Source organism: Balearica regulorum, chromosome 2 (genome assembly GCF_011004875.1).
Source record: "Balearica regulorum gibbericeps isolate bBalReg1 chromosome 2, bBalReg1.pri, whole genome shotgun sequence".
Lineage (NCBI taxonomy): Eukaryota > Metazoa > Chordata > Aves > Gruiformes > Gruidae > Balearica > Balearica regulorum.
Genome location: NC_046185.1, coordinates 155,356,172 through 155,428,260, shown reverse-complemented (window position 1 = coordinate 155,428,260; position 72,089 = coordinate 155,356,172).

Here is a 72,089-nt window from a genome sequence, read left to right as displayed (position 1 = left end):
ATTAATCTCCATCCCCTTGATCGCTGTTGGGAAAACAGTGACTGAATTATCTCCTAAATAGACTCCTCAGGCCCCAAATTTCTTTCCTGTAGTCATATTTCTAGCTGTCTCTTCCCAGATTGAGATTGAGACTTTCCAAACTAATTTTAATATTGTCTGCTGTTAAAATATGGGATTGCCTGAATTTGGTCATCCTCTTAACCTTTCATTTTATCTTTTTTCAAACTCCTGTTTCATTTTTTGAGATGTGAGAACCACAGGTTTTCCTGACATGTGGGATCACCACAGTATTACACATTCTCTTTAAAATAGCAGCAAACTTCTACTAGGAAACTCCTCTGTGCCACTGTAGAAAAGCTGTGCAGGAACACATTAGTAGCTCTTGCCATGCAGTGACTGCTAAGTCAAAGAATAAACCAAAACTTAAAGTACTTAGACCTGTAGTATCTTGTTGCCCATCCATATGCACAGAAGCTGTCAGAATGCAAAAACTGACTGCATTTTATGAGGTAACTATACTTCCTAATTCAAATCACACAGAAAAATATTACAAATAATTGATTTTCTCTCCTACTACTCCCCATTATGTTACCATTCTTCCAGAAATAGCGAGCATCTGCTTCCAGCTATTATCTATATACTACTGTAAATACCAATGGATCCTTTTTGCCTTCTTCCTCAGGGCTGATTGCAGCAAACCTGCTTTGGGAATGAAATATTATTAAACACAAGCAAGGCTATGTATGTCTGGGGAAAAAGGAGTAAAGAGAGGAAAAACAAAAAACAAAACAAAAAACCTTCTCTTCTTCTCTTTTTTAACTCTTTGGAAAAAGTTTGTTTGATTTTTAGCTGAAAGTATCTCTTAGTTATCAGTTTGTCCAGAGTCATTTCCCAAACTGCAATTTCAGTTTCTGGTTTTCTTTGTATTAAATTGCACCAACTTTTTTGCTTAGAAGACTGTCCCTCTTCTCCTGCGTTTGCATGTCTGCTTCTCTTCTGGTAAAAGATCCTGTAGGAAAAGCACTATTTATCTGAAATAGCTCTGTATATACTATATTTCTTTTGCCAATTTTGTAAGTTCATTTTTCTCTTAATGTTTTGTTCTTTGCTTCTGCTAATCTCCACTCTTCATAATTTTAGAAACTTCAGCTATGTCACTGTGAAGTTGCCTTTTCTTAAATGACAGAAAAAAGCTGAATTTCTTTAATCTTACTTCATAACTAGTATTAATTTAGCTTCTTTCACTTGCACCCCTCTAAAGCAATTATGTTCACTCTTTTTCTTCTTAAGTGCAGATGCAAATTAGGATAAAGGCAATGGAGATTCCCCCCCCCCCCCCCCCCCCCCCCCAATTTTTATTCCTAGCAATTTGCATTAACTAGATATCCCTACTTTTCTCCCTCCATGACTCAGAATGAAACATACACTGTATCTTAAATTAGAAAAATGTAATCTCTAACAACCTAAGTACAGTACTTAAATGACCTTAATCCTTCCTTTTGCATTTCATATAGCAGTTGGTTTTCCCTTAACAGTTTCATCCAACAACTTGAATAACATCTGGCTGTTAGATATCCTTTTCAAAAGCACTCACGCTTTTATAGCTAAACTTTTACAGCCAAACTTTCCAGTGATAACCTGCACAGCTCTCAGATTTTTTTAGATTACAGTCATCTCTTTCCTGCTTTCTTACTTCTTTGCTATAGTTTTTTACTCATACCCAAACTAACAGGTCTCCTATAACCTTATTCACCACTAGCACTGTATCAAACATGCATGCAGAATAAATGTGTAGTAAAAAACTGTTTGAGACCACTTCATGTTTCAACAGGAAAAATTTAATTTATAACTTCAAAATGCTTCACTGCTATAGTCTATTTCTGTGACACTCTTGTTTCTAAAACACCTAGAAAAAATTACTAACAATCTTTCGAATGCTTAGAAATAATTAAAATTGCTCAGATTTGAAGCATGACAGAATCACATCTAGTATTTGAAATTTCATCAAAAGGAAATTCAAGCCTTTTACTTGTTCACATATGTATACAGCTTTGAAAATTATCTGTAGAATATATTTTTTTTTCCAAAATATATATCTGCTTACACTATTTTGTTAAATGAAAGGCTTCCAATTAACATATTTTTCACCAAAAAAAAAAAAAAAAAAAAAGCTGGGGAAAATCTTAAACTACTTTTCCAGCAGATTTAAATAATTTCTTTGATTAGACAGTTTGGATATCCTTTTTTAAATCTTTGATTTTATTGCGGTACTAGCTTAACATTTACTAATTGGCATCTCTCTCAATCATAAATTTAAAAATTATGAATCCCTGAAAAAAAAAAAGTCAAAAACCATCCTGACATTTTTTTCATCAGAAAATAGTTATAAAACTAAATGAAAACTGCTTGTCTCAGAGAAGTAATTTTGCTTTTTTTTCCCTCATTTTTAATATATTTAGGAATTCAGCTTCAAAGTTCTCAATAACACTTTTTTCCTGTGAAGACAGTTTGAAAAAGTTTCTTTATAAACTGAAAGTAAGAAGTTAAATATCAAAGGGTAAAAGAGAAAAGTCACAATTAAAACCCACTTTAAACTGTATGACCAAGGCAGTTTGATCTGCATTAAATATTATTAGTTCACAGAAAATTCTAAGAGTTCTACTAGTTCCCTGGTTTGGAAAGAATATAATTTTGAGTACCTCTCCCCCCCAGAAATCAGTAGCTTAGGGTGTAAAAACCTAGGGTGTTTTAGCTACCTATATTAAGGAAAAGATTTGCCTAATTTTGAAGTTAGGCTTCCTAATTAAAGCTGAGTCAGGGAGGAACAGCCCCACGAGTCTCATGCTATTCTTAAACTATTGAATATCAGCAGTATGTCTCTCGCAGACATCGTAGCACAGGTGGCTACAGCTGGGCCATGGGTGGAAAATGGACATCGCTGCAGGGATGTAGTCAGCCCTGTCATGCTTGGCCTGTGGCATTCGGGATATGTGTATGACAACCCCCTTGGCCTTTTCCTTGCCCTCGTACTGTCTGCTCACCCTTCTCCCTTGAATGAATCTTCATGTTTCTCGTGTTCATCCTATTATGATCTAGGTCTGTTCAGTTGCTATTTGTAGAGCTAGGTGCGTAATATGTACACAGCAACTACTTCATTAACACATACACATTACTCTTACTATTACTATCATACTTTGATTTTGTTGAAAAATAACTATGACAGGAACAGCCAGCTGATACTATAAAGTAACTCCCATCTCTCTCCTTGCTTTCAAACACACATACTTTTTTTTGAATGTTTTAATCTTCTCATGGTAATTGCTAGAAAAGATTTTTTTAAATTTGCAATAAGTAGGTAAGCCTCCATGTCCATTTCCCTTTTCAAATGTTTCTTTTGTTTAATTATGACTTTTTGAAGAGGACAAAGTAAAAAAAAAAAAAAAAAGGTGAAATTTTACTCTGAAACGTGCTGCCCATAGGGAGGACTCTTTCAGGAAAGTTCCTTTATAGGCAGATATATCAGAATCTCGTGCACAAAGATCTAGACAAACTGAATAAAGATACAACTTCATCCACAGCAGCTGACAACAGCAGAAAGTGGTAGGGAGTGCTTTTGTATGTAGACATGAACTTGAACTCACATTTGCCTCACACCACGGCTTTGTCAACGTTAAACATATCACGTGGGGATTAGGCATTGTAGCTATTTTTAAGTCAGTGCACACCTGCCATGCTCGCAGAAATTCCCATTCTGACTAGATCACCTACACTAAACTAACAAAACCAGAAATCCAGCTCAAACTTGCCGGAGTTTATCACTGCAGTCTTGCTGGTAAGTCAGCAAAAAGGCTGTCAGCTTTTCTAGCAGAAAATATTCATTTACGTTAGGAAGACTGCCAAACAATAATAGCAATCGTAATAGCAATAGCAATGATAATTATGGATAATGTTATTCAAATTGCCATAAAACTAGTGTTACAAAAGGCTGACTTCATCACAATGAAAAAAGAATCTTAGAATTTCCACAGAGAAACCCAGCCCAATTAAGGCAGTCTTTAGGCGATACGAAGCTCCCGCTTGTGCATGATCCCTCCATCAAAGTCCAAGTCCACTATCAGTAGCAGGACAGTGTTGTTTTAAGCTGTTGTACTGGAAGAGAGAAAGAAGTCTTTGCTGCAGTCCTCACTGAGTTGCCATTAGTAATATCATGCCCAGAATACCTGATATGCTCTCCTTGGATGAGTATTTTGTTCTGTTTGCTCTTAGCAAGATACTATTAGATGTTGTGCATTTGATAGTGAGCCTTTTAACGTCAACAGCCAAAGTCTGTTGGCTCTGACTGCACCGAGTCAAAGCCAGTGCTAACGTGCTTGGGTTTGGGATGCTTGCTTTGTGACGAATTTCTGGTAATTTATAAAGCTAGTAAGTGCAGTGCTCAACAAATATACCTATGCCAAGTACCCAATTACTTTCCAGCCTGAAAAGTATCACAGATCACCTTATGTCCATTTGCCTTCCAGCTCTGTTACTCCTCTCTTAAGCGTGACTGATGTTTTTGCGTAGCCCTGTTATTCCACATGGCTAAAGAGCATCTCAACCTGCAGCGTGCGCATAAGACAAAAGCACACTCCACCTTGGGCCAAATTCTCCATGGGAATTATATTCCAAAAGAGACAGTTTCTGAAATGTAGGAAAATATTTTTCATGTTCACTGATCAGAAGTGTACGGTACTTCACATCATAATCCTGTCATCCAATACACAGTTTAGCAGTAAATTCAAATAATATTGTGATAAGGATAATTTCAGTGGCCCTAGTTCTATTGCTGGTGTCTAATTGTAGTATATTTTTAACTTTCAATTTAACTTAATAGGAACTAATTAGTAAAATCTAATTAGAAGCCTACTAACAATACTTGAGTAGCTGGTTGTTCCTGAAGTCTTATTTTGTGTCAGTAGCATCTTAGTATGAAAGCTAGTATCCCTGCAATAGATGGGACTGTTTAAGTATCCAGGTGCTACTCTATATCAGTAAAGGCCTTAAATATCAATGATGTGATCACAGGCACATAACAACCAGAATAAAGATTCTGGCTTAGAAAAAAAAAGTGTTTTAAAAAATATGGCTGCTAATATTTTGTTCTATTTCACTATGGTTCTGACCAAAAGTGTCCATATTGTTTGAGTTCACTCTCTCTCTTTTTTCATAAAACTCTGTCTCTAAGTTACTGCTGCAGAAAAGGCCACTTTCTCCTGCTTTATTACCTGTAACATGTCCTGAAGATGGTATAATTTTAAAAGGCTTCAGACAGTAAATAAATTCCCCATATAGCTTGTTGGGTTTTTTTTACAAAGACTATTTGGGGCGGGGGGGGAAGTTAGATCTAGGTGAGAAAAGAAAACAAACTTCTGACCCTCTTTCATATATGCAAAGCCTTCCATTATTGCCACCTATATAACAATTTTTCATTTAATGTTTTGTGTTCATTTTGAATTTGGTTTGGTTTGTTGTTTTTTTCCTCATGATACAGTGTCTTTCTTTTCTTCTAGTTTCTGTATATGAATACAGCAAATATGGAGCTATGTTTCACCAGCTTCTGCTTGTTCCTCTTGAGATGTTCAGATGACACTGGAGCTCATGGCTGCTTCATGGCTAATGGGCACCTGATAGTGGTGGGGTGTCTGTTGCTGTGTGTGCTGTACAGCAGCGTGCTGGGTGCACGGTGCTTAGGTGTGCTCCACTGGGAGCTGATGATCACTCTAAGTAAATGTCAGTGATGGTGAAACAAGCAAACAAAAATTTAGGAAAACCATACATTAGAGGCCTTTTTTGTGTGTTTCACATTGCTTCCTCAACAGCACAATACCCACAATTTACCGAATTTTTATTTTCTTAAGTTTGTAGTTACTAAAAATTTGACTTATTTTGTGGATACCTCTAAAGACAGTAAAACGATTAAATAATATCATATTCTGTATGTGATGTTAAAAAAAAAAAAAAAAAGAGGGGGCAAGTACAACCGAAAGTGCTTTATTTGTTCAGTTTTTCTCATTTGCTATTCCCAAGTTCTTCCACTGAGCATATTTTCAGTAGCCCTTCTGCTCTGGAGGATAAATTTACTTCAAGATTATCCGATGTATTCTAAAAAAAAAAAAAAAACCGCACAAACATTAATTCCGGTATCCAAATTTCCAGGAACACTGCTGCATTTCTAGGTACACGTCTAGACTTGCAATCCCAGCTGTCAGCATCTGTTGTAACTGAATTTCCCTTTGTAAGTGATTCAGTCCAACTCAGAGTGGTGTCCAGCAGTTTGGAAAGGCTGTTAACATGATGTGACAATCTTGACGTTAGCTGCCTCGTCTGAGACCAAGAAACGAATCATGCAGAGCTTAACAGATCAGAGGCAACACCTTGAGTTTTACATAGAATCAAACTGAAAAAAGTGGAGACGCTGGCTAAATGAAACTCATGCCTCCTAGATGGGCAAATGTATCAAGAAGAGTTTTGTTGTTCCTACAGTGTGGGCAGTAAATTGAGCACCGTGCAGTTGTGCAGTACAGCACTCTTAATGGCTTGGAGACATGCTTTGAAGGCTACATTTGGCAGAAAAGATGGTAAGTGCCAGGACAAATGGAGGTTTAATGAAGCCTTTAGGCACTAATGCCAATGGATTTCTGGGAGAGGTTTAATTCCATGGATGTGTCCAAATTTACTCCTACTTTTTGCTGTGTGTAAACTTATATTAAGATAGTCCCAGTCAACCCCGAGATTTTAAGCCCCATCACTCCTTGGTAGGTGACTGACAGGCACACAGCTCAGATACAGGAGAGATGTAGACACCAGCATTTCTCATAATCCAATTCAGCAGCCTGCCTTCCACTGTCAATCAACAGACACTGAATAAAAAGGTGAAGGGAAAACATGTTCTGATGAATAAAATGTGAGAGATTGCAGATCACAGGCTGTGAATTGTCCAGGACACCCACCTTGAGATCTTTCCAAGAAGGAGAAGAGAGAACGATCTCACCAGGTTTCAAACATCTCTGCCTGTCCCCTGCCATGTAGTAACTGTAGTTCAGCGCTCTCAGCCTTAGACTCAGGGCACGCACTGTTTGCTCCAGCCCCAAATGTTGAATGCAAAAATAAAGCTAAATTAAATAATTTTTTTCTTTTTTTTTTTTTTTTTTTTTAATAAATGCGACCAGAGGAAGAATATTTAGATGATCAGAAATTTAAAGTCTTTACACTTTAGCCTGCCATGTTGCATTGTAGGGATGCACTCAGGCCATAAAGCCTCTGACAGCTAGAACTAATGGATCTAGGTGGTAAACTAGAAATCTAGAAAATGTACTGATGTCTCTAACCATTCCTTATTCTTACTCTGGGAGATAATGACTAGCCACGGGAGGCCTCAACCTACTGACTTCATTCATCATGTATGCCACTATTCTAACAGAGGTAAAATAGACTGGACAGTTGTACCTTGGCTTGTCTCTACTTGTTCAATTTTTGGATGCCCAAATAAGCATAGATGATTATCTCAGAAGAGATGTAAGTGCTAGAAGAGCTGTAAAGAGGTATATTTTACAACTAAAATTTCATTTTCTGCAGTTTTCTTTATCTCATGGAATTCTAAATATTTTCTGCTTCTATTTCTGGAGGCTGGCATCTTTGGCAACAGTAAGATGAAAGCATGTGAAACTGGAGGCCTAGAGACTTACAGTTTGGGGGAAGCGGGGAGGCAACCATGTAGGTGTCCATAAAGCATCATGTAACCTGTGGGGGGTTACTGATGCTGGTTGAAAATGAGCAAGTCCAAAGCAGTTGAGTGGCTTTGGACAGATGTCCAGCTGCGAGTCTCTTCTGCTGTGATGCTGATTCAAAGAGAACAGAGATGCAACTGCTGCTGTGGTCTGAACGTGCACAGACGAGTTGTCACATAGACGCTTGCCAAATGCCTGGGGTTCTTCACAAATCTCAGGGATTTGTGAAGGGTAAATGAGAACACTTCTGGAAGCCAAATCAAACATACTGAGAGCATGATTCCTCATGAAGCATTTAACTGTGGCCACAAACTCTCTTTGTACAGTTATGACTTCATTTATTCGTGAACAACCATGGTCTAATTGTCTTGTCATATGAAAAGGTAAAAAGTGCAGCTTTGCTGACTTCACTGTTACCAGCAGAAGTGACAGAAGGGTTGGATCTCTCCCTTTCACTGTCTGAACAGCTACATGCCTTTATAGCAGTAGTATCCTTCAAAACTAGTAAAACCATGTTTTGGCAAAAGCAATTAGAAATTTTATAAGCTATCACTCAAGAATTTAGTGTTCACCTCTAGGTCCCACCATCTCAAGACTGGAATATTGGAAACAACAGTGAACACGACAGCATGGCTTTTCCTTGGCATAAGAAATAGCACTGCTGTATCACATGCAGATGTTGAGATTGTTCTTTCATTTATAATTTAAAATAATCTAGATCCTGTATTTTAGGATACTTCCTTCACGCTAAAAAAAGTGATCATTCTTTATAATGATCTTTATACAATATGAGGCTTAGCTATTCTATGTATGTGAAACATATTTATTCAAGAAAATAATATAGGACAACTGGAGCAATAGATTCATTTATCTGTGCCCAGGTCAAGGTGTGAATAGGGAAGGACAAATAGATTTTGTTTTGTTTTGTTTTCAAATTTAGCAGAATATGTGATTAAAGTATTCACATTATAAACATTATTAACAATATTCACATATTTTTATAATAATGAAATATTAAGTATATATGCAATATACTGAGTTTAATTCTTGTGCTGGTTACAGCTGGGACAGAGTTAATTTTCTTCGTAGGAGCTAGTATGGGGCTGTGGTTTGGATTTGTGCTGCAAACAGTGTTGATGACACAGGGATGTTTTCGTTCCTGCTGAGCAGTGCTTACACAGAGCCAAGGCCTTTTCTGCTTCTCACCCCACCCCCCCAGTGAGTAGCTGGGGGTGCACAAGGAGTTGGGAGAGGACACAGCTGGGACAGCTGACCCCAACTGACCACAGGGATATCCCATACCATATGACGTCATGCTCAGCATATAAAGCTGGGGAAGAGGAAGGAAGGGGGGCAGCGGCATTTGGAGTGATGGTGTTTGTCTTCCCAAGTCACTGTTACGCGTGATGGAACCCTGCTGTCCTGGAGATGGCTGAACACCTGCCTGCCATGGGAAGTGGGGAATGAATTCCTTGGTTTGCTTTGGTTGTATGTACGGCTTTTGCTTTACCTATTAAACGGTCTTTATCTCAGCCCACGAGTTTTCTCACTTTCACTCTTCCGATTCTCTCTTCCACCCCACTGTGGGGGGGACTGAGCGAGTGGTTGTGTGAGGCAAAACCACAACAATTCCTAATTGAGAAAAACATTACCCTGGAAGGTTCTTTCATTAAAAAGGAGAATAGCAGGGAGAGAAAAGAGGATTTTTTTTTTAATTTTTTTTTTTAGAAAAAATGGATAAAAATCATTCTTTCCAAAGAATAAATAAAGCCGATAATCTATGACTCACTTATTATACCAATAGGAAAGGAAGCGCTTTAAAGAATATAATCAGTACTGATGTATCCCACAAGATTTTTGATGGAAAATAATTATGACAGTATGGATCATGTTTTTAAAAATAGAATAAAATCCTAACAGTGAACTGATCCAGGGGAAAAATCTATGGAATTTTGACAAATCTCAATTTTTGCAACTTGTTTGCTGTCCTGTATGCAGAACTAAAAGACTGTTGAAAATCTCCAAATTAGTTTACTTCCAACTGCACTTTATTATAAATAATTTAAAGCACTTCACAAGAAATGTTTTGATAGGTTATGGGGGCTTCTTGGTAAAAAATATGAATTGTCAAAGGGAATAAAAAAAGAATTACACTAAATTTTACTCCACGTACCTGCTAATAAAGACTCCCAATGTTACCATTAAATTTTGTCAAAAATTCATAAATGGAAAGATTTAATTCAATGTTAATTTTGAAGTATAGCTCCAGAAAATGTTTTTACTGGTCTTATATTGTTATTTACAATGATAAGGTATTTATTTCACAAAAACTACATAGCAGCGACTTTTAGAAAATGTTATATGTATAAGAACTGCAAGACAATTTCAAGGATTTGGAAATACTCATTTCCAGCACAAGTAAATATTATTTACTGTAAATGTACCATATACTGTATGTTGAAACCAGTGGTAAGAAAACTAATAAGGAAATGGGTCACTTCTTCCATCAGATTAAGTTAGAAAGACATCAAAGTGCTGTTGCAACCCAGCAGCCTGAGTTGCTTTCAGCTCGTGTTTCAGAAATGATTGAAAGAAATATGAAAAAGCCTATAAGTAGGTGTTTGGGGTGTGGGTGGGGGGTGTGGGTGGGTGTTGTTTGGTTGTTTTGGGGTTTTTCCCTAGCTAGTGAGTCTGCATGAATTCATTTAAACAGTCCACAAGATCCTGGCTACTCTTTAAATAGCAAGTCCATATTCCCTTCACATACAAATTACACTCTTCTACATGTACATATTTAGCCTGATGTGCCTCTCACTGAGTCACTCTGCACTGGTTATTGGCACCCTCTTTCAAACTGTGGAACCAGGCCACACCTGGGATGATGGCATCAAGTCTCTACATTTGCATTAGCTCTCACTGAAGTGAGCAAAGAACTCCAGATCATGTAGGATATTTTATGTAGTTTCCACTTTCTGGAAGAGTCATAGGCCAGCACCGAGCCAGTGAGTGCTAACAGGTATGCAGATTTTGGTGCTAGTGTTTAAGTCTATGAGCATTCAAATCTTCTATCCTAAAATAGTCTTTTAAAACAAATACATTAATTAAGGCTCCACAAAGGAAGACTGAAAATTCTATTTATTTTCTTCTTCCCATGAACACAGTGGAAGTTAGCACAGACTATGATGATTGTTTTGCAAGACATATGAGATACAACACTGTGCATGCAGTTCTCTAGCATTTCACTTTTTTTCGAGTGAAAGTGAGGGGATTCTCATTCTCTATAGACTTTGTTTCCAGAGATTACAGCCAAGTCTTTAAAATTTCCTGTGACTACTCCCCTGGACTTGACCCAGAGTGTATCCTTCAGACAAGTACAGTGATCTTGCAGTTCCTGGTCCACTTTTGCACTGATGTGAAAACTGTTAGCCATGGCTTGGTACATCACACTTTGTTCAATAAGGGACATCAGGAAGCCTTGCTGACAGCCTTAGGGTAAATTCCTTGCCAGTTTACAGAGCTACATAACAGTGTCATTTTGCTGCTCTCGCACTGCTCTATTTTATTTTTCAAATACCCACCTGGGGTGCCTTGCTAACATGTGTTAGACAGACTGTTTTTCTTTTTTTATAAAAGACTGCATTTGGCAAGATGTCCAGTGGTTTTTGCAAACATCCTTGAATGAAAGCTGTACTTTTCCATTGTACATGACATATGCAAAGGAGACAACTCCTCTTCTTGTTGCTTCTCTTTCCTTCTGTGGTGTCTTCAGTTAGATAATCACAGAATAAAAAGGAACAGTGCTGCATTGCTTTAGAAGGCTGGTCATGAAAGTTGATGTTTTGCATATTCTCAGTGCAGATAAAAATTATTTTCTGAGTTCTCTACATATATCTATTATGTATATATATGATATACTATATGAGACTGATACTGCTACAAAAATGGGAGGAGACACCCTGAGGAAAAAAAAAAGAGATCTGAAAGCATTTCATTTTCAAGTTTTATATAACTGCTTTAACACTTTTTCCTTTCCTTCTTCCCTGTTTGAAATTTTCCCTGTTGTCTCCAGAATATATGTGATGGAAATAAGCACGGGGGAGAATTATTGAGCAAGCTTGAATTTTTTATGACTATTTTTAGGACAAATCTTCCTTACAAAATCCACGTAGTTAAAAGAAAGTAACTCAATATTTTCAGAAAATAGCAGTACTAAGAATAAACCATAGAAACAAATTTTATTTTCCATGGAGTCTTCCATATTTCACTTCTCATGTTTATTCATATACATGGGTACAATATAGGTATATTATCAAATAAGTGTATAATATATATACTCTATAGAGTGTATCTCTGTGGATCTTCAGATTGCTGAAAGATCACATCTATGACCTTTTTGTAGGGTTTTAAATGGTTTTGCCACAAAATCCATCCATCGGATTTCAAACACAGAGAAGCTAAAGAATTTTAGACAACATAAATAACTTTGACAGAGAAGCGACTGAGTCACAGCATCTGGTCGCACATGGAGAACAACATGTTCTCAGACTTTGGCCTCTTCAAAGGTCTACCTGGAAAAGGAAAGAGAGGCCCAAGAAAGCTGGTTAATATTCACCTCCTCCAAGATTAAGGGTAGTCCGTACCAAAGAATATGAAGTCAGGCAAAAATGCCAGAAGGCCTATGCAGATAAACAAAGAGCTCCTAGCCAAACTCAGATACAAAAGGGAAGCATATAGAGTGTAGAAAAGTGTAGATGGGTAACCTGGGAGAAATACAGAAACATTGTCTGGTGATGGGATGCACCCACACGTGCTGATGGAGCTGGCAGATGTTATTGCAAGTCCACTATTGTTGATCTTTCACTGATCATGGTGACTGGAAGAAGTGCCTGAAGACTGGAGGAAAACAAATGTCACTCCTATCTTCAAAAAGGACAAGGAGGACCCAGGGAACTGCTGACTGGTCAGCCTCACCTTGATGCCTGGGAATCATCATTTTGTGAAGATGAAAAGAATGGGATAGATAATGTTGGTTTGCATTCATCCCTGGCTCCAAGGACTCATGATATTTGGTAGCACTAGAAAAGAAGAATTGATTTGGAATACGATAATCAGTAATAGCCTTGGCTGTACTGACTTTGAAATAGTGGAGTTCAAGGTCCTGAGGGTGGTGAGGATGGAGCATGATGCAGTACAAATCCTGGACTTCAGGTGAGCAACCCTGAACTTATTCAGAAACTTGTCAGTGGGATTCTGTGAGAGGCAGCTCAGGAAAATAGTTCAGAAAAGCTGACAAGTCTTTGAGGAGAGCATCTTCCAAGCACTCTATCCCAATACTCAGGAAAACAGGACCTATCAAGAAACCAGCTTGACTAAGCAGGAAATTCATGCCGGAGCCCCAATGCAGAGTCAACACACAGGAGGAGAAAGCAGGGAGAGGTTGTAAAGGGGAAATAAAGATATATTTCCTGGGCACGTAGGGATGGTGTTATGAAGACCAAAGCTGAAATGCAGTTAAAATTTGGAAGAACATCACAGACAACAAGAAGAATCTCTACTACTATGCTGGCAGTAAAAATTGCTGGGACAGGGAGTCCAGTGGCAGCAGATACAGCTAAGGCTAAGGTATTCAGTGTCTTTTTTGTCTTAGCCTTTACCAATGAGGTCTCCCAGGCCTCTGTGTTTAGAGGACCAATGGATGAGGATAAAGTCTACCAGCAATGGATGAGAATGGAGTCAGAGATTGCTTGCACAACTTGACCCACACAAGCACACAGGACCCAACAGGCTGCATCTGAGGATGTGAGTAAACTCACGCATGTCTGTGCTTTTGAAAGGGCTTGGAGATTGATGAAGACAAATGTTGCATCTGTCTTCAAAAAAGTCCAAAAGGGCAATCCAGGGAACTACAGGCTGGTCAGCCTCCCTTTGGTCCCTGGGAAAATCACGGAGCACAGCCTCCAGATTCTCCACTCTTCCATCCTTTCAGCCTTTGGCTTCCACCTCTGGCTATTATTTGATTTGAAAATTTTCCTGATTTTGTTTAGTCACATTTATTCTTAAAAAAAAAGATTTCTCACCTGATTGAAAATTGACGTCTTTAAAAGGGAGTCCATTAATTTCTACATATTAGGCATCTGCTTGGGGTGCTAGCCATCCAGGATCAAACTGCTGACCTTTATTCTCTGCTCAGAGTAACAATAGCTACAGATCAAAAGACAGGGAAAAAAAGATGCTAATCCAATGCCAGCTCTCATGGTAAGATTCTTCAGTGCCAGCAGGGACGAAGTATTCCCAGATGGAGAGAGGGATGGACAGATTACCATCTCTCCTGGTGCCTCTCAAGAGGGACACACTTTCTTGGTGGCTCTCTTCAATTTGAAAAATACTCTTAACAAACATTTAATCACTTATTCAACATGCAGTATGAAACTAGGGTGAAAACCAGGATGGTGGCACACAGGCAAGTATAGTGCACACTGCAGGCGAGCCTCCAGCTAGGTCTGCACAGAGGATGCAGGCTGACTGCCCTCACGCTGAATGAAATCCTCTATTCAAAAGTGTGCATGGGCTGAGCTGCTTGTGACAGGTTTTCATAGCCATGTGGTAGTGCTCACTGCAGCTCACTCCCTAACGGGAATCACATACAGCCTTTGATGCATTGCAGGTTTAAATGCATTTTTTTTTTTTTTTTGTCCCATGTTTCTTTCACTCTTTTTAAATCAGGAAAGTGGACTGTAAATTCAGTGTGCTACCTTAAAGTGAGCAAAACTAAAGAAACCATAAAAAGGCTTCAAAAACAAAAGGGATTATTTTTAGAAGATTGCAGAATGGTTTATAAAAACTGCATAGAGCTCGTCTTAGTAAATGTCGTAATAAAGGTTCATTGATTAAAAGAAATTGGCTCTATTGCTCATAATAGCATCTCATTGATTGAAAAGCATTGCTTGTAATGGTTTCCTCCAAAGCAGCATCTGTTATGTATTAACCTTTCAGCCTTCAGAGTCATGGGATATGAATTTCTTGCTCAAACTACTGGTCAGATGACCCATCCATGACATTTAATAAATTGCAGCTCTGCACATAGCTTCAGGATTTCATAAAAACTAGGAGAAACACATTATAAAAAAGGCACATTTTTCATGATGCATGGTACAACCAAGTTCTTTATGTTAAAACAACAAAATCAACTCAACGCAGAGTGTAAATTCTGTTTTATTAAAGCTACCAAACAATTTTTAAAGTAATCATCCAGGCTTTAATGGTAAACAGCAATGTAATGATTGAACTTTGAATGAAAGAAAATCTGGCATGTCTAGTTTGTCAGGAAAAATCATACAAAAACAAGACAGCTTTGATTTTCATCTTTGTACTGGTTAAAATGATGTAATTACCTAGCAAACTTACATTAGCCATAGTTGTGTACATGTCTATATGAATACATTCATATATGATCTTCCCTACTGTAGCTTTAATTTCTTAATATTTCAAAGAAAATTTTAAAATTGCTACAGTTTATTATTATTATTATCAGACTTTATGAGAGAAAATTTCTCACATAAAAACATAATAAGGATAGTGTTACTATAGAGATTTGATTGTTTTCAGTCAATCTCTAAAATATATTTTATATGTTTATTTTTCATTACTTGCACATCTTAGATTGGGATCTAAACTGTCTTTACTATAAATGAAAAACTGTGTGAAAAAGAATTTTTTATTATTAAAAGTCAATCTATTTTCTTATCTAATGAGACATGGTTCAAGATGATTCACTGTCTATCCTGCTGAATAGCTGTGGTATAAACAATAATTTAAACATTAAAGATACTTGTATTTGTGACTATACAGTACAATAACTGATACAAACCTATGTGTAGCAAACTAATTATTAAAATACTTTATTAAAAATGAAATCTTAAGAGGTTTGCCGGGGGTTCCAGTTCAGGTGTTAAGTGGAGTCTAAGTTTAATAAAGGCAAACAGTATACAAATACCTAGGTTTTAAGTAGTTCACAGATCAGTAGTGTCTGAGTCACATAACGGGCATGTAAGTGGTTCAAGAATAAGAGGGAAAACCAACATTGTACTGTTAATATGCTTCAGTGCCAGTATAACTGCTAATACTCTTCAGAGTGCTGAGATGTTCTAATGTATAAAATGTGTATATGTGCCAGAAGATGGAATCTAGAACTGCATTTCTGATATGTCTAGTGACATAACCACTAATCCAGAACCAAAGCTTTTGCATGTTCCATTATATATAAATATATATATTTATGGAGAGTAAGCTATAATCATAGTCCTGCCTGTCCAGTTACTCTCTTTCAAGACAAGGGATGATAAACACATTCATCATGTTCTAGTGGTGAGGTTTTTTCATGTACAAGAGAGTTCAATTTCTTTCAGAAGGAAGAGAGTTCCCACTTCTTGAGTGAATACTATAAAGCCATACTATAAGGCAAAAGTTCAGTACTGTCTTTGATGAAGATGAAGATTCCTCACTGTCATCCAGATTGACTTCACATTATAAAACTAGGAAAGTGAAACACTTGTTTAAATATTGAAACCACTTTGTACTTTTAAGACAAATCTGTAACAAATCTTAAGAAATCTTGGGGAATCAGTTAGTACTAAATTGGCTACAAACCAAATCTCCAAGTCTGGGATAATCAGGTCAATGATGGTTCTAGAGAAGACGCCTACAGTTTCTGAATGGCCAGCACAGAAAAGTGAAGGAGAGAAATAACCATATCACAGGGTACAGTTAAGCAGAAAGCAAGTCCATGACTTGGTGCATTTGCATCATGTGGTTAAGGGTGTTCAGGAGATTAATGAAGTGAATAGACCCCCTTGGAGATGTACATGGTATTCTGCCAAATTTGCGGGTTGCTTTGGGAAGAAACTTCTGTGCGTTGAGTTTGTTTCCAGAATGGAGTCCCTAGGCTTCAAGTTAGGAAAGAACTTTACAGACAAGTATTTACACAGCATAATTTTCTTGATTAGGGTAAGCCCCAAATTTTGAATAACGAGATAAGTATTTTATTGTGAGCTGTTAGAACTATGTGAACAAATCAGGTTGTGCACATTTACTACATGAACTTCAGGGGGAAAAATGGAAACTTTGAAAATGTATTTCTTTCCTGTAAGTGAAAAAAAACCAAGCACTTGCTGAATATAAAATTTGAACATTGCAAGGAAATGTCACAGTTGGGAATTCACAAGATGGGTGACACTGTGTGAGATACTGATGAGTAGCTGAGTCAGTTAGCAAAGAACTTTCTTGAGGTCCAAGCAACACCACAAGCCTTAATTTCTTCCATTCTTTCTTCCATTGCTACCATTATGTACATTCCATCTTTCAGTGCTCTTGCTACGTATACTCCTTTGCTGTGGTTAGTGCTAACGAAAATGCATGGCACAGAACAGGTCAGTACAACCTATCAAAAATTGCTTTAAAAAAAAATCCACTCCTCAGAAGAGGAAGAGAAAGGACAGAATACCTTTCCCACATGGGAAATAATACTCATAAATTTTGAAAGTGGAACGACAATGAAGATCATCTTGTGACCTCCATCATAATGTGGCACGTGGAACCACAAGCAGTACGTTCTGCACTGATCCCATCACTTCTGCTTTAACTGCAGGTCATCTTTAAAAAGAAAAGTAGTAAAAAATGAAAACTTCAACTGATGGATTATATACAACATCCCAAGGTAAGTTGTTCACATGGTTAAATTATTTCTTTGTTATATATTTTCACCTCATTTCTAGGATGAATGTGACATATATCAGCTTTCAACTTCTAGATCCTTTCATGGTTTTTTTCTGCTAGATTAAAAATTAATCTACTATCTAAAATACCTTCCCTGTGTAAAATAGGATCAAGACAACTCTTAATCTCTTAGATAAATTTAACAGATGTAGAGTTTCTTTATTTTATGGCTGGCTTTCCAGACCTTGAACATTCTTGTAGGTCATTTCCTGAATGCATTCTAATATGTCAACATCATTTTTGAAGTGTGGATCCCAGAACAGAGTATTGTACTACACTGACAGCTTCCTGACTGCACCATAATGGGCTATCGGGAGGCATTCAGACACTATGGCTGTGGATGAGCTGTACACATTTTTTAAAAAAAGTAAAAGAATGGTGAAATTCATGCTGAGAATGACATCAAACATTAAGTTGTGTCTAGGTTGCAATAGTTGAGGGGTTTAAAAAAGAATTAGGTTTGATGCTGTTGCTTTACAATGTGGAATATATAATAACATCTGAAAAAAAATCCCTTAGAATCATTAGCAATTGCCAGATTTTAGTGCCTTTTAATGTTTTCCTGACAGACCTTACCAAAGAAAGAAGACTGGACAGAAGAGAAGTAAATAATCTGGCCCTTGTTTCTCAGTATGGGGTGGAACCAATAAATGATATAAACAGACTTTCTGGATAAATTAATATCTGGAAGGAAAATGCAACCAGAAATATTTTTGTTTATGTGCATATGTATATGTCAAAGATAAAAAGGGTCAGATACTAAACATATATTTGTTTACCAAGAGGAAACTTTATTTTTCTATTTTTTTCTTCCCCTTTTAATAAAAGCTTACAGACTTTTTTATCTCATGTGCTGTAATAAATCCTCTAAATAGCCCGAATGCCCCTAAATCTTTCCTTGCCTTGACTTGCTTTGCCTCGCTTTGCCTCACTTCGCCTTTTTTTTCTTTTCTTTCCAACTGCATGTAGTTTCTTTAATATCCATAGATCTTCTTGAATTAAGAACTCCATTCAGACTACCTGCAATTTACATCTGTGGATCTAGGGAACTAATCTTTTGCTCATTTTCCATGATACTTACTTAAACTTTTTATTCACTCTTTGGAGTTTATATAAAATAGAGAATGAGACACAGTGGGAATAATTTCATTCATCTCCGACAATGCCTAGAACATAGCTGTTGTAGATAATTCTGCATGCATTTTCATATTAGCTAACACTGGCTAAACAAACTGTAAACTTGGAAAGTTTCTTCTGCACTTTTTTGAGTCCTAAAACTAATAATGTTCTACAATGTTATTAGATCATAGGGGGCTTTGCTATTCTCTTTCATAACTATTACCATTACATTTAACCACCAATGCAGAAAGCAGGCTTCAGAAATGTCAAGAAAATAAAATCTTTGATTTTCATGCTAAAATCATCTGGTTGCATTTAACTCAGTGTGTCCTCTCCTCTTTAAATGTGTGTGTGGGGAGGGGGAGGTGGCCAGTGGGCACAAGTGGCACATTTTGTCTCTCTTCTTGGCTGGCAGTGACACAGTTCTTTTCTCTGGCTGCTTTAAGCTTATCAGAAAGAAAATATTTAACATTGTTTGGAATCACAACTTTATTTTTCTTCTCTGTAAGCAATCCCCTCTAGCATTCAGAACATGAGCAGAAGCAGCTTTCCTGGTGGTCTTACTTCGAAGATAACAACAAATATCAAGACATATCGGTGTCAAATCAGACATCAATTTAACAAAACAGTAATACATGGTGCAGAGAATGTCATACTGAAGTTATGTTACATGTTCCTCCATCCTTATTATAGTTCTTTATAGCATGCACTGCTGTTTTCAAGGAAGTCAGTAAGAATACTCTCAATGAATGAATGAATGTATGAGTGAATTCCAGCTGTAGAACATAAAATTCAGGTCTTGTTTCTCCTGTTGTTAATTGTAAAACTTTCATTAAGTTCAAAGCTTTTCTCACCTTGCTCTGCAAAAGTATCTTGAGCTGGTCTCAGATTTTATAGTGTGCATATAAAACAAAAATACAATAAAAACATATTAGAAATGACACTATCAATTATTTAACTTTGGTGCATATTTCTCTGTATTCTGACACCATATATTACTTTAAACAGGCTGAAATCAGGTGAATTAAGGTGACAAGCAGAAGAGGACTTTGCGACCTCCAGAACTGTCAAATAGGAAAAAATTGCTTTATTCTGATTTCATTTTAAGAAAATAACATTATTATTTGGCCCTGAAGTATTGCAGCCATAAACTGATAAAATTATACAGAAAGGCCTTAGAGACATCTGAATATTCCCAGTCTGAAGAGCAATATGTTGAGAAATAAATTTACATTTTTAGTAGCTTAGTTCCACTTTATATAACCCCTAAAGGGCAATGTTGTTCAATATACTTTGTTGAAACAAAATACGGCTGTTTAGTGTGTTTATTTAACTAGCTGATGCTCATTTGCTTATCTGCCACTTGAAGACACTAATGCTGCATTGAGCTTCATGTCATTTGTTTACTACTATCTACAAGGAAAGGAAAGAAATTCTACAGCTTGTGTGAAACCCTTTGCTAGAATGGTAAAGTACCTGATGTTGTGCTGAGACTGGGGCCTTGCCATGTCTATACTGCAGCAAATGCTTTCACGTGCCATCAAAGCCTCCTTCACGATCAGTGGCATAGCAGGTGCCTTTCACAGTCTTCACAGGGTGATCACAAAGGCTATTCATGGAGTCATCATCTGAAGCATGCATCATAAATCCTGATTTACTGCACGTGGACATGCATCTTGGGGCCTCCACAGTGTACACACCTTCCAAAACAAGCAGAGTGAGCCAGCACAGTAAGCCTGGCCTATCCCTGTAGAATGGCACTGGGTATGTTCATATTAATTCCCAGGTCCTCTTCCATCTGCAAATGAGAAGCAGCCAAAATGGATGGAAAAGACAAACTTTTATAGGAATCTAATGTTATTATTTATATGTAGTGCCTAGAGGATTCAAGGAAGACTGAGATAGGCTCACGCTTTAAAAAGCAAGCAAGCAGAGATAGTCCCTGTCCAGAAGGGTGCCTAATCACATTATAGCAACACGTAGCACACAAGCAAACAGACAGCCGTTAGCTCTGGAGCAATGCCATCAATGACTATCTTAGTAAAATGAGAATATTTTTGTGGTAGAAAAGCATGACTTCTGGATGCAATTTACCTTTGTTAATGCATATCCTACAGAAATCTCTGTACGCACAGGAAAGAATAATTTCCTGAAGTTTATAAAATCTTTATAATCTCATAATATAATATTTTTGTTCCTAGAGTTTTGTAGAGACGTACTCATGGTTATCAGGAGAATGAATACACATGAGAATGCATCTACAGAAATCTTTAAGTTAGAGTAAAAGCATGTAATTTGCTTTAATATGCTTTGTGCTATATGCAGCATGCTTTTAAATGTATATACTTAGTGTCTTCCACCACAGTGAAAACTCTTAGCTGAAACAACGAGTACTATCATAAGTTTACAGCATTTCTCACTTACTATAGACAAATATGCTGAAATCCTACAAAATACTGGGAATGGCAATTATGAGTCAAATCAGGTCTGAAATATTCCCAAAATATTTGATTCCACAGAAGGGAAGCACATTTCTCATAGGCATCTGAGAACAGCTATCCCAACACAGTCACCCTACTCCCAAGTTTGATCTTTTCTATTTTTTTTTTGTGGAGAAATAATGTTTCTCATAATTTGTATTCCCTCAGTATATTCATTTTGGCATGAAGAAAGACAAATCATGGAGTGCTGTTGTCATGAAGTACCTGCTCCCCTCACTTAACACGTTCTTGGTTGCAACCTATTAGCTACCCACACCCTCTAACTTCCAGAGAAACACAATGCACTTCACTGCAATGATCATGCAGGACATTTTGCAGTGTATCCTTCTAGCCAACTCTAATCTTCCAAGTCCTTCCTGTCCACTTAGTATACATATCCTCCAGGATCTCTATGTTTCACAGATGTTCGGTGAAATGAAGCAGACATTACACGGAGCACTTAATGGTGTCTTGTCATATGGCATCATCACTTCCATATCACTCTTCCAAAGTACGTATCACTGACATTCCTGAAGCTCCTCAGGGTAAAGTTAAATGTCTCCTTCCTCTTGGCCATCAGCCCAGTGAAAGGCTCCAAAATGCATGAGGCAGGGAGCAAACTGGACCTTCAAAAACGATTGACAGTCTCACAACTTTACTTGTCTGCAAGACAAAATTATTTCCTTTCTCATTCCAGCAAGCAGGCAGAAGGGTGAGAGTAATCTGATCATATATAGATATTTGCAATGTAGAGATCACTGTTTGAACTAATTTCCCTAAAATTCTTCCATGACTGGTGAATATCTAGTCTGTAGAACCAACAGTTCTGGACTCCACATCTTCCTATACCAAAACAGACTTGTTAAATAGGTCATATATTTTGCACCCTAAAAGTGATCGTGTCTCATCGTGATTTTGAGGATACTCCAAAGATATTAGCCAGAACATTGATGGCTAGAAGTAGACCTCAAAATAGGATTCAGTTACCTAGAAATAACCACTTAGTGCCTATTAACACTACTAGTAAGATTCTGTGTCATAACTTTTAGTCCCATATGGATATCTTGCCAAGTGGAGACTTGATGTTCACATGACACTACATGTCTCTAAGCAACTGGAACATACTCCTAGTGTTATTAAAATAAAGTATTCCTCAAGTGATGGAAGATATAGCCTCAGCATATCTTTTTAAACAACCCACCATCACAATGATCACAGTGATCATACTTCTTGAAGTACTGTGGGAGAGCACATTCCTGTGTTGGTAAAGTCTTTGGACTTTTATGAAATGAGGAAATAAATGCATATCCAATCAATAGCCACCATATGAAAACTTGATTTCTACAGATACAGACAAGACAGAACCCCCTTATTCAATGCATCTCAAATGATAATGTCAGGATTTCTAGCAATTGATCTAACAGCAAACTTGGTAACAAAACAACCAATAAATAGTAATACCACATGTCAGTATTTGATCATTAAAAGCGGACCAAACCCCACAAAGACAATAGTTTTCAATGTTCTAAATTTCTGCCACTTGTAAAAGTCAACCCAGACCTCCTTTGTGCCAACAAGTGAGTATGGTACACAGGGCAAGAAAGTAACATTTTAGGAAGATGATTCTTTCCTTCTGCATTTCACAGACTTTCATAACTTAACTACTTTCATCAAACTTCATACATGTAATATGGAAGAAAACCAGGATATTTTACCCATTTACTACTCATGCAGGGTGACACCACCGCCACTGCCAATGTGTGCCCTGCTTAGCTGGATAAAATACCAAGTTTCCCAAGTGGGAGACAAAAACTGCTAGGAAGTGTGATGAGTTGTCTTTTGGCAAAGCTTGGCAAGACACCATAGTTACAGAATCACAGAATCACAGAATTATGTAGGTTGGAAAGGACCTTTAAGATCATCGAGTTAAACTGTTAACCTAGCACTGCTAAGTCCACCACTAAATCATGTCCCTAAGTGCCACATCTACACGTCTTTTAAATACCTCCAGAGATGGTGACTCAACCACTTCCCTGGGCAGCCTGTTCCAGTGACTGACAAACCTTTCAGGGAAGAAATTTTTCCTAACATCCAATCTAAACCTCCCCTGGCACAACTTGAGGCCATTTCCTCTCATTCAATCACTTGTTCCTTGGGAAAAGAGATCAACACCCACCTCACTACAACCTCCTTTCAGGTAGTTGTAGAGAGCAATAAGATCTCTGAACCTCCTTTTCTTCAGGCTAAACAACCCCAGTTCCCTCAGCCACTTCTCATAAGACGTGTGCTCTAGACCCTTCACCACGTTTGTTGCCCTTCTTTGGACATGCTCCAGCATCTCAATGTTTTTCTTGTAGCGAGGGGCCCAAAACAGAACACAGCACTTGAGGTGCGGCCTCACCAGTGCTGAGTACAGGGGACAATCACTTCCCTAGTCCTGGTGGCCACACTATTTCTGATACAAGCCAGGATGATGTCGGTCGCCTTGGCTGCCTGGGCACACTGCTGGCTTATGTTCAGCCAGCTGTTGACCAATAACCCCAAGTCTTTTTCCGCCGGGCAGCTTTCCAGCTACTCTTCCCCAAGCCTGTAGTGTTGCCTGGCGTTGTTGTGACACAAGTGCAGGACCCAGCACTGAGCCTTGTTGAACCTTAAACAATTGGTCTCGGCCCATCAATCCAGCCTGTCCAGATCCCTCTGTAGAGCCTTCCTACCCTCAAGCAGATCAACACTCCTGTCCAACTCGGTGTCGTCTGCAAACTTACTGAGGATATACTCAATCCCCTCGCCCAGATCATTGATAAAGATATTGAACAGAACTGGCCCCAATACTGAGTCCTGGGGAACACCACTTGTCAGTGGGCACCAGCTGGATGTAAGTCCATTCACCATAACTATTTGGGCCCAGCCATTCACCCAGTTTTTTACCCAAGGTCAAGCAGGACCTTCCTTTCATAAACCCATGCTGACTGGGGCTGATCACCTGGTTGTCCTGTACATGCTGCGTGATGGCACTCAAGATGATCTGCTCCATAACTTTCCCTGGCACCAAGGTCAGACTGACAGGCCTGTAGTTCCCAAGATCCTCCTTCCAGCCCTCCTTGTAGATGGGTGTCACACTGGCTAACCCCCATTCAACTGGAACCTCCCCAGTTAGCCAGGACTACTGGTAAATGAAGGAAAGTCACTTGGTGAGCACTTCTGCCAGCTCCTTCAGTACCCTTGGGTGGATCCCATCCAGCCCCACAGATTTGTGTATGTCTAAGTGGTGTAGGAGGTCACTAACTGTTTCCTCTTGGATTTCGGGGGCTTCATTCTGCTCCCTGTCCCTATCTTACAGCTCAGGACCTGGTACCCTGAGAACAACTTGTCCTACTATTAAAGATTGAGGCAAAGAAGGCATTATGTACCTCAGTCTTTTCCTCATCCTTTTTCACTATGTTTCCCCCTGCATCCAGTAAAGGATGGAGATTGTCCTTAGCCCTCCTTTTGTTGCTAATGTATTTGTAATTGTAATTTACAGTGGTGGCCAGATTAAGTTCTAGTTGGGCTTTGGGTCTTCTAATTTTCTCTCTGCATAATTTCACAACATCCTTGTCGTCCTCCTGATTTGCTCGACCCTTCTTCCAAAAGGTCATAAACTCTCTTATTTTTCCTGCGTTCCAGCCAAAGCTCTCTGGTCAGCCAGGCCAGTCTTATTCCCTGCCATCTCATCTTTCAGCACATGGGGATGGCCTGTCCCTACACCTTTAAGATTTCCTTCTTGAACAATGTCCAGCTTTCCTGGACCCCTTTGCCCTTCAGGACTGCCTCCCAAGGGACTCTGTTAACCGGGCTCCTAAACAAGCCAAAGTCTGCCCTCTGAAGTCCAAGGTGGCAGTTCTGCTGACCCCCTACAAATAGAAGTCTGTTAGTTGACAGATATTTTACCTTTGTAGGACCTTCTTATGGAAATTACACAGTTTTTTGAGGAAGCTTTGATGTGGTTAGTGTCCATGGTATGGGAAGAGGATATGACTGGCAGAGTATGTGTTTCTTCATGTGTGAAGATATGTACCCAGCACTCTTGCTGTGGCCTTGTAACACTCCATGTAGGGTACAATCTCCTTTATATTTTGAGCATACTATATGTCTCATACTATGCTGCCAAGCTAATGGATACTTGGAAAGTCCTACTAGAGTTTGTGATTTTTTGACTCTCAGTTGCAGCATCTCTGGGCTGATAGTTTATTGTTGTGACAGACTGCAGAAAATATATCACAAGAAAGGACATAATGGTGTCTGAATTTGAAAAAAAAAAAAACAACAACAAAAACCAAAGACATGTGAATTTAACAATTATAAAAGAATCCACCTTAAGATTGCAGTACAGTTGTAGTAAGAGCTTTTGGTTCAATAACATAAAATCAATGCAATTAGAGAGAACAAACTAGATCAATGTAACATCTTGGTGAAGACATGGCCTTCTTGTACATTGCTAGGGAAAAAAAAAAAAGAAAACAAGAAGAATCCTTTTGAAAGAACTATTCATGTAACCATTGAGAAAAGGATAAATATATAATTGGATAAAAAATTCATGCCTTTTGTTCTTTACCTAAAAAGTTAGTAATAATTGGTGTGGCAATCATGTAAACACTCTCAGAACTTGCCACATGTTAGTGCCAGTAATGCTACTTTTATTCATACTCAGTATCAGAACAAATATAGGAGAAAATACAAGATATTCTTTCAACTAATAATTGTGCATGGTTTCATCATCTTCCTTCTCTCCTCCCTATTAAAAGCATTTTTAAAGTTTTCCTTTCAAATGCAGATTCTGTCTACCATCTCAGTATTATATGCAGTCTTTTTCATTAATCATTTGCAAAATATAAAGTCTAATTTTTTTGTGCTTGGACTAGCATGTTTAAAAAAAAATAAATCAGTAGTTGTTACAAAAATGGTATTGCTCAGGCAGTTTTAACCTCTGAAGACTTCACATAGCAAATGGTTGTTCTTGCCTACACAACATGAAATTTCTGCTCAAAGGAATCATTCTCTTTGGAAATGACCCTGGATACAGATTCCTTAAAGCTTTAGACATACAAGTGTAGGCCAAAGCATCTATTTTCCAACAGGATCTTGTGCAGAAAACAGTCTGTTTGAGAAAAATATCTCCTGAGCAGTATGTATCCTGCATCTCTGCAGACAGCTAAAAAGTTGGATTGCGACCTATGTGTTTTATAAACATAATAGAGCTTCTAGTGACCACCTTTTTTCATAAGAAACCTGGAAATATGGTGCCAGTTCTTGCCTTTTGTATTTGCTTCTCAACTGAGCTTAGGCTAAAAGCAATTCCTAGTTTAATTTTTTCCACAACCTAGTTTCATTAGTCCATTAGTCCTACTACATCTAGGATCACTGTAGCTAAGCTAAACCCATCACCTCTGTTTTACAAGCAGTCTGAGCCCTTCGTGGGTACAAAATCTGTTTTCATTAAAGTGGCTAAAAAGAGGGCCCTCTCATGAGATATGGTGCAATAATATGGTAATATCATCAGGAGAGAAGGAGTAGATGATAGAAACAAATAGACTTGACACTGTATACCCCTCCAGTCCACACTAGTTAGAGATATGAGTCCACAATATTACAGATGAAGGATTTTTACTCAGGCATTCCCTGAGCATGGGTTTGAGCCTATATAATGTATAGACAGAAGCCACAGATAAGCTTGTAGAAGAGAAGAGTAATGGGAAGAAATTAATTGCTGCTCTTTGTTCCCAAACAGTTGGCTCTAGAGATGGAGCAAGTCTTTCTGGACAAAAGAAGACAAAGGGAGCAAAAAGAAGAGACATAATGAACAAAAATTGTAGCAAGGGAAATTCCAATCAGCTATAATATGAAAAATTAACATAATTAAGCACTGAAACAGGTTGACCTCTCCAACCTAGAAGACTTTCATAACTTCATTGAACACATATCTGAGCAATTTAATCTTTGAAGCTAGCCCTGCTTTGGACTAGGGACTCCAGATTTTCTGTTCAACCTATTCTATGATGTCATAGACATTCATCCACCTCTGAAAGATGTCATAGATATAGTCTACTTATAGGAGAAGATTACAACAACTACAAAAGTAGATGTAGCACTCTGCTTCCCACTGCTTCTAAACACTATGACATACAGAACACATCACAGGCCAGTTTGCCACAGGATTGAAAGGCTTATAATCCTTTATTACCACTGCTTGATACATTTGGAATCCCTTGTGACATGATAGAAAAAAGACTGTGCATTGTGCATCTTTCCTATCAAAATTTGTATGCATCCAGACTTTTGTACATGAGAAGGAATTTTAGAGAATGCCATTCAGCATTTCTCTAAATTTAAATTACAAGGTGACATAATACTGCTGTTTAGGCATGTTACGTTCTTGAATAAGCTTGCAGCACATTTGAGCATGGTTAGAAAGGTAGTTTATGACATTCAGCACAGGATAAAACAAATTATGAATTCTGTGCAAGAGCAGTTGTTATACTGGCTTGCTCCCAATGCTATTTAAAAACTATTATTTAGCTGTTGGCTCCAACTTCTGTGTTTTGTTGGGGTTTTTTGCCTGTACTCTTTTGAGAACATTTTAAAAGAACTTTTGCTACAGAGGCTGGTTGGTGTTTTAGAAAATGCTTCACAAAGACTGTTGCATCTGCTGATGAAAGTATTGCTGTATGGTGATACTGTGCAGGACTGTTGAAAGGGATATATTGAGAGCATAAAGATGAACGATTTTCTGAATTTTGCAGTTAAAATAAAACTACAGCGTTTCTTTAAAGATGACAATATCCTTCCCATGAAATTCTCAGGATTCTTAAAGCTGTGGTTTTATTTGTAACTGCATAGAGTTTCAATGAAATATGCAATTCCTACTGATCTAATAAAAGCTGTCAAAATCTAGTAAAACCTAATTTGACTCTAAAAGTCATACAACATAAATAAGTCTGGCCTGCAGTACTATACTGAATAAAGTAGGCTGGTTATATATCCCTGATTTGTAGTAGTCGATGTTCTGGGAGTGTCCTTACATTCTTCTTCCTTTTATTTTTGTTGACCCCTGAAGATACACTTGTAAAAAGAAAAACATATTGTTTGGTCTTTGTTTACTCTCTTACAAGAAGAGTAAGAATTCCTAACTGACCTAAGCAAAACCCATGTAGTTATAAATATTTGATTTTCACTTACTTACTCTTTAGCTAGACTCCATGCAACTAAAAAGTGTTTTGCAACCTAGTGGTTTTCAGAGGACTAGCTAATTTGTTTGAGAAAACTAAGTTAAATGAAAGAACACCTGTAAACAATAAGGTCTCAGATGCATTTTTAAAACTAAATTAATGGAATTTTTTTTTTTTTTCATTTTTAGATATTTTCCTATGGAAAGGAGAACAGGTTTCTATGTCAAGTGTTCATGTGTGTTTGTATTAGTACCAAAGGGTTACTTTTGCTTAGAAGTGAGTAGTCTAACCTCTTCTTATAGTCAGTTTAAATTGCATGACAAGGTCTGGTCTGAACCCTTCAAAACCACTGGGCTAATTTACAAGATATATATTTGAAGTTTGTTTTGAACTAATTCTTTCTATATCATGGCACTCTAATATTTATTCTACAAACTACAAGACTGATGCCTTGTGAAAACTGTACTTTTAATTGGTTTCAATTAGGTAACCAATTTTGTCTATAATAGTACAGGCTTTTAAAAACCCATATGAGTCTTCTTATTTTTGCTTAGGAAAAAAATGTTAGCCACACCTCTGTTGTTGAATACCAGTCTTAAATGCTATCTATTGACTTGTTTTAGTTTCTGTTAAAACAGACCATCACCACCTTGAGATGCTTGTGTGCCATTAGACTGCTATTACTGATGTCTAAATACCCTAGTCGGAGATCAAGCTGACAAATTGGGATAGCTACCCAAAAAAAATCATTGTCTCAAAGTGAATCTCCATCTGACATCATGATAGATGCAGACTGGCTGCAGAGACACAGAGAGAAGATTTTGCACCTTTTAGAACCTAATAAAAATAGATCTGAGATCAGAATAACTAAAGTTCTACACTCTTGTGGTAGTCTGCAAATGAAGTGAAACTGAGTGTTTCATCCCCACTGAAGGCTGGTCAGCGGTTGCTCTCCATAGACCACAGTGATCCCATTACTTCTCAGGACTTCAGCAGCACAGTGTAGAGTGTTATGCAGCCAAAGCTTTCAGGCATGCTGATATCAAGCAAAAGAGTCAGTGTATTTCCATTTCACAGATTCATGTAATTTCAGTTTTCATTTTTATGGGATGTCTTGAAACTGACTGGGCAATCAAAATTTTGATGGCTTGACTTTTAAAGTACAGATGATTTGTACAACAGTTTATTATATTATACATAATACTATAAACTTACAATGATTTCATTATGTTTTATGTAATAATTCTATCATAACATTGTAATAACAGTATGGTTGTATATTGATGTGAAATATAATAATCACAAGTATTTTCAGGGTTCAGTAAGAGTCACAGAATAGTTGGACATGCAAGTTGTCTATAAAGTACTCATGCACCTACAGTTATTTATGTACGAAAGGCTTCTTAAGCATCTATGTCTTTCTCAGCTTTTCTTGTGTTCAGCGTATTTATCTGTTACTATATTGCAAGGATTTATGGCTGTAGATAAGACCCTTAATTTGTAGTTTGCTTACTTCTTATGCCTACTTCTACTAAGCTATTAACAAGTGCATATTTATGCAAAATTAAATGATTTGACAGTTTAATATTAATAAACAGATAATTGCAAACATTATTAAAAAATCTGAGACTAATATATTCTGTCTCCTCTCAACTGGCTATGTGGTAAAATATATTCTATCTTTACACTAAGAGCCAAATTAATTAGGTAAGCTGATTGATAGACATAAAAATATTCAGGTTTTCCATTCTTAAGACTTTTATTTAAATCTTATGCTGAACATATGGACATAATACAATATATGACATTTGGTAAAGCTGAGAGAGTTTAATCACATTTGCTTTGGGAAACATATAGGGCTAGAGATGTAAATCACTGCCCAACAGTAGAAAGACACTGTATGAATTTAAGAGTACCAGGATGATTTACTTGAGCTGAAATTCTGACCTCCATTTGCCTTACTCTTTATTTTCACCTTAAGTTGTACTATTCTTGCAAAGAAATAAATTCACATCACCCAAAATCAAGCTTAAAAAATTGAACTGAAATTCTCCAAATGAATTAATGGTTTCCCTTAAACATGACAGAGTGATTTATCCTTGTTGCATGATGAAAGAATGTAATCCCACCAACCCCGTCACTGTCAAAAGCATTAGTACAAAATCTAATTTAAAGAATCCAAGTATTTCTAAGAATCCCTCCTTATTCCAGTATTTGATTTAAGTCTTCAAAATTTTTGCCTCAGTCCACAAGTCTAGAAAATCAGTGATAAAGTTTGCAAGAGAAGCAGTTCTGTGGCTACTAATATACTGACTAAAATGAAATATCATTTGAAAGTCATTTCAACTGTACATCAGTCATGACAGTTTGTGAATGAACTAGTACTATGTACTTGAGAGTCAATGTGAATATTTTTGACACTTTATTGTTCTTTCCTGTGGCCAGGTCTTGACCTGATAAAAGAAGTCTCAAATATTTTAAAAACTATCTTCATAGCTCACATTCTGTACCCATAAAATAGGTTGCTTGGCTGGACAAGAGGACAGGTTTGTTGTGTTGCCTTGGTAATGAGCGATTGGAGAAAGTTAACAAGACTGAGTATTTAATTTTAACCACCCTTCTCTACGCATGCCTGGAAATGTACTAAAGTCCCTTGCTGAAAATTTTACATGTAGGAATGTAAGGAGATAGATGCAACAAGCAGGTTTGGTTAAAGTGATAAATATATTTGGCAATGACACTCAATGGACCACGATGGTCTTCATTTTGTAGAGTAGGACACCTGGATGCTTTCTTTCATTCTTGCTGCCAATTCCTGCCACAACAATATCCATCCTGCACACATTGATGTCAGCTCTACCATTCCAATCAACTGCATTCCCACCTTTAAAACATGAGGAAGCAATAACAAAAACCTGAAGGAAAATGAAAAAAATATCATATTCTGCTGTGTTTACCTGGCTGTACACAATTCTCCTCAGGTGATCATAGAGAACAAGGGGAAACAAAGATATTCCGTATTGTCAATGTCTTGTGCTTTAGTTAAAAGTCATTACCTGTTTTAATTGTTAAATGCCAATGCAATTGTCCCAAAAATTATATTTTTGGTGTAAAAAATAATCATTAACTGTGGTTTAAATAAATGTATGTAAAACTCCAATGAGGAAAGGGTAATATTTACCTATGTGGAGTAAAATATTTTCTTTTACAGCCTCCTTAGGCCTATCATACAGCAGGTAGTCTGTAACCATAGCAATCAGCTGTATTGATGGAGAACCCAGCTAGGCTAAGCAAAAAAGGAATTACAGTACAAGGAAAGATCTGATTAGTGCAGCTGCGCATGCTACTGACAACATGAGGATATTGGCTCCTGCCGAGTGGAGCTGGTCAAACAGTGAAAAATATTTCGACAAATCTTAGATAAAAATTAAAAATTACTTGACTTCATCTGTCTTCTCTGTCTGCAGAGCTTTGGGATTTACTTGAATTTCTTGCTGAGATGGAGCTTTTTATTTGCACACCAACCTAAATAACAAAAATGAGTATTATAAGCTTTTGTATAGAAAATAATTTGGGCTAGATGCGAAGATAATCTGCTGATCATATTAGGGCAAAGGATCTTCAAGGACACTAGTAGCTGAACGTGACAAAGATCCAATCACATCTTCAGCAACTCGCTCAGGTATGACCTGGAAGTGTCTTGAGATTGTATTCCCCTCTGAGGCTAAGAAGCATTAAGCACACCTGAACAAGGACATAAAAAGCTGCCAGATGCTATAATTCTGATCAGTTTCAATTAAGTTTTGGAAAAAAGCATCCAACTAGCAGCCCCATAAAAGGACAATTAAAGTAGTTTGGGTTGCCAGCAGTACATAGACATTACCGATTTAAATTATTATGGTCATTCTTGCTCTCTGAAAATTGGAAAAAAAAAAAAAAAAAAAGAAAAAAAATCAGCTGAGAAGCTACTGTGTTAATTTCTGAGTTGAAAATTCCCCAGCTGAAGTGAGATCTTCTAGCAACTGCATCTTTCAGGTTTGAGGTTCCTTTGTGTTGTTCTAGTACAGAAAAGATTAAGCCCATCCACAATCACCTTGTTGACAATTTGTGACAAGAACAAACTCTACCAAGCAGCATCTATCTTTCATTCCACCAGGTGGAACATCTAATAAAAAAAAAAAAAAACACCACTATTTACTTTCCCAAGTAATTAATGTTCTCACTATTTTTATAGCGGTTCTGAAGAATACTAATTTTAAACATTACATTAGATGGATTACACTACATTACATTAGATAGGAATAAATGCAAAAAGATGCCAGTTTAAGCTCTCAGGATGAATACATTTCAAAGGTCAGACAAAGTGACACAAGGCTCTTGGGAATTACCATCACAGACAGTTATTGCAGTACATTGGATGTCTGTCTATTATCTAGTAGCAACAGTTTAGTGGGAATGACTGGATGACAGAATGTGTAAGACTCAACAGCATCTGGAAAAAGGACAGGACCTACTGATAACTTCTCTGCCTTCCTTCAAGACATTTTAAATGCTTCTTATTAGTGACAGATTAAAACACTCTTCTTGGCTTTCAGCAGGGAAGAATTTCCTCAGGGGCCATTAGCTGAGCCTGGCAGAAAGGGAAGAACCATGGAGAAAGCAAGACCCACTCAGACACCAAGCCTGTAACAGAAATGACATTACAGACTCTCAGCCATACCTCATTCCTACAAATATTAAGATACAGTGCATCTACCACATGGCATGTATTGCAGAGCACAACCCAAATGCCAAATTGCCTGCGTCTTACTGTACGTTTGTGTGTATATACACACACATGCATGTGCACTTTCAAACACACATACACACACACACAGAGGCACACACATTATGTGTTCACTCTGTAAATGAAGTTTAGAAGGCACAATTTCTATATTGCAGTTGAAAGTTTAGATGATCACATTAACATTTTAGCATGAATAAGATGGGAAACAGATGATTGGAAATTCAAGAGTCACACCTTTCTGAAATATTAGTGAAATTTAATTTAAAAATTAACTTGCAAATTTATGTTATACTCCTGAGTTGCATATTCAAAGTTACATTAAAAAAAAAAAAAAAGAAGAAGAAGAAAAAAAAAAGACACAAATTCTTCTGATTACGTATTCCTTAGTCAAGCATAGAAATCATGAATATGTGTTCTTGGGTCTGGAAAGGAAGAAGGAAGAGCTACAGGATTTACTTCTACATATTTCATTCTCATCTCAGCTGAAATTATGCTATAGGTACATAATGCAGCATTACATTTTGGTAAAACTACTAACAGTGCTAGGAACTGTAGTCTGGACATGGCCTGCCTTGTGAGGCATGGAGGCTAGAAGGGGCTCCCTAGACTAATTTATTCTTATGAGATGGTCACTGAATAGAAAAGATTATTTTCCAGCAAACTTCAAAAATGATTTTGTAAGTTCATTAAAGACTCGAACACAACTGATCAATAATTAATTCTCCCAGACAAGCTTAGTTCACAGGGTGTTTTATTTCTTTATTCTGTTATTGAAAGAAGCTGCATGTTAATTTTAGCACCTATGACTTCCAATGAACTTACACTTTAAAATATCATCCAGGAAAAAAGTTCTGCCAGTTTGTTTCATGATCAATTGTCTGTGTAATGGGAAAGCTGTACTTGGTTCAAATTCAGCTACCTGCATTTTATTTCTTTTATCTATGGCTCATATATTAGGAACCAATCTATGTATAGATTACTGGATTCCAAATCTATGGGATCTACAATATAGAAAAATTAACAAAGATGATCTGCAATAGAAACCTTGACTCACTAAAACCAATCTCAAAACAAGCAAGGTGCTACACAGTCTACAGCCATAGATTAAAAATCCAGTAGAGACCACAGTGATTATCCAGCTTGAAGTTTTGCGTGCCAGGTCACACATTTCCCCAAAATACTTCCTACTTAAAGTAAAGTACATCCATGAGAGAAATATCCTGTTTCAATTGCTGCTGATATGGAACCCACCAAAATTCTTCCTAAGTAGTTCATGTGGTTAAATATGTTTACTAAAAACTGCATTACCATTCCTGTCTTCATTTGTCAAACTTAATTCCGGGTCTTATTTCATCTCTGCCTTTGTACAGTAGATTGAAGAGCACTCTATTATCAAATTTCTTCTCCTGCATGGGAAGCATGCCCTTTAACCTTGTCTTTGGTAAGATAAACAGCCTGAGATCCTTCATTCTTTTAGAATAGAGGCACATTGTACAGTCCTTTAATCACAGCTCTTCTCTGTGCCCTCTTCAGTTTATTAACATCCTCCTTGAATTATGAATAGAGCTGTGGGAAAAGGATCCTTTTGTTCTCAGAAACTCCCCACACCTCTCTTTTTCTGCTTAGACTATTGGCTGACTGGAGCTGAATTTAAAAATACCTCCATTGACCTCTTCCTTTGCATTAGGCAAATTTCCCGTATATCACAATTATTTCAGTCAGCTTTGATTTTTAAACCTAAGAAGTGTACAAAATTCCCTTTATTAGAGCATAGAATATAGACTTCATGTTTGTGCTCATACTTGGTATTATTTAATTTATGTGCACTTTAGCCCATTTGACAATGAGGTCTCGTGTTGTTCTGGGTTGTTCTGACGTCCGGAGTTGTTTTCCTAAGGAGCCAACATTGTGAGCACTGCTTGACAACCTTTTACTTACAAAGGAGAAAGAAGATTTCTTCACCCTGAAGACTTGGACTTACTCACCTGTCAAGCAACAGGACTTATCAGGAATGAAAGTGCATGGAATATGGGATGTAAGTTTGTCTGCACATGCATGCAGACATATGTGTTTATGCATACAACTTCACAATGACACATCCACATTGTGACAATTTAATGGAGAGACAAAAATTCAGACTAGCCATGGAAGCTGATTTCCACATGGAAGAGTTAAATATATGTTGAAAGGTAGATTTAGTCTTGCTTGATTCTCAATGAAAATCATAGATTTAGTGAAGGGCTCAAAAAATTCCTTTTTGTTTAGTCTTTCAAATATTTTCTGCCCCAAAGAATGACTACATTGACAAGCACACCTACTTCATAATTATGTAATGTAGTTTTAATCAATATACTGAATATAATTCTCATTTCTAAAAATATTCACTTTCTATGAATAGATAACAGCACAAATGACCAAAAATTACTTCCTCACTTGATTTCCCTATGATGGAAAGTGAGAAAAAAGAAATAGAATTTTCCTTGGAGAAAAGAGGTATTTTGCAATTGTTTGCCTACCCTTCATCAAAATGCCTTCTTCTGAGTTCAGCTTTTCAACGGCTGTAAGACAAAATATTATGAAGCAGCGCTTCAGGCATGTTTCTCTTTGGCGCATATTTTCTGCCTTTTATGAATCCCAGTCTAATACCTGTTTACCTAGCCAATGTACTAGGACCTTGGAAACATAGATCAGCTTGCTTTATCCTATTCCAGGAGCTGAGCTGCTAAATCGGAAATGTTGCAGTGCTCAGCATTGCAATGGCTATGCTACTTTGCTGAATATCTGCCTGTATAAAGCCAATGTATCACATCTGACTGTTAAGAAAGACAGTAAAAGCAAAGAAAATCCTGTGCTCATGAAATTAAAAGTAATGAATAGTAAGTCTTTCAAACACAGCATGCATGTACCTGTGTACCCTCCAGGGATTCCTTTGTCTTGGGCATTACCAACACCTGCAGGTCTTAAGGGCTAGTTGTCATCTAACCTACAAACATAGCCTGCACTGCTTAACACCCCTATTCTTTGCCTTCCACATGACAGCACTTGACTACTTTTGAATCCTTGCACACAGTGTATTCCTCTTCGTGATACGTATTTTTAAAATGGCTTTTGCAAATGGAGTCATTTAATTTGCCTCCTGGGTTCCCACCTACCCATACAAATATCTTGGCTCAATCATGCCTTTCTTCAGCTAATCACCCAGACGTATGCCTCTGGTAAAGCTGTAAGAGCCTGGAAAAATCTTTCTGCTGAGAAACTTGTTGTTAAAAAAGAAATAGCTACAAACCTCAATAAAATTTAATGTGTAACTTAAAAGCAAAAACAAACAAGGATAGCCACGAATGAATTATTTAACAAATAATCTTCAATCAAACCAAAAAGTGTCCAAAGCTACCAGATTTCATGCTTCTCATCATTAATACAAGTGTTTGAATGCATGAGGGTTAGGAAAGGCTTTGTGACGGTTATAATGAGACAATTTGGAAGAAGTAGACCTTATCCACCTTAAAATACTCAAAGGACATAATTTTAGACGTATAATGAACTTTTGATTGGCCATTTGATATTACTGTCAGGGCTTGAAAAATGTATCAAATCATTCCCATAAACAATCTGTATATAAGATGAGAAAGACAGTTATAGAAATGCTTTGACCTACCTGGTGTGAATGGATTTCATAATTATAAAAAGGTCATAGCTACCTACTCGAGAACAAAAGAGATCTTTTTTATATTTATTTTCATATGCACAGACACATATGTGCTCATTTTCCCTAGCCCCAGTTAAACAAGGAAATCTATAATCCATACTGAGCTGGAGAGTTAGAATGTTCCATTAAATATTTGCTTTTCTTTGTACATGTATATAAAGCATAAGATCCCTGTGCCTATGTAATTCTTACACACATTAATCAGTACATTTTATTTTAAGCTCATCTCTCAATATTCCAACCAACTGCTTTTCTATACCTTTTTTCTCCTCTATCCTTCTCCACTTCTTTCAAATAAGCTCTCTTCCATTATCTTTGCCAGATGCTGGTCAGAAAGACTTTTATGTGGAAATGTTAGTAAAAATGTGGATTGTGTATTTCTTATGGATGCTGTTATGCTACTGTTCAGTCCACTCAGTAATAGCTGGAAGTTCCAAAGATGCAACAAAACAGAAAGAATAAGCTATAAGACTACAGCAAAAGATGCTTTGTACATAGACCTCAGTAATATCTAACCTCTTCTACTCTATTTTTATTATTCAATATTTATTCCAGAAAATGCTGAATTTAATATTAATGTTTTCTAGAAATCTAGTAACTCATTATTTACTTTTAAAGATTAGAAAAAAAAATGTAGTCTTAGGCAAAATTTTGGACTTCTGTTTCTTGTCTGCATTGCTAGTTACCACCTAGTTAACATTCTTTCAGGTGGTGAGTTAGGCAATCTGTTGGATGCCTTGTGACAAACTACTGAAATTAATCAATCTGTTTTATAAAGAAATATATGATCAAAAAAAAAGGTTAGTTTTCTTTGTGTTTTTTCTTGTTCATTTACTTTGCATGACAAATTTCCCAATAATTTCACCATGATAGTTATAGTAGTTAGAGAGTAAACACATACTGATAATATGATGTAATATTATGTCAGTGTTATAAGATATTAAATAATAGTAGTGAATGATAAAAAAAGCAGATGGAAAAGCAGTGTTCGAAAAAGTGACATTTGTTTACATAAAATGTTAATACTGCTGACCTGTGGTTTAAGAAAAAAAATCTGTAAATGCCTTTAAGAAAAATGCAATACTAAATGCCTGCAATTTCTTTTTGGAAGTGCACATTTTTCTATTGTTGTTTTGTGAACTTTGTGCTTCTAAGTGTATGTTTTATATAGCTTTTGCCTTGGAACTCCCTTGTTTCAATCCCCTAAAACTGTCAAGTGTGACTCCACCTGCTTTATTGTTCCCATAAATTCATATGAAACTAGTAGCTAAATCCAATTTGTGTCATTCTGTCTCTCTTTGTAGCCTATTCTAAATCTCCCAGCATGTTTCACAAAAGTAGAATCCTATTACCGCCAAATAACCACCACTGTATTTTATACTGAGGTTATTACAGTCCTGTTACTGTCACAGCTCCTAAAGAGTCTTGTCTCTCCATGAATCTATGATGACCAAAACCTGCAAACTCATTATTAGCTTTCTGTTCCTTTTCTTTTCATCTGATATACCTTTTCCTATACTTATTTTTTAATGAACGTAGGTGTTATAAGTTTAGACTCAATGCTTTGTCAAGAAATTTGCCAACCTGTAAAGTGCTACCAGTTAACATGAAAAATCTGTTAAGATGAGCTAACAGAAAAGCTTAGCCCACAACACTTATGTTCCTATCTTTAGCTTTACTGAAGTTCTTTGCTTACAAAGTATTGCATAGGTCCAGTTTTAATGTAAGAATTAAGGATAATAACTTCTTTTTCTTTATTGGTTTCTGAGCAAGTGAGGGAATTAAAATATTAAAAATTGGAAAACACTGTGAATTTCAATGGAAGTCCTAAAAATCTGCACTAAAACTCACGAATCAATAGCAGGTCATTAGATTTCATGCAGTGAAATGAACATTTAAAGCAAATTTGGCTATTAAGTATGTACGTTTACTAAAAATTCTGATAGAGAGTGAAGAAGTATTGCAATATCTTTCAGCCTGGTGACACAGTCTTATTGCTCAGAGGATTTCAAAGAGCTTTACTTTAACTTAGGCTGAATGATCCTGTGTTTCTATTACATTCTGAATATATTGAGAGAAAGTGGTTTACTTCAGCTTTGAGCAGTAAAGATGGGCCGCAATGCACAGAGCACATTTTTTGAACTTGTGTCAAGATCAAACCCACATTTTCTGGGAAGCTCTTAGGCAGCAATATTTGGACAATGAATCCCTGTTAAGTCATTTAAATAGCACTGAAGCTGAAATTTAAAAAAACTTTTAAAAATCATTTAAGAAGGACCTCTTAGAATTGTTTGGCTCTAGAAAGTTTCTTGTTTTTCCTTCCTTGCCATGGAAATGTTAATTTGCTTGGTCTGAAAAAGGTATCAAGCTGACATAAAAATTCAAGACTGGAAGGGACTGTTATAATTGTACAGCTGAATAATCTTCATTTTAATATCTGTTCAGCAAAATATTTGTCTCTAGTATTCTGGCTTTAGTTTTTTTTGAGGAATAAATATCTGCCACATAAATTTTTGCACTGGTTAATTATTTTGTTTCTTGCAGCATGCTTAGGAAGTCACTAAACTTGGACTATTTCATCTTTAAAAAAAAAAAAGTGCCAAAGCACTTGATCCAGTGGAGAATATTTTTCTTGAAGACATCTTCTGTAAGAGACAGGAGACAGGATTCAGTCTGAGGACTTTCTGTTGGCCTCTAGGAAGCCATGAAGCCAGTTACAGATCGCAGACTACACCACACCCACATGAAGAAGCAGCAGCAGAATAACAATCATTATTTTCAAATGCCTGGAAAAGCAAATACACCTCACAATACATCTTAAACTTCATTTCCTAACTACTTTAGGGTCAGAAGGTGGCAGTTATCCTAGAATTCTTTCAGGGAATATCTAGCAGCAAAATATCCCAGCAAAAAAGTGTATTTCCTACTGTGTGCTGTTGCAAAAGTCTGCATTTAAATTTTATAAATATATACACATATATTTATGTACATATGTATGTATATAATTTCATATTGGGTAGAAGTATAATTTCAATCCAAATAAAACAAATATTTAGATAACCTGAAGTTCCCTATCATCCTTTATCCCTTTTGCAGCAACATTTCTCCTGCCTCATACTTGTATTTTTTATTCTTTCATTTTTATTTGTATTACTTTCATGAGCTTTAATCACCAGGAAAGCGAAAACCAGAAGCTTCAATTCTTCTCAGATGTATAACAGTCTGCAGCTCTGGACTGTCTCTTTATATTATAATCCTTCACAGTTATATCCATAGATAGACTTTACTTTGGTTTCATTCTCGTCTTTGTTGTTATCCTCTCTTGAAATTTCTTGCATTTCAGTGTGCTGGGGAGGAGGCCTTTTCTTTTCAGCCAGAGATAATGCGATTTCACAAATCTGTTTCATTCCTTCACATCAAAGGAAACTCCATTTCATTCAGCATATTTTGTACTAAACAATTCCTGATTCCTTTTGTTGGTATTATATCTGCTTTATTTGTTAAAAGGGATATTTAATTATACATTAAATGGATCTTCAGTCCTTCCCAGAACCTAACTTTTCATAACTAATTTGCTGGCCTATAGAATTACCAACTCCCTCACCATTCCTTCTTTCTCCTTTCCCATCTTCCATTGTCAGGAGATTAACTCAAAAGAAATGGCTTTACAGAACTGTTACTTTGTAAAGATCTTAAACTGCCTTGACACCCATGAGATATTTTTAAAACTATTTGGAATCATGGGGGACTGTAAAGATTATGTTTATTTTATACTCAGATTTTTGTCCCCAATCTCTATTGGTCTTTTGCATGTGACGGTACTAAGACTATGCTAAAAGCACTAGTTTTGGGAACATACTGCACTACACAGAATTAAAGAATAATGATTACGTTTAGGAGTATTTGAAGCAATAAATATTTTCACTGGTAATGAACAGGTAATGCTGGGTAAAAACTTAGACCTTTAATAAAATGCAAACATACTTCTTTACATGACTCGATGTCATGAATGTTTAAAATATTTTATCATTTTAATAATTTCACATACAGTCAACAGGGAAAGATGTGTATTGGAACAACACAGAAGTGAAGCACTTTGTGCAATCAGTACAATTCACTAACATTTCAGATGTTTTCTACAGTAAGACTGTACGGCAGTTAACACAGTGGTGTACTGGCCCATGACTTGTGTAGGAACAATGGCGATACAGTCGATAACTGTGTCAAAACTAACAACAGTGGTGAAATCCCCTGTATCACCAATTCTTAGTTTTCACAGACACTTTCTGCACATTTCCTGCACTGCATTGTAATGTTAGTAATAGGTGAACCTCAAAAGTCTGCAATTTCAGGTTTTAATTGGAACCTTTTATATTGATGGAAGACAATTTCATATTGTTCATATCATTATTTTTTATTTTTCTCCATTTAAAGTCCAGCTTCCAGCCACCTATTAATCTTACTGTCCTGTATTGCCTTAGTCTGAGCTTTGCTTTCCTGGAACTCATATTCACCGGTAACTCTTTTTTTGTTTCAGCACTTAAACCACCTATCTTGTTTTCTTTCGCAGTGCTCCTTCAAAATATATACGATGAGATTTCCTGGAGTGGTTGGTCTGCCCTAAAGCAGCCAGCCTACACTAAAGAATTAGAGGTGTAGGACTATTAATTTTTCCCACAGAATCATGAGCTACTATTTTGGTCAGATTGGCTTAAAATTTTCTGTTCTCTCACTTCGGGGAACACTCTAAAATGGTTGAGCACACATAATCACTGTACTGCAAAGCACCGCAATAGATACCCCTATGGCAAGAGAAGAAACATATGGATTTGTGTGCATATTTAAAGCATTTCACAATTCCCATTAGCAATTGAAACCAGGATTTGATAAGTTCATTGAGATTGAAGCTTTCTGTTCTGTTCCATGCAAAATTCACCAGGGAATTCATGACGTAAAAATTAGATATGTGATTCAACAAACTTTGTTCGACATGAAAAATAATAACCAAGAAAAAAAAAAAGATTATCTAATTATTTACTGGCCTCTCCTCCTTCCTTATTTGCATGGGTCAGCATCACAGTACATGAAATGCCGTTATCTTCTTTTGAAATACTCGTAAGATCAATTCTTGGCACCAAGGTAAGGGTTGGTGACAGAGATTCAGTAAGAATCTCACAAAGATTTACTCCAGGGAAGGAGGCCTGAGGGATCAAACCCTAAATTAAAAGTACGTGGAAATTCTATTTAAATTATTGTTTCTACATCATCTAGCTGGTCTCCAAAGAGTTTTACAGCACAGGCCTTGGCCATGCCTAAGACTATGTTAGTGAGAGTTAATCGCACTCTGACGCTGTCACCTGCAGATTCATGGCAGGCTGTGACAGCTTGGGGTGACAGGCAGCCTTGCTGCTTCTCCTGAGCAAGGGCACTTACTCCCTCCTGTTAGGGACCTCTCTTCTTCCCCCTCTTCTTCTTCACAATATTGAAGACCTCTTTGTGCATGTAGAAAGAGTTCTTTTAATTTTTAAAAAGTTCCTTTACAGGAAATCCTGTTCTTCAGTCAGGTTTTTCTTATGAATGATTTCTTTGCCTTACCGTTTTCATCGTGTCTGTGACGTTTAGTCTGTACATGTCCCTGAGTGCTCTCAGACAAGGGTGATAGCTTCCTAAGTTACATTATACATTAATATTTAGAATACTGTGCAGAGAAAGAGTACTATTACAGGCACACACACATGTAAAACATGTAAGAGCTAAGAGTACAAGTCAAGCTACATTAGTGGAGAGATCTTCAGTTTATTAAATTGAATTGTTGTTAAAAAATCCTGCTGCTAATGCAGGTGACAGCAGTTAGACAGGAAGAAAGCAAGGTTTTCCTTCATTTTTATTGATTAATTAGTCAATGTGCGTGCAGTAGCACGAACATAAGCCTGATATGTAACCACTAAATGGCATTGTTCATACTCTGTTAAGCAGTCAGTTAAAAAATATGTTTTATTGATCAGATTCCTTCCTGAAGGCAGAACTGATGATAAACTTTACTGGCAGGGTTATGATGTCAGAGGACTGTTGGGAAACAGGCTGATGTTTGCCTCAGCTGTTTCATGTTTATGAAGCCAAAGATAAGACACCACTGAAGAGCCATTCCCTTGCTGTATTTGTTCTCTCTTGTACCTCTTATGTTGAATTCATTTCTCTGACTGTGAACCTTTGTAACAGTTTTTTGTCTCTAGCCCTGTCACTACAGCTGTCCTGAGTCAATGACTGGTAAGAGCTTAGCATCTTAATATTTCTTTTTCTCTCCACTGCTGGAAGCGTAACTCTGTCCGTCTCAAACACAGCAGCCTCCCTGTCTCACTGCACCTCCCCTCTCTCAGGAGCATTGCTCCTAAACTCATCTTCCCCTTCTAATGCTCTGAATACAGCACCTTTTTATTTCCAATTTCAATTCCCTTTTTCATTACTCCCTTTTGCAAATTCCTTTGCTTATCTCTACTTTCCTTCAGTCTTCAAGTTTCTCATCCTTTCCTTGAAAGTCTTTCACAATGGCAACCTGTCCACATGTAAGCTCTCATTTCCTTCACCTCCCCACCCTGCTGTATTTGCTGTACTCAAGCCAACCAGTTAAATCCCACAGTGTCATGCACAGATCACCAAACTAACTACACTGAACTCGTATCTCAGCAGGGTAAAGTGGCTCACAATGACCTTGGCGTAGCAGTAGATTACCCTGGTATCCAAGGCAGCTAATAAAAAGATAACATGGGTCTTTGTGTGCTACCATTTTTATCTTATTCTTAATATCAATATTCTCTGTTGAGTATCTTCTTTACAGTATGTCTTCTTACCAAGGGAAGTCCATTCCCTCTGTCGTCATGCTAAGTATTGTATATTCTGTGATTCATCCAATGACTGTCAAAGTAAGATATAGAAACAACTCTTAGAACAAGGGTGAGGAGGAAGAGGTGGTGAGATTAACCTAATAACGGTGGCTAAGTTCCTACTCAAGTGAAGTGCTTCTCAGTGTAAGAAGGAGCCACACCAATAGTATTTTCACAGAATCCCAGAATGGTAGGGGTTGGAAGGGACCTCTGGAGATCATCTAGTCCAACCCCCCTGCTAAAGCAGGATCACCTAGAGCAGGTTGCACAGGATCACGTCCAGGCGGGTTTTGAATATCTCCAGAGAAGGAGACTCCACAACCTCTCTGGGCAGCCTGTTCCAGTGCTCGGTCACCCTCAAAGTGAAGAAGTTTTTCCTCATGTTCAGATGGAACTTTTTATTTATTTTCTTTATAATATATGCATTCTAAAATTCATGTTTCTCTAACAAGTAGGATATATCTAATGAAGATATGAATTGCTGCTTTATTTTTTAACCTTTTCTTAATGAAAGATAGTGCAGGATGTAGCATTAAGTAAATATGAACTATGATAACAGCTCCTTCATGGATGTGGTGGTGTCAGCCTCATGAGTATTTTAAAACTTTCCACATGCAATGTTTTAACCTGTGTATTATATATGTATATAGAAATATAAATTTATATATGCATAAAAAGTTTATTTACATAATCCATCAGTCATGGAGTGAAAATATTCTGTTACACAAAAACATAAGATGACATTTAGCCTTTTTAATATGTTGATATATGGGATTAGATTCATAGTAATTCAGATGGTTAATTGTACCCAAACTTTGTTTAAAAGGCTTAGAGTACTGAAATTCATCTGTGTGTTTGTGTAGTGACATGTGTAAGAAAATACCAGCTTTTTGTTCAGTAAGTAGATGTATACAGTACAGTATAGTTCCCTGAACATCTCTTTACCTTTTACATCTTTACTTTATAAGAAACAGACATCACAGGGTTTATTATTAGAGTCTTTATAGGAGAAAAACAGTGAAAAAAAAGATGTCTTTAGGAAATCTAGTCCTAAGGGGCTTCACAGGCCCAAGGAGCCCAGGTGTTGGGCTATAAAGATGGCAAAGCTGAAGACGAACATAAGTCTCTTTGATAGTCTTTCCACCAGAAATTTTCTTGAAAGGATGTTTTTCAGCAATACTTAATTTTAAAGCTTTAAAATTAAAATGTAAAACTTTATTTTTAATATTTTAAATTTAAAACAAGTCTAAAACCAACACAGTTTTCCTCGGGGTGACAAGTCACGACTGCTCTGTATCCCAGCAGAAGTACCCCATGGTGTGCAACAGTAATATTTGTCTTAGCTCAGGAACACACGCTGCTCCAGGGCGTATCTGTGTTAGTTCATTTGGGAGGGCACAAGGCATGTGAGAGTACATGCTGGGGCAGCTGCAAAGAAACAACTTGGTGTTTGCTGTCAGTCAGGTGTCCTGTGCTTTCCAGTCCATGTCTGACTTTTTTGAGAACTACCAGGTTCATTCCTGAAAAGAATCTGGATGAAAATTAATGTGCACTGTACATGGTCAGGAAACTAAGGTCTGAAAAGGAAATGAAGGTGAAACTGTCCTGACAGTAGAAAACCATGCACAACCAAAAAAATCACTCATGCAATGGTAACTCAAAAGGAGAGAGCTATAGGAATGTAGGATAAGGATTTTAGTGTATTTTCCATATGCAAGTCTTATGAATGACAAACAGCTGAAAGAATTAAATTTCTTACAGTCAGATCATGTTCTGTGCTATAATCTTGTTTCTTTACAGAGAAAATAAGAATAAAACAACGCAGACCTCTCAATGACCTCTCTGCATTGCATGTTCATTCTACTATGCCAGCCTTTCGTTTTAATGCCATCAAACTCATAACCACTTCACGTGCCCAAGTTCATGTTTTGCTCTCATTGTCTGGAACATATTGGCCTCATGGTTCTGACTGCAAGGAAAGTGGATTGTCCACCTTAGAGAAATGTTAAGTGTCAGATAAAGACAGAAGCTCAGAGATTTTTCAGACTTGTCGTTTTCATGACCCAAAGACATCAGGGAAACATATGTCAGCAGAGTGAGCCCCATGCAAATAGGGAGATAATAAAAATGCATGTAAATATGTATGACTCCCTACGTCCTTGTTTCTACTCCTAGTTCTGATACCCTCCAGGCTACAAGTATATACATATTTCACCCTTAAAGGAGGTTTAGAGTTTTATTTGTAGGACTGTAAGTATGCACTTTGTCTCCTCTAGCTGCTTTGACAAAATGGCTGGACACAAAGGCAACAACAACAAAAAAGGCTCAATATCTGAAGGAAAGGGGAGAAGGAAAACCATTTCTTTCCCTTTTTAGAAGGAGTTTGGGATGAAATGTACTGCATGTCAAGAGTATGTTAAAGATAATTTTGTGCTGAATGACATTCAAAAGTTCCCCTCCTGCTTGTTTTATATGTAGGAGTGCATATTTTTCCCTATATTTTCAGTTTCCCACTTCTTTTACTATCTAGAAAATCAAATCAGAAAAATCATATATTTCCCACTGAATAAGGCACAATATTTCTGCCTAGGAATATTTTCAGTGAAAACACTAAATGTGTGTAGAAACATTTGTTTCCCTGATTATTTTTTTTTAAACAAAAAAAATCTGAAACAAACATACCTTCTTTTGGCCATCTATATTGAGTAGATGACTGACCTCTATTTCTGGCTGCTACACAGCTGGTACTATGTTACTTTTCCCCTGTTTTTTATCTTTCCCTTTCTGCGTGTATTTTTTCATACTTCATGTAGTCTCTTATTTCAGTGCAGTGTGATTCACTCAAATAAAACAGTAATCAGCTGGTTACAAAGCAGCACACAGCTGTCTCCAAGAAGTTATGACCGAAAATATTTAATTAAACAGCACTGCTGTTTTTCAAATCTTTGTTGGCTTTGCTCCATGTCCAGATCCTGCATTTTCTCTAGTTGCTCTGAAGCACTGGTTTCAGCCTTCTGTCAGAGAGCACTACCAAAAACCAGAGGAGCAACCTCACTGCTCTGTGATTGCACGAGAGCATTCACTTAATACATTCTGTAGTTTAATTTTCATGTGGCTAAATGTTCTAGATTACTATTCAAAATCCTTTATCATATTTAGACTAGTCTTTCCCCAATTCAACAGGCAATTGACATTATATAGTTGTGTATGATTCTTCTTAACTATCAGGTAAAGTGAAACATAAATAAGTAGGCTATAGTCTCAAAAAACCTTCTGTTACAAATGTTTAAATCTCAGAGAAATGCATTAAAATGCAATATAACATAATTCTAAGTATTCTTTTAATACTTCTTCAGATATTACTTCTCTTGAAACTGTCTTTGACATTCTCTAAGCGTTCAGGGAAATTATGTTATACAACTGGAATTAATGTGTTATCATGATAAATTTTTCTCTTTCAGTCTGAATGGAATTAAGGCCAAAGATTTAATTGCTAAATACTCAGTGACCTCTAGGATATTATTTTTAACTCTAATGATTATAATCACAAACTAGATAAAGGATTACTAAAACTATTTCAAAGATACCAATGGCGATAGTCATAATTCTCCTTTAAAAATAAACATATCCTCTTGGATGTATTCAGTTTACATATTGAGGATTCTTGTTTTATTTAGCTGCACATATCAGAGGTACCATGGCTATTGTAAATGATGAATTGCATATGTCCATACACATGTTTATTGTAGCTTTTGATGCAGTGGCCATAAGATTTTGTGAAGGCTCCTACTTCACTGTATTTGACTTTGAATCAGCATGATTGATGATAGTTGCCATTTTTCATCAACAGGAGCAGTTCTGAAAGCCTGAAGGACCTATACCTGTAGGCTGCTTGGGAAAAGAGAAAGACAAGAAGTGATGGTTAGATGTTTTTGCTGTCGTACTCTGAACTGCAATTTGTCCAAGTCAGTCTTTCCATGTCCTTACTTCATCCTTGATGTCTTCTATCCCCTCGTATTTCCTTTACTTCCTTTCATTCACCTCACAATTCTTGCCCAGTGCTTTTTAGTGGTATATAGTATCTTCAGAAATGTCCGTGACCTGTAGAGAACTGGTTTATGAAGGCACAAAAAATTATTCTGTCTCAGCCCTTTTATTTTGAAAAAGGTGCATGTGTCTTAAGAAAAGGTGGTTTTCAGGTACAGCTTTTGCTTTTCAACTTAGTTAGAAGTAAGAAATACAGAGATATCAAAACAATGTATCTAAAGATATAATGAAAGTTCAAATTATTATAGGATATGGTGAAGCTAGGATCCCATTCTTATTTCATCTTAAGCCATTTGCTTGCCCATAAATAAGAATACCCAGGTCAGGATACAAGGATTTTTCCCTATGGGAGAACTGTGAATGTTAAAAGGAAACTATGATATTGAAGCAATAAATCAAGGAGAGACCCCCCCAAAATGTATTCTGCCATTATCATCAATGTCAGAAGACATCAGAATCCTGATGGAAAAAGGAAGACATCATTGGGTGGAATATTTTGAGTAAATGAAGCTGGTGCCAAGGGAAATTACAGAATTTTTCAAGAATGTCACCCTCACAGTCATGAAGCTTCAGCCCTTCAGAGAGAAACCTAAAGTTCAAGCAATATATATATACTCAAAATATTTTAACCCAAGTGTAACAGATTTTCAGCACTGTGATCATTGGACTACCCCCCAAAAAAGGCTTTTGTTTATATGTAATTAGCTTAGTTTATATAATCACATTGAATATATTCTAGAGAAGAAGAAATAATTTATAAACTTTAGTGAATGCTAAGTTATTTACTAAAGACAGATATAGTCAGGAAGGATCATTACTAAATTTTATTTACATTCTTTCATACTCGCTAAGTCCAAATCAAACAGGAAGGGCCAGTCAGAGGCAATTTATCTGACAACAGGGCTGCTGGGTAAGGTAAGGAAAGATAGATGTATTAGTGTTGAGTGGAAAGATTTTAATTTTTTTTTAATCAGAAAATACCAGTCTGTCTGAAAGCTGTGAGAAAGAGGTGGGTTTAAATGTCCTGTTTAAAGAAATGCATATATGAATTAAGTTTTAAAGATGTCCACCTTAAACTGTATTACTGGGAGATCTCTATTTTTCTGTTAAAGATGCTTCTTTTTGTTTAGAAATTGTACTGTCAGACTAAAAAGATTACATGAAAAACCCTCTTAAATTACCAGTTAATTTGGCTTACTGTTTTTAAAGGATTTTTTTTCTATTTTACCAAAACTGTCAGAGATGATACTTAATTTTCAGCTAAGTCTGAGATGTGGACATTTTCCCATTTCAAATTTAAGTTTTTGCTAAGTCTACTGAGAAAGTTTCATTTTCCAAAGAAGTTCCAACTGATGAAACTTTGTACCAGTCCTCTGACTTTGACTTTGGGTGACACCTTTACTGAAAAGAAAAAAAAGAAATACCATTACAATTTACCCATCTGACATAAAGATAAGGCAACCCTTACCGTTGCCCTGATTGCTGTCTCTTGGTTTCCAAGGTGGGTTAAGGGGAAAAAAAAATAAGAAAAAAATAAGAAAAAAAAAAAGAAAAAAAGAAAAAAGAAAAAAAAAAGAGAAAAAAAAAAAGGAAACATAATTTGACCAACTCAACAGAGACATGACTGTTAATTCTCAGGCCATCACCTAGCAATGTGGAAGATTGTGCAGTGTTTCACAAATATCAAGGTGTTGAGCCAAGTACTTTTCAGTAGTTGCAAACGTGTGTACTGTTTAGCCCGAGACTGAGCCCCTCTGAAAATTTAGATTCATTGGACATATCAAAGACATTTAGCCTTCATTACCATTTTCCATTCAATGCCCTATCCCAAGGAATGGTTGTATAGGAGAAAGACAAATGGGGTTAGGAATGAATAGAATGGATTGTAAGAGTAGTAGTTGATACGAGGTGAATAATCTTTTGGCTGGCCAGAGATGGCAGAATTTTTTTCCACTGACAATTGTTTTTAAATTTTGAATGCTAACTTCATTCAAATGTTTATATGTTTCAATGATAATTGCCAGTGGGTAAAAGCTGAAATAAAAACAAGCAATCTCTTGCCATCTTCAAATTCAAACCTGTGTAATTGCAAGCTAAACAATTTACTTTCGATTAACTTGTCATTGTAACATGACATATCATAATGTAACATATAGAAAAACAAAATCTCAAAAAATCTAAGAACCACATTGAGTAGAATTAGAAATGTCTTGGGTTGCGAATTCTTAATTTCAATTTAGATTTTTCTGTAGAAAAGAAAAAAATAGGAAAAGCATTTGATTTTGTGCCATATTAGATTAAACCCACTTTATTTAGAGAGCAGAAATTCTGAGATTTCCCCAGATCTGATTGCAAAGCTCAGCTGAAAAGTTTCAACTAGAAGAAGGTGAGATCCTCTGATATGCATGTAACTCCATCTACTCTTTCTGTTGAACGTATATCGTCCACTTGTTCACACGTGTATTTGTTTGGCTCTGCAGTGAATTTGACATCACCTTACAGCATCATTTATTTTTACCACCTATTATTTTTACCACCTACTTATAATGCTAATCCTTACAAAACACCACCTGTATCAGACATTGGTTATGCTTCTATGCAAGGAAGAAACAGAAATATGAAGAATTTTCCTAACCGTTGCAAAGGTAAAGGCAGAAGCAAAGGCAAGCACTTAGCCCTGTACAAATCCGCATAAATCACAGGGAGAACAGTTTTCATGAGCCACAAAGTGAGCCAGGTCATACTACTGGCAATTAATAACCAGCCTGAATAATTTCATCTGAGCTTCAAGTGGTTTGTGTTGTTTCTTCTGCTGTTTCCTCCAGTGTGACAGCCTGCAGGAACTCTCAGCACAAGGAGAATGATTGCTAAACGCTGGATCAGTATCACAAATGTACTTTTTTCACAAGGTTAAACGAAAATAGAATTAGACCAAGTCTCTTTCCCCATCATTCTGTCAGCCTTTGAGACTCAGAATTTATGCAGCGACTGCCTTGAAACCCAATTTGGATTAACAGAAAAAACAAGTGTGGTCCATGAAGAATTTTGTCCTCAGTGAATGATCAAGATTTTGTCAATGACCAAGATCTCTCTTTAAATACTAACAATTAAAGATAACTTTGGTGGATTTTACATCAAATATTTGCTGAAGTGGGAGGGTATCTGAACTTTGTCACTGTGTTTTGGTTCACCTTTAGTATTACCTGCCTGATCCTTTTCGTTATGATTTTATCTTGATGATGAATTTTCTTTTTATATCTCATAGAGGATGTGGTGGAGAATTAGTGTCAGCTTACCATTTAACCTCTTCCTGTCATTCACTCCTATTGCCATTTCTTTCCAGATTGCTGTTTATCACTGTGATATTTAATTTTGACTTCTAAACTTAAATCACATGTATAATCAAAAATTAAATGTTATATTCTTTAAATAAAGAAATTTCCAGCATAAGCAGGCTGCAAGTGTGTGTCAGTTCCTGAACTTGACTTTATAGTTGGAAATTGTCAGGAATTATATTATGGAGGGGTTTTTCTCAACATAAAATGTCACTTTGTTGAAATTTAAACTTTCCACAGTTTGAGTTTCAGTGCAAATATAATCAAGAGGAGTTTCTCAACTAAGGGTGGAAGTTTCTAGCTACAGACAGAAAAATAATTAGAGAGGTAGGTTGCATTGACAACAGCTAAGGCACACTGCAGAAGCATTGCAAGTCAAGGTTCAAATCTCTTCATCAATGATTATTCAATTGTGTAAACATAAGTGTATCTATTTCAAATAGAGAGCTCAAAACACAGGTGAGATATGAACAACCAGACTGAAATCCCCACTGGATTTTGAACTTGACTTTCCAATTCTTGTACCCACTCTGCTACCAAGTGGTCCTGCCAAAGTCTATGCAGCCATCTCTGCAACTCTCTCACTTGTATACCTACAGAATGCACAATATCCAAGTGCATGTTGCCATTTACAGGAGAAGACAGCTGGATTATAATATATTTCAGTCATGATTACCAGATATTTCATAGTATTCAAATGGCTGTATAAAGTGATAGCCCAAACCATGTTCTTTACATTTATAACTCTCCTACATGGGTACACAAATGGGTTTCTGTGAGATAAGGGTTTGGATTTTTTGTACATTAGCTAATATGTGGAAAGTCTTTGTTCACATTTTGTACTGTATGTGAGATACTTTACATCTTCTGCAGGCTAAGAAACTGCACAATTATTTTTTCTGCAGTCCACAGTCTGGTTTGGTTTAGTATTTGTATGTACACACATATGTCTGTACCTCTGTACATATAAATACATATACATACACATGAGTTTGCACAAGTATACCAAAAGATGACAGTAAACATTCAGGTTTTCATGGTCTGTAGAGATTGGTTTCACCATATCTCTTCTGTTTATTCACACAGAGAAACGGTGATTACTGCTAGCGTATGGAATGGTAAGTGTTAAGTTCTCTGTGACAATACCCATAACCTCAAGGTAGATATAGAGAACAGAACAGTATCAGGGGGGATGCTGAATGGAATTTTTCTTCTTATAAAGACAGCTATTCCATTTCACCTTGAACAACTAGCAGGGTTTCCACAAAGGTCTTTAGCCTGACATCAGCTTTTAACTCTTTTCTGTCTTCTTTGCTGAAACCTCCTCAAAACAGGTAGTGGCTCAAACCCAAAATTTAGTAAAGAGTACCACTGAGTATAATGAACTCTGGGAAGGCTTCTGTCTCAGTGAGGAAGGGATGTGATGTTCAGTTATCAAGAGTTTGTAGTACCATATGGGACGAAGAAGACAGATGCTTCTTCATGCCATTTATTACGCTTGGTATTCCTCACTTCACATCCAGCTCTGAATAAAATTCTTAAAGCCACCAAAAAAGCTTCCTAATTAAACAGTAATAGTGCTGTTGTTAATCACTGTCCCTGTGGCCTCTTCTTGTACATGCTTGATTCTTGCATGATCTTGAATGACCATTCTCATGATCATTCATAAAAAAAGGTTGTGGAAAACAATGTAACAAATCATGCTGCCAAAAACTTAACTGAAATGGCACCCAAGTTTTTCAGTTTGTTTTTTTTTTTTTTTTACAATAAGCACTTGAACAACTCTTTAAAATTCTCCATAATTGCAGAAGAAAATCTTTTTAATGTTGCTGGTAGTGTCTGTTCACTTTTACAGGTATATTATTGGTCAAAGCTCACAGCTGTGAATAGATTTAGTTCTCTTCTTTTCTTGGGAGGTTGGGAGGTCACTCCTGAGACAACTTATCATTTTGGTAAAAGGAATAGAGGAAAAGGTGTTTGGTGTCTCAATTCAAGCTGTCTCAAATTGCATAGAATAAGCTACAAGTAATTGGCCACCAAAAAAGAAAAAAAAACACCAAACAAAAAACCAAACAACCAAAAACCAAAACCCAAACCAAACAAGCCAAACAAAAAAAAGCCAAAAAAACTAAGAAAAATCTCTCCAGCCTAGTTGTTAGGGTGGCGGGTGAATCCTAAGATCTGCTGTTCATATCAATGACAATTTAAATGTAGATAACTTTTTGTTATCTGTCTATCCACTGGTCATTTCTGGGGCACTGATCAGAAGACAAGGTTCCTCAAGAGAGTGCCCAACTATTACCAGAAAACCATCCTCACCATTAAGCATTCTAACATGACTGAGCTTTAGGTTTTGCTTGCCAAACACAACAAGTGAAAGAGAAGGACTAAGAATCTCTTTCCTCCCTGGGTCCAGTAACCTGACAGACGGGGAATTGCTTATTAGCTGGAAGAAGTCAAGCAGAGACTCATTAGATGTCAGAAGGAATAGACTTGCATCTCACACATATAAGGTGAATTTTCTTATCATTCATCAGTGAAGGACCAGAAAGGACAGCTTGTGGTCCCAAGCAACCAACATCGTAACTACCAACTGTGTTTTCACGGAGTTCTCTGCACTAGGGCACACTACATGGATCAGACCTGATGCTTCTACAATTCCTTGGTCTTCGTGATCTCTGTATGTGTTATAGATTTGGAATGAGTCTAGGAATAAGGGGGCTCTCATAAAGCAAAAGAGATATTATGATTTAGAGGAGACTGCATGTCTCAAGATTTTGTGCTATTTGGTTAGACACAGTTCTTTTCCTAAAGAAGCAATGTATTCCTTCTTTAAGCATATCTAAATATCAAGACAATAAGTTACAGATAAGATATGTCAAATGACATAGAAGTCTGTTCAGCTTTTGCTGATATTCTGTAGACATAGAACCAAGTTCCTCATACTAGTGGTGATACTCAATTTAATTAGACAATTTCATTTCTCATAGATAAAATATTTAATTTCTTATGATTTAATTTCTCATTTAGGTGCTATCACCTCTTATCCTCTGGCCTTACATTTGAGGGTCAGAAAACAGTAAATAAGCACTACTATCCTTTGTTCCTCACTAGTTCTGTCTTGCTTTGAAATTCTTGGCCAGTTTATGTGGTATGAATCTGTGGATCTCTGCTGATTTAGAAGAAATTATAACTATTTACACCAAGGCTGAATACATCTGACAGAAGAGGTGAAATGCTGCCTATGAAACCTATTTCTCATGTTATTTCCAAACTTTTCTATTCCCTTTCAAACCAATTGCAAAGATATTTTCAAAGCCTATTTTCCCCTAAGTGCGCATTTACTTTCAAAGTATCTACATCAAACACAGTCTTCATAAGCATTTTCAAATGTGTTCAGTCAGCATGAAAGAAGCAGAGAATCCCTTAAAAAATAAACCATAAAAAAAATCACCACATGCATCTCAGGTAGGTTGTTCTTTTTAAAAGGAGGAAAAGGACTAGAAGTTTCAGCCTGCTTGAGTATCCAGAGTAGAAACACACTGTAGTGTTCAACTTGAAGACAATTAGGTGAAGGGAATAAATGAAGCTTGGATGAAGCTTGTTCATCAGTTGGCCCAAATCTTCTTAGAATTGTCAGCAACATTTTTCACCATATTTTAAGTATATTAGCAGATGAACTTGAATGGAGAGGCCTTTTCAGACAACAGCTGAACAGGCATCTCTTAGACCTCCATTAATCCCATCAGCTATTGCCTATCCATCCCTTCAGGAAAAAACTGGGAGGGTTGCTGCAGTCCTCACTTTGCTTAGAGTAAGTCCCTCATCTTATCTGATACATTTTAACATTTATAACTTACTAAACACTGTCAACACAAAAAGTTCCGAATTATGAAGAATCTCTCTGTTCCTCTTATCTGCAAGACAGAGGGATGACTACACAGTAACTGTCATTTGATAAAGTCACCTGAAGTACAAAAAGATCTGTAAGTAAATATGGTGGCATTTAAAATACAGGCACCTATGCCGGAAAGCTCCTTGGATAAATTTGGTAATGTAAATAAGGTTTGTTTCTTGTTTTATTCCATACACATTTTTCCATTTAAAATGTTGAAATGATGAAAAATATTTAAGCAATACAGATTTTTTAACAAAAAAAAAAAAAAAAAAAAATCAGAACGTCATTCCTTTCAACATGAATTGGTACCATTGTAGTGCTGTTTAAAGAATCTCTCAATGTTTGTAATAGTTTGAGATTAAGATGTTTGATAAAAGCTTATGTGAGGATTAATGATAAAATGTAGTCTGCTGTCCATCATGTTTGTTTTTTATCACTCACCATCTTACAATGGAAGCCAAGCAAAAGTCTCCAAAGCCAGGGATTATAAGAGTGTAAAAATTGCCTGGGACCTACAGAAAGACCAAGTTGTTATCATTTTTCAAGATTTGAGATTTGTTCCAAGAGAAGCAATTTCAGCTTTTTCTTTCTTTCTTTTTTTTTTTTTTTTTCATTAGCCACTTCATCAGGAAGAGCTGCTTATCTCCTACAGATCAAGGCAAGGCTGGGTAAAAAAGCAGTACCATTCAGAGGATCTTTTTTGTATTATATATTTGAATATTTGGGGAACAGAAAGATGAAAAGACAATGATGTGAGGCATTTTGAAATAGGGTTTCTTCAGCATAGAGCCTTCATATCCAAATCTCTGTGTTAGTTGACCTGATGAAAAGTTTTGTTAGTGGACAGTTTTTTATCCAGTCTTGATATAGGCCTGATATGAATTCCTGGAAAAAAGTCAGACAATAAGGCAGAGACAACATTGAACTAATGGACAAAATCACAGAAGAATGACTTGAAGAAAATTATAGAAGAAAGCCTTGGTCCTCTACTGTAAAAGGTGAATTTATGGACTTAATAATTAGTGATCCTTTTATGATACATTGAGAGACAAAGACACTTTCTCAGTGCTATTCTAGTTGATGATGCTGCTGAAATATTTCAGAAGTGGTTCATAGATACTGAGCCTTCATTGCTATTGTATTAAAGCATTTAATGAGGGGCTACTTGAATTCACATGCCTTCATCCCTCTAACAGAAATGGTAAGAGACTTCCCAATGGAGGTGTCCTTAGGCCTTTGATCCAATGAAGATGGACTTTATTAGCCTTCAGGGTCTGCAGCAAGGCTGGCATACTTCCCTATGGTCTTTTAAAACATTGTACTATATATGTCCTAGGAAAGAATGTCTTTGTTAATTCATTAAAGAAAAGCAAACCCAAACAAATATAAATTAAGTATATGAGACAATTTTCTGTAGATGTAAATAAAAGTTCCATTACTAGGAAAGACCAAGCAAAAGCTTCCAGATAGTCTATTACAGGGATTATAACCTCTTCAGCTGAGATAAACTGGGAAAGGAGATACTGCCCTCTGTGATATTACCAACTAAGTCCTTTAAGCCTTCAGAAGCACCTGAGTTTATCTTACTTGCTTATCAAGATGGTGAAGCAGACTCTGCACCACCTGAGAGGTGAAGCGGTTGAGAAGCTCCCAGGCTGATGTGGAGCTGTAAATTTCCACTCTCTAAGCAGCCTGGTGAAGCCAAAGTAAAATTTTACAGTCAGCTTTGTGAGCAGGCAGAGTTTATCAAAGTCTCATGTGAAAGGAGGACTTTTGCTTTTCAAGCTACTTTTCTAGGTTTACGCTATTTTCCTCTAGAAATTATTGTGACCTAGGATTAAGAGTCTACTCTATGTTTAGGCAGCAGACTGGAAGACAACTAACACTACGAAGACTAGCTAATGAAGAAGTAAAAAAAAAAAAAAAAAAAGACTGGTGTGTTTGTCTTCTACAATTCCTGATACGTGTTTTCTCTTCCGGTGCATTGTGGTGCCAAGCGTGATGGTACTACGTATCTTGTTTTGCTTGGTGCAGAGGGACATGAGAAAGATTCACTAGAATATATAAGGTTCTGGAGCCTAGTAACCACAAGGTAAGAGACCTATCTGCTGTTTCACTTTTGTTTAGTTTAATCTAAACTTGGTTTTAATTTTTTTTTGTGTTTAGCACGTCTTATTCTTGTTTTAAATCTAAACCACTCTGCAGTAAATCTGAAAACTACATATCTGTACTGGTACTCATCATCGTGCAAAAAGAACTTTCACTAATCTAAAAATTACTCATCCCAAAATGTTCTGGATTAGCAATATGTTCTGGGAATCAATATTACCTCATGACAGTGTTCTTTTAATACCACACCGGTTTTCTCAAAATTCTACTGGACATTTCAATTTCACTTTTAAAGTACCTTTTTGCCACCTCCTTAGAGTGAATTTTAACATGTTTAGAGCTCATATTAAAGATATCCATATATTTTACAGGACTACACTTTTTCTGTGGTTTCCTCTGAGTTACTTGTCACAATGGCGTAATAGAAAATATAAGAATTATACCATGGTATAGGAATACTATTCTGTATGCCTCAACCAGCATTGTTAGAAAGTGCAATTATTGTTCTGAGATAATCTATATAAATCTTTTTGTAACTGCAGAAAGTAAAAACCGTAGCCACTGTGCTGCATTTTTGATAACTTGCAAAATTTCTGCCTTCTTGCACACAGAAAGCACAGAGTCACAGAACATGCTGATATCTTAGAAGACAGCAATGTACTACATGGACACAATATGTATCAGCTGGTAAGCAAACCCACAGGTTTTTCACAGCACAAATATAATGTGATTTGAAATTCAGAAAATCTGTTTGTGATTCAAAGCTTTGAGGTCAGCTAGTACGTACACTGCCTCAAAATTGTACTGTCTGTCTCTCCTGCTGTGGTCCTTTGAAATACTGCAAGCATTAATCAAAAGTCAATTGTGCGTTTTAATCAGATTTCATGCAGAGTACATTGTAGGTGCAGGGGTTGTGAATTACCTTGCAAAATGGAAATGTTGGGTGTAATTTGATCGCTATAAATGAGAATACAGGTAATTATTAAAAGTGAATAAAACTTTACCATGGTAAATCAAGAATGAGGTGAAAGGTCAGTACAATGACTATTGTAACTGAACTGCGTAAGTAGTGATATAATACTACTTTACTTCAAATGAAAAGTACAGTTGATAAAAGCTGAAAAAATAGTTGATAAAAACTGCTGCTACAGCTGAAATGAATGGAAGAGCATCTACTGATTTCAATGGAACCAGAAAATTCATTTATGAGTTGGATATTTGTACAAGGCAAAAGGGCAGACTCACCCTTAAATATGATCCATAAAGTGAAGACTTACTTCTGAATCAAGCCTACTATAAGTTATTGTTATATTGTATACTGTGATATTGTTATCCTGCCTTGATAATATAAAGATCCCAAATTCAGAATTAGTTATTAAATTATTTTGTTAGTAACAGCAGGATAGAATCTCTGAACAAAAATTTAAAATGCTAGCAACTGCACGAATATAGTTTTGAATTTAATTTAGGGCTCTGCCTTACTTTAGGTAGAAATTTAAGTAGTTCTTGATATTTGAAAATTGTCAAATCGTGTGCTGAAATGTTGTCACAGCTGTTCTCAGTGTCCCAGCTCCCAAGACATTTTGTTGTTATCCGTTCTCTTTTAAAGTCAGACAACTGCTGCCTGTGGAGAAGGGGTGGGAAGATGCTTTGTAAGCATGACAAAATTTTGCAGCTCTCATTTTAGCTGCCTGGTACCACAGCTGTGAGCAAGAGTAGTATGGGAATAGTGCCTATTAATACAGTCAATAGGAACTGTGTGCAGATGGGGTATGGTTAACACACTGTTCTCTCATAAATCTAGCTGCAGCTACTAAACTGGGCTGCATTTTCACATGGAAAGCAAAAGACGCTTTCCTTTTCACTCCTTCTATCACTACTTACCTCATCTGGAATTACTAGAGCTTCTGGCTGACCAAGTTGCAATAAATTTTAGCAAACAGAAAACAAATTATTTCCATTTAATTTCATCCAAGAGTGGTTATGAATAGGTTGGGGTTTTTCTACAACTTCCAACGCTAAAAAAATTTGAAACTCTTTATTTAAGAAGACATAATAACATTGAAAACTCTTTTTTATTTATGAAAGCTTGCTGGAGCAAGCATTTTCTAGACTTTAAAAAAAAGGAGACTGATCAATGCCCACTGTAAGAGTGACCTCTGCAGTTTTTTGTAATAATTTTCACAATTCCTCATTAACCCACTTACTGCAGAGTTGGAGGAAGGCTGAGTTTCAGCTTGGTTGTATGTGGACAATGATACCAAATCTAGGTGACAAAGACAGAATTTGACAAGGTACTTGAACTGGCATGACCAACACTTAATGAGTTGAGAGGCCTAGTTAGAATAAGCAAGAATCCATATATTTGAAAATCTCCAGTCCTTTTTAACACTTTGTCTCAGAGACTGCACTTATTATTTCTACTTGCTCTACTTGAATTGTGAAACTGCAAGTACACTGTAAAAGCTGAAAATATAAACCATAGCTGGTTGTGCAAGTCATGGAAATGGAAATGGAAATTACTTCACCTTCTGCATCCGCTTCTAAGGAACATTCTTGTAAGTGAATTACTGAAAAATGATAGTTCCTTAAGTGGATATAAAAAGTTGATTTCAATAGTTTTGAGTTGTTCTTGAATAACCTATTCTAAAACAACCTTGCCAATTAAGAAAAAAAAAAAAAAAAAAGAAGAGATGTGGTTTTGTTATTTGTAATAGTGCTGAGGGACAAAGAACGTGGGATAATAGCCTCACTCTGTCGAAGCTGGTGATAAATTTTCTGTGACACCTCAGTGGCTAACCCATGGTGCTTGAAGACTCTGAAAATTGATCATCACATGCTTAAATGTAGATATAAATATAGGTACAGATATTGTTCTAGATATAGATACTGATTTCCTAGTGTCACTCTATTTTCCATTTACAAACAAAACAAAGCATACAATAACGAATAAAGAAGACCTAGTCACAAAAAGTCAGACAACATCTTTAACTTCCATCTCTGCTCTTGAATGTCTCCCTCTCAAATCAGTCCACCATATTTTTTTAAAATTTAAGGCAATATGTTTTAAGTAGCAATATATTAAAAAAAAAAAAAATCAAAATGCAACATATTTTAGTAAAACAAAGATTCACCTTAACATCAAAAAGACATGACGATTGTGGCAGTCTTGAGGTAGCATGGACTTTCAGTATAGAAAATACTGAAAATCAGAGAATTTTATCTTTCTAAATATATTGTGTGTTTTCCTCTGTACAGTTATTTCTACCTGTTTAATTTTGATTTACTGGGGTTTGCACAGCTCAGAAAGAAGCAGTCTCATTAATTCCAGCAACTAAAGCTAAGAGACTATTCTTAGTTTTCTAGTTTTCTCTAAGATCTGTATGAAATGTAGAATGTTATGAAATGCAATGTTGCATTTGTTCCATATGTGAACTTTTATATAACAAGGTTATTGATTGGTGATTTTTTTACCTCCTTTTTTTTTTTTTCCCACTCACCAATTAGTAAACTTTTCAGGTCTCCACCTAAGCTGTAAAATTCGTTTAAAAAAATTCAGTTCATACATAGACAGCACATCTGATAAACATTTCAGAGGTGAGCAAAACCAAAATAAAATGTGCGAATAAACAGCACAGAACTAGCAATCCAGAAGCAAAGGAGAAGGATAAATAAAGAAATAATAAAATAAAAAAATAAAAAACCTAACACTACTGACATGTAATATTTTAGGAAGTGAAAACTCCTTACTGACCCAAACCCAAAAGTATACTTTTGAATATAAAATCACTGAATTTGGGTAATTATGGTTCAAAGGCCTGTTTCCCATTCTTCACGTTAAAGTATGGCATTTGAGAAAATGTGTGTTAGTCCGGAAAGCTTCAAGAAATTTACCATAACTGATGACTTATTTTGCAACATCTTCTGAGAGGATTGGCCTATTACTCTTTTTCTCTGGTTAAAACCACTGCAATCTTCCCATAAGGAACAGAAGCAATCTTAGTTGATTCAAGAACCAGTGACCCAATGTAAAACACATACAAAGCATCAAAACATGTATGTCTTGCTGCAATCATAATGTAAAAAACCCCCCATATTTCATGCTTTTTATTATTTGTACATGTCTTTTTGAAAAGCATATGCTTGAGGCTATGTATGCTCCTACTGAAGTTATGAGAAGGTATATGCCAGAAAGAAAGGTCAGAACTGAGCATTTTAAAAAGTATCACACAATAAAAACACAGTAAACACTGTTGGATTTGTCCTTATATGCATGTGAATAAATTATCAGCTTTGCATTTCAAGTTTCACATTTATTCAAAGAACTCTCTACCTACTGCAACAGAGGGGTACAGAAAAATGGCACATTCCAGGTTTTCCTGGGATGCCAAGGCCAGAAGGAGGCTCAGGCTGGATTGCTCATCTTTCTATGCATCCCACTAAAACTTGTGGGATGGAGTGAGTGTGCTGGACATATTTCTGATCCTGCAAGTAAGGATTATTCTCATTTATCTAAAATGAAACAATTTCTTCAGTTGACTAAGGACATGATAATTGCAAACACGTTTTCCAGCCTACTTGTAGCAGACAGTCACTACTTCAAAGAATTTTTGCATTAAACAGGTCATGCTCTTAGTACAGAACTTCGTTTGACCTGAAAAAGAGACCAAAGTTCATGTCTCAAAACAAACTTTTGCAATATAAAATCTTTCTCTAACAAAGTCTTAGAGTGGAGACATAGTGAATATGGAAATGCAGTTTCGCATTTTCACAGTTTCATGGTTAAGAAACAATTATTTATGTGAGGAAATACATCTGTCTCTACTATCCTAAGCTAACAAAATGACTTTGCAGAGGAGAGACTTTGCTTGAAACCAAGATTATGCTCAAAGTAGACACATCCCTGTGTACTTTAATTCATTAGTTACATGCCCACAGCAGCAAATTAAACATGTAATACCTCTCTAAGTTCCTAGCATCTTAGACACTAATCTATTATTGGAAACATTACAAGGTGAAAATATCCTTAGAGTTTCTAACAGCTTACCTCTGATAATGCAGACTTGTTTTTCACTGTTATCTTAAAATATTTAAATCCTTCTAAGACCTGTCATAAATACTTCCAAATACCAAGTGCTACAAAACAACTTTTATTAGTTTATGTGGTACTTCATTGCACTATCTAAATAGGTATCAAGGGGAAAAAAGAAGGAAGAGGAGGAGACATAGAAAAAAAAAAAAAAAGTACTTTCTATGTTTAGTTTAAAACATGGGTTAGACCACACCTCTGCATTCTAGAATGTTGAATATGTCGTGAAGGTCACATTGGTATTTTCTGTTCCTTTGCATTAAATGAATACTGTACCTTAAAGATCAGCTTTAAAAATAATGGATTGACAGTAGTCCTATACATCTGGCTTGGCACTATCAAACAATACTAATGAACAATATTATATTTCTACAAATACTACTTCTTGCATATCTGATCTTATTTAAATTCAAGACTTTGTATGGATACAAAAGTGATCTCTAAACCCTGAAGAACTCCCCAGCTTTTCTCCTACCGATAGTTTGAGTCTGCAACTTTCCATAGCACAACACAGGCAGTCCAGATCACTGCAAGCAGAGACGTCCAAGCAGAGAAGTCGGTCAATCAGCTTTGGTGCACAAGCCATTAAGTCAGATCTCTGTTTGAGTTTACAAAGCTGGCTGATTAGCTTGCATCTCATCAATTAATGAGATTGGCAATATATGGACAAATAAGTTTCATTCCTTTCAGCATTATTTTCTACAGCTAGAGATGAACCAATGCTGCTGTATTAAAAAATAATTTTGAGGAACCTAAAAAAACCTAATTTTGAGGAAGCAATGGTGAATCGTTTTCATTTCTTTTCCACTTCTACCTTCTAATTCTTGTCACTGTTCTGCTGATTTGGTTTGAGTAGAATGCCAGAAGTATAAACAGAAGAAAAAACAATGTTAAACAAAGACATAACCTGCAGCTCAGGGAATCTCCGATTCCTTATGGCCATTCTCATGTCCCTCCAAGGCAGCAAGCAGAAAAAAAATCTGTCTCTAGGAGAAAAGACGTAAGAGATGATTAGAAAATATCAGTAAGAGGGTGAAGGAATTCTTCAATGTGTAGAAATGCCCTTAAAAGTTCTTCAGGTTACACAGCAGGAAATAGAGTCAAGCAATTTAAGAGAGACTGATAGTGTCATAATGGCATTGTGTCATTTCTTTCAAGTAATATCGTGAGCCATAACATGCTATGTGGTTTATATACAGGTTTTCTGGTTTGCTGCTTGGCTTGTTCTGGTTGCTTTGTTATCCATTGTTTGGATCTGGTTTGTTATATTACACAGATCCCGGCAAGATCACTGGCAGAGTCCCTGGTTTCTCTGAGTGTCATCAAACATGTACTGAGAGACATGTTGTCAGAGGTACACATTTTACAGACCTTTCTAAAGCATGGGCATATATATTTGAACTTCTAATCCAAAGACAAGAAAAAGTTAATACAAAAAAAGAAGCTAAAATTGCAAAAAGTGCAGAAAGCTTTGGCATGTTCTGCTCAAGACAGTGAATGTTATTACTTGCAAACTTCTTCAGTTTAATGAGAAGATTGTGTGATCTAAATTATAATAAACTGAAATACAGTATTATCCACAAAATCAAGGTGAATAACATATTAAAGAAGAAAAAACAAATTGCATAATAAGCAAACTCTTTAGCTGGAAGGGAGGGATCAAAAAACTATGGGCCAGTTGATTGGCAAAATGACCTTCAGCAGTCAATAATGCACTTTGGTTTCCCACTAGTAACCTTGATTTCAGTCAATGTGTATTATATATGCACACAAACAGAATAACAGTAATGATTTGAACCAAGTTTGCTTAAAGTGTTACTATCTTTGTCATTTGTATAGGAAATCTATATTACTGTCCCGACAATGTCAGACATTAAAGACTGATTATCATTCTATATTTACACAGACCTAAACCAGTTATTTCAATATCACATATGTAAGAACAGTTTTTGCATGTTCCGTATTCACTTAGGTTATTATAGCTAAAATCTACTAAAGGAAATACTTCCTTCATCATCGTTTTGAGCTTTTTGCTGCTGAGAAACACTAAGCACATAATTAATTGACAAAGCATTTTGCATTCTCATAAATCCTTATGTATTCCTAAATAACAGATAAACTAGTCTAAACTTAGAAATGGCCATGAGCCTGAACTAACCTTCTAGGAAAACAGCTGTACCAAATAAGGTCTCTTTGATTCCAATAGGAGATAGCACATATGCAGGAATTTTCTTCATGGTCAGCTATCCAGTTTCATATAAAAATATGAGAAAAATTTTATTAATCTGGTGATTTTTGCCTTCTCTATCATTACAGGCAAAATTGAGTGGTGAACATACATTCAGCAGCTTCTCACACAGGTCATCTTGTGAGGGATGGATTCAGGAGGTGAACATTAAATGCTCAAGCAAAGTATTGCTCGATTTAAAGGATTAATGTAGCTCTTTGGCAGAAGTCCTTATCTTCCCTGTGAATAGGGAACTGCTAATGAGAGAAAGAAAGACCTGACCACCTCTTTTAAGATAGGTTACACGTGCACAGGTATGAAATCACAGATAAAACTTTATCTAATATGTCATTTGAGTGCTTCCTTTACACCTGACAAAAGATTTAGGAAAAGTGACTGCCAGCACTATAGTTGAAGCACTTAATACATAAATAATTAAAATTGCTGAATCTTTTTTAGGAACACAAACATTCTAAGACCATAAAATCTGGGGAAAAAAATAGTATAGGAAAGTGACAGTAGTCACAGTAGTTTACAAAAATGTTAAATCATGAAAATTTTATTGTCACAATAATTACTATCTCCATTGTAAATACTTTTACAGAGCAAATGCACCTTCTATCACCTGCCATGACCTAGGCTCCTATAATGTTCATATCTGTGCAATGCCAGAGGCAATAAAATGAAGCCTGCCCTAACATCCTTACTGCTTTCATTCACATTATCTGACCATTCAGCTTTATTAACTGCAGTGTCCTTAGTATATGTTATTTTCATTGGTAAACTATTTACATAAGCAAACTGAAGTTAATAATGACTTTTCTGGGACAAGATATATGAAGCAAAGAAGTGTTATATGAAATGACAGAAACTGTCAAAATAATAGACTTGACTTCTTTAAACATGACTAAACAAGAAATAACTTTTCTTCTGCTCTGATCTTATTTAGTCCATTTCTTAAGTGCCAGTGCAAGACCCCTGAAACAGGAAAAGAAAGGAAGCCTAAATCACTTCAGGTGGGTGTTTCCTTGTGTGCCCTTTATTGACATCTTCCATTTTGTAAAGCCTAAGCAATAAAATGTCTTTGTAAAAACATCTGATGTGGTAAAGAATTGAGACAAATTACTTCAAGTTATTGAGTACTAAAAAGATGTTTGTAGGCCCTTGAAAATCTGCCTTTATTGAGATGCTGTCTTTTCCTATATTAACACAGGTCCTTCAACAGTCTGCTGCTTGGCATTTTTCTGGTCTTTCACTGCAGGCAAAAGGGGGCATTAAATGGCAGATCAATTATCTTTTGCTGCCATGTCTCCCTGTGGTATATTATGTTGTTGTTAACATTGATATGATAGGAGAGGCATACGATGGTAGACACTAACTACGCAGTGCTAGTTTCAAACACATTCCTTTAAGTTCTCATTTACAAAAAACAAAACAACCACCAAACACAAACTTATTTCATTTTGTCCGATATATTCCTTTGAGCCTTTGAGTACTTCTTATGAATGAAAAATTATTTTAAAAAATTGGATTTGACAGAATGGAGGCATTTTCACATTAATTATCTGAACAAAGCTCCAATGGGAAGCAAATTAAGAAATTTTAAGTGATACTAAAGATAATTTCTCCCTGCAACTCAGACATCGGACCCAGAAGAGATGCCTCCTCCTCCTCCTCCACACTGACACTTCCTCTTGTCCTCTGCACTAATCATGTTAAGTCCTTTCACCTAAACTAGACCCTGCAATAGCGGAGAGGGGGAAAATTAATATGGACAAGTTAATTTCCATGGGAAAGTCCTGAAGTCAGTTTTGTCAATCTTTTTATATTTTTTTTTTCCTTTTAGAGAAAACATACAATATTTTAAATTGCAAACGGTGGCGTGCCTCAATCTTTTTTAACTCAATTGTCTCATGAATGCACTGTCCTCAGCTTATCAGCCTCTTGTGTGAAATTCAATCATTTATACCAGCCTTATGCTAGAGTTTGTGGCCATGGTTCACTAGGAGAGATTTTGAGTCAAATTTGCAGTAATCAGTGGTGGTTGTACCACAAGACTTCCTATTCATAGTCCATAATAAGAAATATAGTGTCCATTTGGGGCCTGGCCAGGAAGTGATATGAACAAGAATCTAGTGATCTAAAACTCCCCTGAGGCACCATCACAATACCCTTATTGAAATATTTCAGAATTTAAGCATCTTACTTCACCTTGGGGGGGGAAAAAAAAAGAAAAAAAAGGAAAAAAAAAGGAAAACAAGCCGGTTTATTGACAAAAAGCAATACTATGTGCATGTGTGAAAAACATAATTTTCCATTGTGAAAAAAAAACCAAACCAAACAAACACACACCCCCCTCAATTTTCTTTGAAGCTTGAAAATGCAATGCATTTGTCTTATCAGGAAGCCAGAGGTCAAAACAGCATGAGCAGGATACCGCAAGAATCAAATGTTTCCTTCAGGTATCCTTGGGAACAGACGGTGGCTACGGCAGCTCTGCTCCCCTCTTCAAAGGCGACAGTATGGGAGTGAAAGTGATGGAGAAACGGGCTGCTTCGAATCCTTCAGGGTAACAAAAGGGAATAAAAGGAAAGGGATTAGAAATCATTTACTAGAAATCTAGTTAATGTTTTCACTACATGGAAATTAAGGTGGTTCTGACAGACACAGGAAAGGCAGTTTCACAGTGCAGGTTAACCAATATTTGGTTTCATTACATGTATGTGTTTGTGTTTTCAAGTGTTTGTAAGATGAGGTCTGAAAGTTTATGACTGTGCACTAAAAAAACACACGGACATAATTCCGTGCAGAACTTTCCTGATTTTTGTTATTTTCTCCGCGTCTCGATGAGAGAATCCATGGAAACACATTCTTAGGCAAGACGATCATTGAAACGTAAGGTTGTTCTGTGACACTTTGCAAACATAGTATTTATACTCCCAGATGGTTTTATACACAGAATGGCTTCTAAAAGGAATCTCAGAAAAACTCTCCTGTAACAAAAGGCACTAATTAGTGTGTGTGAAATACTGTTCCCATCTGCATTGTTTGCCCTATTCCAGATGCAGAGACCCTGTTGCCCCCTGTCGTGGCTGCCCTCCCAGGAATGCTCTGGTCCTTAACAGCGGGCACAGGGAGCTGACTCTTCTACTACAGGCTTTATATTTCACTGGCTCTTCACCTGCTTTTCAGAAAAATTAACAAAGGAAGTAGCATTTCATGGAAGCAGGCAGATTGGAAAGAAATCAGTGCCAGAATAAAAACACACGGAAGTGATTTATATCTCTGTAAAGACTCATTTCATTTCACTTCTTAAAATTAGAAATTAAAACAATGATTTAAAACCAAAATTACATGGAAAAATTTATTTTGTTCCCAAATCTTTTGTTTAAAAACTGAAATTGCCTATGGAAAATTCTGTAAGAAATCCTTCCAACTGATTTTTTTAATGGAAATAAATTTTCATTATTCTACTAAATGTATTTGCTGCAAGTTACCATGGTAGCAAAACAGCAATCAGTGCTTGTGTAAGACTAGACCAACGTTATTCTGTGTGATTAGATCAGTTTCAAAGCATCTAGACAGTATCTGTACTACTGCTCTTTAAGTATTAAACATTTTACTTGCATTTAAAAATAACTTATAGATTTTTAATTCCAGGAGACACTCAGAGCCTGCTGGCGCAACAATAGTGTCTTTGTGTATATTATAGGAGAGGTAAACATATGATTGAGTTAGACGAACTAAAAAGAGGAATCCCAGGCACAGTGATGCATAGAAACGTCTCCAATCTCAGCAGTGACAGTTTGTTTTAATTCATTTGAGAGAACACAGGCCACAGCCTGAAAACTGGGCCAGGCAGGTTTGCTCCTCAGACAAGGGTGTTAACCGCCTGCAGGTAAGTTATAGCTCTTCATCAGGAGGGAGAACCACCACCCCTGACTGGAGAAAGGTCCTGCCCACTGCTGAAGAGCTCCTGGCAGAAGTCTCACCCCTCCAGGGTGCCAATTGCCCTGGCAGTCACTCCCCTCTTCTGGTCATGTGGTCTGTTGTGATTGGCTGACATGATCAGCCACACCCCCCCCATGTCCCACTGCCAGTTTACCTGGAAGTACATTAGGCCAGGAAGTCCCTCCCTTCTACTGAGGGGGCCACCATGTTGTTTTAGTTGCCATTTTGTGGCAGGGAGTTGCCATTTTTTCTAAACTGCCAGCTGATTACACAGCGGCATGAAAACACATGGGGCACGACTATAGTGAAAATGGTGGCTACTGGCCATAAGATAGTGGCTGCAACAACACAGAGGACCTTGTGTATTGAAGGGGAGGTACTTTCTGCTCTGACCTCCTTTGGGAGTGGCTGGTCCTGCCAGCCAATCATGGGGCTGCCTGAGAACACATGAGACTATGTCATCAGAGAAGGGGTGTGACTTCTTGGGCAAAGGATACACGTGGCTGCCTGCAGGGGCGGGGCTTCTGCCAGAAGCTGAGGGTGGGGTATCCATCACTTTTGGTCTTGGTTAGAGTTATCTTTGTAATACTTGTCATTTAAGCCTGGTTATTGTAAGAAAATAGTTGTCAGGGTTTAACCCCGGCCAGCAACTAAACACCGCACACTCGCTCTCTCCCCTGCAGCGGGATGGGGGAGGGAATTGGAAGAATAAGAAGAGAAAAAGTGAGAAAACTCCTGGGTTGAGGCAAAGTTTAATAGGTAAAGCAAAAGCCGTGCACGCAAACAGAGCAAAAGAAGGAGTTCATTCACCACTTCCCATTGGCAGGCAGATGTTCAGCCATCCTTAGGAAAGCAGGGCTCCATCACATGTAACAGTGACTTGGGAAGACAAATGCCATCTCTCCAAATGTGCCCCATTCCTTCTTCTTCTCCCCTCCCTAGCTTTATATACTGAGCATGACATATGGTATGGAATATCCCTTTGGTCAGTTGGGGTCAGCTGTTCTGGCTGTGTCCCCTCCCAGCTCTTTGTGCACCCCCAGCCCACTCACTGGTGGGGTGGGGTGAGAAGCCAAAGCCCAAGAAAAGGCCTTGGCTCTGTGTAAGCACTGCTCAGCAGTAATGAAAACATCTCCATATTATCAACACTGTTTTGGTCACAAATTCAAAACATAACACCATGCTAGCTACTATGAAGAAAATTAACTCCATCCCAGCCAAAACCAACACAGTAGTTTTGGAAAATCCTCTCAATTTTCAAAAGGTAAGATGATTTTCTAGCAACATCAGGTCAAGAATTTTTTTTTTTTTTTTTTGCTAGTTACAGGTGAAAGCACACCAAAGGTGGGAAAGCTGTCCACGATGGGAAAGCTTAATACAGTAACCTCTATGCAGCACGTCAGGTTCCTGTTTTTTTGTTTTGTTTTGTTTTGTTTTTTTCTGGGTTTTTTTGTTCGTTTGGTTGGGTTTTTGGGGTTTTGTTTGTTTGGTTTTTTGTTTGGTTTGGTTTGGGTTTTTTAAGGCAGACATTTATTGCTGTGCCTAATGTAGCCAACAGCATGCTAAGCTTAAAATTCACTCAGAAAAATATCCTTATAATGAAAACAAATATGACACAGAGGTAGAAACTCACAATTGTTTTAAGACTGCTTGTTTGATCTTTCTCCAAAAGGGCAGCTTTAGCGCCACAAAGTCATCTACGCTTTTTTTCTGTTCTGAGTAACCACATCTGTGTCCTATGAATTGTTTGAGTGACCTTCTGGTTTAGCTATATTGCAGGAACTAAGGCAATGATGTGGCGTGCTGGTACCTGCATGGTTTTCTAAAATTCCAATGTTCAGCATAACAGTGTGACCCACAATTAGTCTGAAATCAGGTCTCTCTGGCCATGAGTTCACATTAATGGTAATGTTGGTGCTAGAAAGGAGGCAGAAGCATGGAGGAGGGAGATAAATAGTAGAGGAAAGAGGTAAGACCATACTTATTTGGCCTTACCTCAGCTTAAACTGCTGTTTTTTCATGCATTAATGTACTTGCTTCAGATACCATCATTTTCAGGTCATCACAGTTGTCTTTGCTGCTGTTTCACTTCCTGGCTGAGTACATTCACACATCAGCATCCACTTCTCAGCCTTATCAGTTCTTTACCTCTTATTGCAAATTTTGCCAAAATTCCTTCTTAAGCTCTAAAACTCAGAAGTATGTTGCTTGAAGTTTGCTGCTTCTATTTCAGACTTGAAGAAGCTTGTGTGTCCAAAACATCGTGTGTTTTCTTTCCAGCTATATTACTTGGTCTATAAAAGGTATCACTTACAAGCCTTGCCTTGCTTTAAAAAAATCTGGGTGTTTCCATGTAAGTTAAAAGTAGGAGCAATGTTTGTTCCTGTGGCAATGCACAAGATAATGGAAATTAATAGTTTACTGATTGTTTAAAATAGTGTTCAAAAAAATTAGCTTAGTCTTTGATGCTCCTGCAATTAAAAATCATCAATGTTCAAAAAGCAGGGATGGATGTGTATTCATAGTATGTATAAAATACTCGTAGATATAATAAAAGCCTTTTGCTACCTGCCTGAATATTTTTTTTCTCTACACAGACGTTCCAAGCCACAAGTGCTGTTTAGACGGCAGAGGTGGGATGAGCTACAGATTGACGGAATTCACTGCAATGCTGCAAAAAGCTGCTGCCTACAGAGTGAGTGGGCAAAAATATGTTAAAGCAAGGAGAGAAAATGTAATTGTGGAAACTGAATGGCATAAACAGTACTTATCTGGCCCATTCACATACACCTGCGTGGATTCAGAAGTGAGGAAGAGCTTGAGAGCTTGTCAGGAACTGGCTGGGGAACAGGCAAGACCTGCTTAACATTTGGACATAACCGTAGTTGGAACGGGTGGTCTTCCCGGCCCATGGGCTCCCACAGTCTCCAGTGTCTACTGTGGTGTATAAGGCTGCAAGTTGCTCTAATTTGTCTGGCATTAGCAAGAAGCACTCTCATGAGACAACAGCTTGGATATCCTTACATTTTGCATACACTTCTTCTGGGAAGCAACTTGACCCTTGGGTTTATAGTTCTCTACTAACACAAAAAATTACTTAAAGGAAACTTCAGAATGATAACTAATGTGGTTGGTATTGATGAAGCAGTTATGCTCTCTTCTGCTTCACAAAATGCATGCATTAATTCTTCTGTGGCTCCAAGAACTGTGCTGCTAAAAAATTTAGCTGAAGTTTTATTCAGAGGTTTTTACGACTGACAAAATGTGTATTTCATATAGTCAAGATGTTTCTGCCACAAAGCCTGAATGTTTTACTGTCGATATTCAATCTTTCAGAAAAATTAGCTCCATAAAAGCAGTCATAAAACAATAGTAAAATGAATTTGTCTTTACATGAAAATATATATCTCGAAACAAATAGTTTTAAGCAAGGGAGAGGAGATTTACAAAAGCATTGGTTCACTCACCAGAGGATTTCTTCTTTTTAATTATGTCTGTCAGACTCAGTCTAAGAACGTAAGAATTCAATTTGCTTAAATATTAATTTTATAAGTATGAAAAAGGATTAAGAAAAATAAAGACAAGACATTTCATTCTGTTTACAATGAGATTTTTTTCAACTGATGATCTTGGTGACTAATGAACTGAACAACTACATTTTGTTTCTTGGATTTTTTTACATACTAACAACTGTTAGTTGTCATTTTGAGCCACTG